Below are 72089 nucleotides of genomic sequence, written 5' to 3'. Positions count from 1 at the left end.
AAATTGATTCAAAACTTAAATTTCTTCAAAAGAACTCAAACTTCGTCAAAATAGTCCAAAACAAAATTTTGAGAGTATATTTGGAATAACCACCTCGCAAAAATCATTTAAGAAAATTACGATGCGCTTAAAAGGAAATCAGCCCATGGAAAAAAAGAATCTTTAAATCAAGGGAATTCGAACAAGAACTCACTAGGCATGGATTATCAAATGAGTTTTCAATTGGTCCAAAGGAAAACAAAACGCTTCAGGAAATACAACTTAATCAATAGAAAATTCTCAAGAAAGAATCTTTGACTAAAGAAAGACAAATAAAAGGACAAATGGTGCATTAGATGGAAATGAATTCAAGTTGACTCAAATGAGCATGAGATTCACAAGAAATGGAAAACTAAGACTAATGATGATGTTCAAAAAAAAAGTAAGAGAGTAATTAAAAACAGTATCAAATATGACATTCTCAGAAATGAAAAGCTTAAGAAAGAAATTGGTCTATTCACAAGAAGAAAGACATGAGTCCAACATTTTTTTCTAAAAGAACAACAATTGCATAAACAATGTAGTATGCTAAACCAAATTCAAATTAAAAATAAATTAGGTGAAATTTACCAAATAAGAACCAACTAGGAAGAGATAAAAACCTTTCTTTGAAAAATATCTAAATATATAATCAAATAAGGATATTCGTAAAAACTACAAAATTGTTAGAAAATCAAATTGTATTTAAAGTATATATATATATATATATATACATTTCCATAAATCAGTGAAGAAACAAGCGAGGTATTGAAAACAATTAATTTTAAACCTTATAAGAAACTTTCAACGTTTATATAAAGAAGTATATATCAAATTAAAAGCGGTTGTATATTTCAAATCAAAAGTGGTTTTGTTAAGATTTAAAGAATGGCTGTAATTATCGTCAAATAAGAGGAAAACTAAATTACAATTTGTTTACAAAGGACTCGAAATATGAACTTAAAAAGGTGTACTGCATCAAAACAGGTTCAAATGTATATCAAAGAGTATATGATTCAAGAGGAAGTGCCTAAATAAAGAAGGTAAATACACCAAGGGTTTTAAACAGGCATATGCAGTTAGGATTAAACAAGAGCGTACGTGAACAAGAGAGTAGGATTGAAAGATAATTTGATCACTTTCCAAGAAAAGTATCGCAGACAAGAACCTTAAAGCATACCAAGCAGGAATAAGATACGTGATATTCGCAGAGTTCAAGACACCTAACCGAGTAACCTCAAGAATTAACTCCTAATGTTCCCAAAACCCGCGATTTGCATTACCTATGACTCGCATATTATCTATGATAACCCATTGGTGCTTACATATACATAATTCACCAGTGCTAAGCCGGCCAAACTTAATGCCAGGAATTATGCAATGCAAGACTAATGGCATTAATCAATATATCGTCATGTGCATAAGCTCTAATTCTCGTTATTCAAACAAGACCTACTACATGACAGACTTTCAGAGTATGCAATTGAAGCATAATCAGTCCATTCCCAAGGCTCTACAGGAAAGACCGCTCTGATACCATAATGTAACACCCTCACTATCAAAAGTCACGCTTCCGGCTGCGCTACTCTGATAGCAAGAAGTATTACGACTACTTTACATACCAAATACTAAAATAGGAGCCTGTGACTCGACACTGTATCGCTGATTTCTTTGAAAATCGGAAATAAACACTTTATCTTAAGAAAAATACAAACATGCATAGATTCATATACAAGACTCCTTACATAATAACTCATAATATGATATACATATAAAACATACAATTCTTATCCCTCTTACAAACTTGTAATAACAAAGACGAGGGAAGAAAATAATCTAATTAATACAACAACTTATAAACCAAACATAGTATAATTCTTCTTAATGCTTCTTCATCCAGTTCCTGAAAAGGTAAGGCTGTAGGGGGTGAGAACCTAACCACACGGTCTCACCACGAAGTTTCAAAGTTGTCATAAGAAGATATTCAATAAGAAAACTGTTTACAATCTTAGTGATTATCATCGCCTTATAGATCTTTTAAAAACCAATAGGAAATCGTTCAAAACCTTTTCAAAGAAGCAATGTTTAATCTTTCGGAAATCTGAAACCTTTCCTTTCTTATAAGAAAATCTCAATCAGAAGTCAACCATGCAATCAAACAACACAATCTTTAATTCAGCATCAAAGTTTATTCCCAAATGTAGTACGCCAGGACAAACACAGACAAGACAGACAAGGAAAGCACAGGTTTAGGTAGCAGTTACAGCAAATAGTTCAAGTAGCAGTTAAGAACAGTTTAGCAATTAAGCAAACTAAAACAAGTTCAAACCCAAGCAAAGCATACAAATGCATATGATGCATGCCTGTCCTATGGATGATGAGGCTCATCTATTGGTTATCCAGCCAACCCGACAAGTCTAAATTGTCCTTAGACTGTCCCCCGACGTGCATCCCCAAGAGTCTATGCGTAGCTTTTTCTTAAATAATCAATATTGCTCAATGGGGATAACATTCCCAGGAATTTATATAGTGCCCGGTCACACTTACGTCGTACGGTCAACAGAGTATCGAGTTTTCAACCTGGTACACGTGGTGGCAAGCCATGGTACTTTATCCAGGGAACCTCGTATCTCAGATAATTCAAATTCATAAGCCATGTGAATAATTCAAAGTTCATATCTCAACATTCTCAACATCATAATCATTCATCAATCCAAATCTCATTTCCAAATTCATTCAAAAACCATATTTCAAAGAAATCCTCATCATCTTTCTTTCCATTCCGTTCACTAACAATTCTCAATCCAAAACATAACTTTTCCTTTGATAAATGAGGTAATCTTAAATCATATAATACTTAAAATTAAACCTTTTAAAATATTTACTTCAAATGAAACTTCTAATTTTATAAAATTTCGACAGCATCTCCTCTAAAACTCAGATTCTGCCACCCTTTTCGGGTCCCATCCAAACATTTCTCAAACATTTTTCTCAACCATTTCCAAATCTCATTCATTTTCCAAAATTCAACCAGTTCCAATATCAAATTGTTTTCAAAGCGAATCAGTGCCAATAATAAATCTCTTTTTAAAATCAAACCAGCTCAGATACTAAATCATTTATAAAGTCATTTATAAAGTCAGACTAACTCAAAATTAAACCGTTTCCAAAATTAATTCAGTTTCATATTCCAAATCATTTCCAAAGCCGATTCGTTTACATTATCAAAAATAGCTTCAAAACCAAGAAGGCCATTTTTCATAATAATCAACTAAATAACCTTTCAAACTAATTTCTTTTTAGCAATCACAAACTACTCAAGCAATCAAGCAATCAGTCATTCAGTCCAGCAAACAACCACATTTATAAGACAATTATAATCACAGACATATGTTTCTCACATTAATATCTATTTATAACAACCCTGTAAGATAAAATGAATTCTAAGAAAACCCCTACCTCAAAGAATCAAACCCGCAGCGATTTTAACACAATAAACCCTCTTTAAACCTTATTCTGTAGCAGCTACATCATGATTTGTATTCCAAGCACCCTCTGCTAACGGAGAAGAACGGCAAGCAAAAGTAATAACCGCAAACACTGCAGCTCTAGGTAACAGACAGAATAAACACAATCAAGCAAGGCAAAGAGGAACATTACGTACTAATAAAACATAGTCGAAATGGAGTATTATGGCAAGATAAAGTACAACAGAATTTGTCTTACCAGAAAAGAAACAAGGGAATGGGGAACGGAGAAACTATAGCTTCGATAACATTTCTTTTCAACAATCAGAACAGCGAATAAGGGCACAGCCGAGCAGAAATGGCAAGCCAGTGACGGCAATAGCATTATTCTAAGTGATTAAGGCAGCAGAGACACCAACAATAATAAAAATAATGGAACATAATAGAAGTGGAATAGGGTTCAGGAAAACAAGAAATAGGGTAACCGGTGAAAATCGACTTAATAGACAAAGAAGCTGAAGCAAGGTTAGAGCTTACCAAGCAAACAGGCTTCAGAGACGGTTTTCGGCGGCGGAAGCGGTAGCGTGGAGCTCCGGCGGCGCAGAGGCGCGGTGGCGCAGCTGGTTCCCCCTCCTGCAGCGGGTGTAATGGAACCAGCTTCTTCTCCCCCTTCGAAGCCCCAACGGCGATGCAATGGATCTGACAGTGATGGGATTCTCGGCAGCGGCAAGAGCTTCTGATGGCGACGGCGTCGGTTCATGAACGGCAGCGACGACGGATCACGAACGACGACGGCGATGGCTTCTTCCTCGCGCTCGTGCTCCTCCTCTCCGCCTCGGACTTGATGATGGCGACGTGTGGAAGGCAGCTCCCTCTCTCGCACGGTTTGCTCAACGGCGTCCCCTTCTCTCCTCTTCGTCAGTGGAAGCGGCAGCGGCGGCTTCGCAGTCCACAGCAGCGTCAACAGTAGTGGCCAGACCCACGGCGCCGATACTGTCTTGCTCTGCTTCTCTCTTCTCCCACAGCTCTGATTCTCCCTTTCTTCCCTCAAGCCCTCACCATTTCTTTCTTTCCCTTTCTTTTTTGTTTCTTTCTTTCGTAGGTAAGTTAGGGAAAATAGAATAGATGGCAGCTAGGGTCAGTGGGGTTAGGGTTTAATTTAGTTAAATTTAGAGTTTGGATTTAATTTGGAAATTAGAGTTTAATTTGGGATAAAAATGAAATTAAGAATTTTAGGTAAATTGGAGTTTTTGGATTAATCCGAGAACTAATTAAATCTCTAAAATACTATTTATTATTTCAAAATATTAATTGATTTGAAATCAAATACTCTAATTGAAATTAAAAGATAATATAATTATTTTTTTATTTATAAAAATATTAGTATTAAATTTTAAAATCTCAATTATGTATAAAATTCTTATTATTTTACATTTGCTAAATTTTATAATTTAAATATAGAAAATAATTTGATAATTATAAATCAGATAAAATCTTAAATTACTTTAAACTCAATTAATCAAAATTTATTTTAATTATCTTTAATAAAATAATTTCAGGGATTAAAGTACTTAATGATAAATAAATCTAAATTAACTTTTAATAAGATCTTCTAAAATTTCTAGGTCTTACATCACACATGTCATAACATAAGTAAATGAGAAGCATCTAAAAGTCACACCACTTCGACTAACCAAGACTTTTGAGAATAATAATTGAACAACATTGCATCATCACTGTTTTTATTTTAAAATTCGGAGTGGTTGGGGATGGATACGATGACACCATATAGATAAGCTACTGAGAAACTTTTGTTTCTCACCCCTCTCTCCGTACCATCTTCAGGAACGATTCAGTACAAAATAATACACTGCTCAGTTGAGGTGAAAAGACAAGTGCACTAGTGGGAGCAAGCTATCGAGGACGTAGATACAAAACATTAAACGTTTACCTTAAGAAGGAAGAATATGCAATTATTTTAGCCATAGTTATACAAATTAAGAGAGTTAGGATTTTTTGAGTGTCTTATTTTATTTTATTGAGTGATTGCAAATTGTAACTGTGATGTTTCTTGTTATAATTATTTGGGATGAGTAAAACTTGTCATTATTATGCCTTCATAGTTTAGCATGCTCGTTTTTTATGTTAGTATTTTCAGATCCACTTATATTTTTCAACTAGTAATTATTCTAATAAAAATTAGTTATTCAATATTTGTATCTATAAATTATTTTATATAAATATTTCACATTTATTTTAAAAAAATTTCCAAAATTTTGAATATTAGCTACTAAGTATAACCCAAATAAAACTTAATACAGTTTAAAAGCATTAGGGTGTTACTTTTGATTTAAAAAAAAAAAAAAAAAAAAAAAAAAAACATATGCTGTTGCGCTGTTTGGCAATTACCAATTTACTTTCTTCTTTTCTCTACCATTAGTTTTCCTGTCCAATTGGAGTTTATTGTACATTTTAGGTCTGTTATATATGTGTTTATAGTTTTATTTAATTTTTAAACATTTTTATAATTTAAAATAAATTATTTGGGTTTATAGTTTTCTATACAAATTTATAAGTCACTCTTCAAAGTGTTTACCAGCTATTTCGAAAATAGTGAATATAGTCAAAATACTAATGAAACATGCTGTGATATTATCTTATAAGAGATAGACTTGTGTGAATTTTAAATAAAACTAACAAAAAATAGCTGTTTCCTTTCGTCTCAAATTAACTAACTCTTTTTAGTTGTGCATATTTATTAAAATGATGAGTTAATTTTATTAAAAATCTAAACAACCAAAATAAAAAGATAAAGATATTCTTAATATAATATTTTGTATTAATTTTCTATTCTTCTAACTTTTCTTTTATTTATAATAAAGGATATAGTAGATAAAATTAATTAATACATTTTTAAAACTAAAAAATAACACTTAATTTATAATAAAAATAAAAATAAAAAGAGAGTTAATTTAAGGAGGATAGAACAAAGGCATATATCAAAGAAGAAAGAAATAGAAAAAAGCAGCCAAATACGGTGGCTATTTACGTTATATGTCTCTATAATTTTACTAAATTTATCATTAAGATTCTATAATTTTTTTTTTTTCATTTGAATTTCAAAACTGCTTTTAATTTTGTAGTTAGATCATTGTCATGTTAAAAATATTAAAATTAATAAAATATTTTTCTCAAAAAGCATATAGTAAAAAATTTAATTAAATTCTTAAATATAGATATCTTCAATTTGCGGATAAATATTTAGTTAACTCTTAACATTTTTTACAATAAAAAAGAATTAATTACAAAATTAACAACAGTGTACGAACTCAATTGAAAGAAAAAAATATAAAAACCTAATTAGAAATTTGGTATACTATAACAACCAACAGAATTATTAAACTTATTTTTTATGGAAAAGTTTAGGAGATCAGCAACTTTGTTAAATTCTGACCAGCATGTAACCAGCAAAGAAAGGTGAGCCATTGGATGAAATCTCACACCAATCTCACACCATGAAAACCATCATTAATGGCTATTTGATGGTTACAAATCACAAAAGTTGCTGACCCCTAACATTCCTCATTTTTTATTACTCATGTTAACCAATATCCATTTACTTTTGATGTCTAGAAGTTTTCCTTTATTTTCCTCATTTTATCTAAAATAATTGTTTAGAATCAATCTCGAAGATAACCTAAAATGGATAGTATATAAGTATATTAGAACCAATGGTCAGACTTTCAGTTCCAGAAGGCACTCGTTTAGCAGCATTGGTAATATTAGACTTGTGCATGTTGTTACTTGGTCTCCACCAATTTTTCATGCTAGTATCTTAAAACAAGCTGGCCTACTACAATTCAATAAACTCCAACCAGGCTTTTCTTTCAGTAAGGAGGCTTTTACTTCAATAAAGAGTACAAAATTCTTTGAAACATAGTCACCGGTAGCTGAGGTGAAAGGGGACATATGCCTTAGAAAGCAACCAAAATGCATGACATGTATGTTAGTTATATTGATTGCAAAACCAGCAAATGAAACAAGCAATAGAATCTCAACCCAACGAGTAGAAATCACAAATCAAACAGAAAATACCAACATCCAGATTTTCTTTTAGATAGTTCATAGATAACTCAACCCAAATTTGAGGAGTAAGACACTACATCATTCAACTCCAGGGACATATAAGTATACTAACAACCCAAAATTTAATTATTCAATTTTCGCATTAATAGGGATTAAAATAGCGTGGACAAACTTTTACTTTAGAGGAGCAAAATCCTAGACTATACATTAGTTTGACCCTAATAGTTAACTGAGATCTCTTGCAACCATGCCCAAATCCTCTTCGAGTTCTCCTTCTCCTAAGCTATTCAAGCTAGCTATCTATTTAACACAGCAAGCTTGTGCAATGCAATATAGTGATATACAACATCTGTCATTGCGGCACAGATATGAATTTCAGTTTCTACAGACAGAAATAGAACAGATGTTGAGGCCTATAATTATTGTGTTCACAAATTTAATATTTGAGAAAGGAATGGGAAAGTTTTCCAAATTTACCTACAAACAGTAACAGATAACAGGATGCAAGAATATGGGGCCTCGAAGGTACTAAGTAGTGAGTACCAAATCTTCCTACAAGACACTGCTGCAAACCAGTGACATCATCCACTACATTCACAATTCATACATTTACCGGAAGAGCCTCGACATTGGTCTTTTAAATACTTTTCCTTCAAGCTTTAATCGTCTATATGCTTCTCTCAAGTGACATGGGCGAATTGGTCCAGATTCCTTCCTCTCTTGCATGACTATTCTAGCTGCCATAAAGTAGTAGTTTTTTATCAATGGGAACTTTTGGAATCAGAATATTGGCCTTCTTAGGACCAAGAACTGCGAGATTTTGACCTTAAAAACATTGTGTCTAGTTTAGAATTAACCATCTCATGCTTGTAAGCTATTAACGGAAACTTCCCATACCTGTTTCAACAACTTCACCAACAAACATTTTCGCAATCCCGGATACTACAATCGTCATCGGCACGGAAATTTTCTGTGTCCCAGTGATGCTTGCTAATAACTGTTTGAATATCATCAAGAGAAGAAAGAAGAGGCAACTTGTAAACAATCTCATCTTACTATAATATAAACTACAGTGCATATTACAATGCAAAAATAGCAATTTGCAAACTACTACACAAATGCATAAGCCCATAAGTATCAATAATGCAGAACCAAGGTGATATGTAACAAAAACCAATCTTGAAGATTAACCAAGGAGAAAATGCAAATAAGGTTTCAAGTGTATAAGTATTGGAAACAAAAATCCAACCAAACTAATACAACCAATTAGAACAATTTAAATTATTGGATAGCACAATAGTTTAAACATTATATTTTTAGCAAATCAATTTGGGAGATGGCACATAGTAGTTGAGGAACCATACTCTTTTCATGTTAGATTTCTGAAACCCAGCCCTGCGGAAAGACTCATATCTGCTCATCTGTTCCTCGGTGAATTGTGACAATATAGCCCTAAAAGCAAAAAAATAATTAACCCCAAAACAAATAGATGCAATGAAAATGGTAACGAACAGCAAGATCCACAAAAATAACCAATAACATACTGCATCTTGGCCATCTTATCAGGATCGCCACTCGAAGGGAACTTTCCGAGCTCAACATCCATGTTCTCCTCCTCCTCTTCCTCCTCCTCTTCTTTGCTCTTCATCCCAGTGCCAGAACCACCAGCTCCAGTGGTGGCGGTGAAGGGACCACTGGATCTAGCATTAGTACTGCCACTGCCACTGCCAATGAGAGGGGTGAATTGGGAAGCACCCTTTTTGGCATTGTCGTCATGAGGGATCTGGAGCTGGTCTTGAGGTTGGGATTGAGAATTATGAGCTGCAATTGAAGAATTAGGGTTTTGCTGTGCGTCCACAGTGGTGTCAGCTGGGGATTCAGGTGGAGAATCCTCTTGCTCCTCGAACGCTGCTTCAAACGGATCCTTTGATTGCTTCATTCTTTCTATATATCAATCAACACATAAATTTCTTCATCAGCCAACAATATTCCCAAATTCCAAGTTCATACAAATAATTATAACTGGTCAAAGAATACTGATTTTTCCTTTCATTTTGCAAACTAACTAAATTAACTGGGAAAAATACTTGTGTGCATAAGCATCACTCAGCAAGGTTTGGAAACCGGACCGGTCATCAAACCACTGATTCACTGGTCCCACCGCTTCAACCATAATTCAACTGAGAAAACCGTTTTATAATAAATAAATTATAAATAAACACCCTAAAACATAATTATAGTCTAATATAAACCTTAAAAGGCCATCTATATTAAAGATACTACATCAACAATAGTGTTATAATCTCATCCAATTAGAAATTCAAAAGTCAAATAACAAAAAAAAAATCCAACAGAAGATAATCATAGTAATAGTAAACATATTTATTGGATATGAATCAAGAATTCATTCCTGGACATCAATGAAGTGCATACCAGCAATCAAAATAAAAAATATGAAGCCTAAATAACCGGAAGAGAGTTTTGTTAAATTCTGAAACCACAAAGCACCACCCTGCACAATACATGACAAGCTTAAATTGTTTAGTAATAGAGTAACACTGTGTCTATGGTGCATGTATCCTCCAAACCCAAATATAAGATACATTTTATGATCAGTATAAATTTTTCAACTATAAACCCATAACTCAGATTATATTTTGCTGTTATCATTCAAACCTCGCTCATCATGTTAAATATATTTCATGATATTATTCAGTCATTCATGGGGCTAGAATCATTGGAAGATTAATGTTGCAAGGTATGAAGTTACATAAAGCAGAACTAAATAGCAAACACAACAAAATTAACAAATTTTCCATTCAACAAATTCAAAATTAGCAAACACACAAAATCAGCAGTAAGCAGCTTAACTAAATCAATAACTAGCAAGCCATTCAACAAATTCAAGTTTCCCATTCAACAAATTGACAAATTAACAAATTAGCAAGCCGAATAATCTCAAGAACAAGTTCAAAAACAGAAAATCACTGTAAAAAAAATTAAAGACAACCGACCAACAACAGCATAACAGAATCAAGAATATCATCAACAATCCTAAACCACAGTAATAACAACAATTGAATAAGAAAAATTAAAACAATAATTACAGTAAAAAAATACCTTCTCTTCTAGAACACAGAGGTGAGGGAGCACGACGGAAGGCTGGACGCGGCAGAACTAGAGAAGAGGTAGCCTGGACCGCCAGAGAACTGGAGCCCAGGAGGGTGGTGCGCGGCGGAACTGGAGCAGAGGAGCAGAGCCAGCGCAGCGGAACAGCAGCTGCGCGACGGAGGAACCACGCAAGACGAGATGCAGTAGGGACGGCGGCTTCGAGTAGTTGAGACGGCGGAGGTGATATGGCAGTGAGGCTAGAGCTGGGAGAACTGGTGAAGGGGCTCTAGGGTTTGGAGTTGGAGGAGAGGCTTCTGTGCTTCTCCTGACTGCGATGGACGGCGGCGGTGACTCACTCCTTGCGGCTTTCGGCGGTCGGCGGTCGGCGGTCGGCGGTGAGGCTAGGTTTCCGTTTTGGTTTGGGGAGAAAGAAGGAGATGGGAGAAGAACTGGAGAGTCGATGAGTGGAGAAAAGGGTTCAAGAACCCCGTTTGGCCTTTTTTTTTTAAGAGTGAAATCAAAGTATTCCCTAAATTTCTACTCGAATTTTAGAGTGATATATAAAATTACGGGCCTGCTACACATACTAGCAAAAAGGCCTTACAAGTTTTACAAGTTCTCAACCCACATTTCATTCACACGCGCACTCATCTCTCTTTGAATGGAACGTAAACTACACGCGCCCCACTCAACGGTTGCTCTTCGCAAAATAGCGCTCCTTAATGGCGCACTCTTCCACTTCTCCAAGCCCTTCGAAGAAAACACAAACCGTCCGTTTTCGAGCAACATTCCAAACTGCAGAGATAGGACTCGTCGCGAAGATTAGAACTCTCCATCAACACAACATAGAACTCTCGATCAACAATCTCTAGAAAAAATGAAGTTATAATACTCAAGGTACGTTATGTTACTATTTTACTCATATTGTATATTTTTCACATTTCGAAAATGAAGAACTAGGTTTTACTGTTCTTCTACGTTCTTCTAGGTCTTACTGTTCTTCTTGTTCTAGGTCTCATTTTACAGTTTTTAATGTTCTACTTGTTCTAGGTTTTACTGTTATTCTTGCTTCTAGGTTATTCTGTTCTTCTTAGTTGTTCTAGGTGTTACTGTTCTTGTTGTTCTAGTTCTTCTGGTAACTGATTTTTGGGAGTATATTGCGTGATTTGGTGGGTGTATATTGAGTATTTTGTTGGGTGTATATAGCATAATTTGTTGGGTGTATATTTCTGAACTGATATATTGTAATATAGTCAACAGTTGCAACTGTTCTAATATTTGCTTGTCTATGGGTGTATATTGATTGACCTTGTAATGTTGTTTGACCTTGTATATTAATGCATGTTTGAGTGATATCTGACTGATATCTATGGGTGTATCTGACTCATATCTATGGGTGTATCTTACTGATATCTATGGGTGTATTTTTCATTTCAGAAAAAATGGCAGGCAGAAACCAAGCTGAAAAAAATGTAAGAACAAATATATGTCTTAGATGAAATCAGTTTTATATAATAGAAATATATCTAACTATAATTTTGCTTTGTTTACAGCAAATCAAAGACCTTAAGTGTGCAACACATTTGTTAAGTGAGAAATTCATAAACATGAGCGAGGAGAAGAAAACAATTATTAGGGATTTGGGATTTGGTGGCCTGATGCACATCCCGCCGCTAAGGGTGCATCACCAAATTGTCAGATAGATTCTAAAGATATTGACACTGATTAATGTAAATGTTTATATAGTCCTGTAACAAATTGAACACATGCTGTAAAAATTTTCCAATTATAATCCAGTTTATTGTAAAATTTCTTTCAATAATTAAACTCTCTCTGCTGTATTCAAAATGTATGAATTACAGGTACTATAATATGAAGGAAAACATCAAACCAAATATACACCCATAACCTGCTATTTTTTACACCTAAAGAAAGTTGAATATACACCAAAAAATCTATCCCCCTGATGTTTTGAGCCTAAAACCCTGAACCCTAAACACTTAAAACCTAAACCTTAACCCCTAACCCGTAAACCCTAAAACCTAAACCGTAAACCCTAAAACCCTAAACCCTAATACCTAAAACCCTTAAACTGTTGTAAAAAAAAACAAACAGTATTTTATAACATAAAAACAAGATTCTGAAGTATATATATGTATATATATGTAAAATGTGAAATACAAGAAAATTCAGAAATACACCCAAAAGAACACTGCTTTTACACCCAAAAGAATGCATCCTCTCGCTCCTTTGTGTGCTTCTCATCCCTGCCCAGAAGTGGTGATCCAGATAGATTGGAATCCATATATGACGGTCTTCATAGAGATCTGCAGAATACACCCAAACACAGACTATAAATACACCCGAAAAAAATTAAATTTACACCTCTGCTGCAGATTTTAAACAAACATTACCTGAAAGCCACTTGTTGTCCACAAGACCAAAATTCAGCAGAAAATCATTCCAATTCCTATCAAATGAGTCTTTAAGCACACCCACGCTTCTCGCACTTCTCTCGTAATGTAATTCCTCACATTCTTTTCAATAAAATTTAACTCGCGATGACCCCCGGCAGCCGCAACAAATGATTGGTAAGTTTTGCTTGGTCTAATACCAGCCTCCTCGTTATTCTCTATTGTACGACGAATGAACATGCTTAGTTCCCTGTCCTGTTTGAGATATTTTAGATTTCCATTTTCCCTCTCTGCTACATGTAATCAATTGATTCTTAATCTCGTTTCCCTTCCTATTTGTGCTCCGAACTCTTGTAGAAAAACCTGCAGCCTTGGCGTAGTTCCTGTAAAATTTTTCAGCATCTTCAAGGGTGGTAAAGGTCATTCCAACCTTCGGAACAAACTGGTCATCAACAACAGAGAGAGGCTGCAGAATACACCATGTCAAAAACTAAAAATACACCCAATCATGTCTGATATAATACACCCGAACCGCAACAACTCAACTAAAATGACAATAAAAGCCATAAATTGTAAATACACAGGTTGCAGAATACACCATGTCAAAAACTAAAAACACACACAATCATGTCTGATATAATATACCCGAACAACAACAACTCAGTTAAAATAACAGAAAAAGCAGTAAACTGTAAATACACCCACACTTCCCGCAAAAATACACCCAAAAAACTTCTGATCTACACCTGATCATCTGCTCTAAATTCCAGATAATTAATCAAAACTAATACATTACATTCAATCCACAGATTTATCTTCATGCATTATTTTGACAGTCAATGTTCACGAATTATTCACCTACACAATGCTATACAAATTACTGCAACAAAATTCATAGTAATCCTATGTAAATCAAACCTCAGAAATTTCGTTAGATTCAAATTCATAATCCACTTCGCCTGGATTCAGCTGACAATCTGAGGTTGAATCATCCATTATCTTCAAAACGAGTTCAAACTTTGATTTCAGAAAACAAAAAATCAAATAGAAAACGAAGCTGGAGTTACAGAGAGAGGAACTAACGTAAATGACGAAGAAGAAACGAGTGAGAAAGGAGGGGAAAAGAACGAACGAAGAAACCAGGGGAAGCTTCGCGAGAAGAAGAACGAGCAAATCTGCAAATAACGAAAACGAAGAAGAAAACAAATCTTTTAAATTTGGTAGTTAGATATACGCGGGATCTCTATATAACGCGTGTATACAACGTAACCCTTGGAGCGCGTTTTAGAATTTTATTTGTTAATAAACTTGTAAACCATACAAGTCATTAGGGCTTGTATGCAGAGCTTTTCTGATAAAATTAATAGTTACTCAAATTTGTTTCTGAAATTGTCTTTCAAGACTCATATTAGTTCCTAAAATAATTTTTGTCTATCCTTACCATTAAAGAGGATTGAAACAACGTAGTTTTATATTTAAGAAAACCCTTTTGAGTCTCCTTCTCCAACCACGCACTATTCTTCTTCAGTCGAGGCTCTAACACCCAACCCAACTCCAACAACTACTCTTATACACGCCACTATTAAGCTACTATAACCGACTCCCTTCTCTCTCATTCTCTCTTCTCCACCGTCCACCATCTCCTCCACCGCTCCAACAACCTCTCTGATTCCTTCATTTGCAAATTCATCATTGCTTTCGGCAATCGTGACGATATCAGGAGCGCTATTCACTGGTTCCGCAAAGCCAAGAGCTTTTCACATGGCCGATGTTTGTTATCCTATAATGCTGTCTTGGATGTTCTTGTAAGAGCCAATTCGATCAATTTGTTAAAGTCTATCTTTGACCAGGTTGTGGAAGAGGGTGTGTTTGAGCTCGACGTGTTCACTTATACCACCATGATTAGGGACTTCTGCAAAATAGATATGGTCCACAGTGCAGACAAGATGTTCGATGAAATACGCTGTGCGTCCAATTCGATTACTTACAACACTTTGATTCACGGATTTCTTAAGAATGGTGATATCATGCAGGAAATGAATTTTTGCATTGTGGGGAAGTCTAAAGAAGCTACCATGCATCTGAAGGAAATGGACGTTGTTTCAGTCCTCTCTAATGGTAAAGATGGAGGAAAATTATTTTATGGACAACTATGAGACCCGGATGACAATCTTCGGGACGAATTTGAGTAATTATTGACTTTAGGGATTATTTTGAGACTCGAGTGCAAGTTCAGAGACCACTTTGATATTTAACTCTTTTTTCTATATACAAATCTCAAAATTGTGTCGTTTCAAGAAAACCGGCTAATTTTCGGTTCAACCCGACTAGCCAGTTCGAAAGTTCTGAAATATTTTTGAAAGGGAAAGTATGAGGAGACAATAGCCTTATTGTACAATACATACAATGGGGTTTAATTGAAATTAAAATTAAATTATGGGTTATTAATTAATTTTAAATTTTTTTAATTTAAAATTTGAAACAAATTAAGGTTTTCATATTGGTGAATTGAGGCTCGGTAACTAGCATCTCATCTTATCTTTCTCTCGCTGGACCCTCTCACCTGCTGGACGCCAGCCATGGCTGTGCATCCACAGCCGACGCCGCCCCCCTCTACGGCAATCTTCGAGCACCCGCCGTCTGATAAACCACTATTTTATGGTTTATCTTGTGCTCAATTGAGTGGTTTTTCTCAAATCTTTGCACACTTATTCATACTAATTGCATGGTTTTACATTTTCCTTCCTAATCTTGTGCTATGATTGAAAATATATTTTCTGGGCCTTTAAATTGCTAATTTTAATCCTCTCTTATTACTATTCAATGCCTTGATATATGTGTTAAGTGATTTCAAGGTTTATAGGGCAAGAATGGCTTAGAGGATGGAAAGGAAGCATGCAAAAGTGGAAGGAATACAAGAAACTGAAGGAACTGCTAAAGCTGTCCAACCTGACCTCTTCGTACTAAATCGACCATAACTTGAGCTACAGAAATTCAAATGAGACGGTTTCAATTGCGTTGAAAAGCTAACATCCGGGGCTTCGCAATGATATATAATTTGCCATAGCTGCCCCAAAGATAGGTGATGCGAACGCGTGGATCACGTGCACGCGTGACCTGGAGAAAATTCAATCCACGCGTACGCATGGACGACGCGTAAGCGTGACTTTGCCGCGTGCTGGACATATCGGGCATTTTCTGGGCTGTTTCTGACCCAATTTTTGGCCCAGAAAATACAGATTAGAGGCTATAAAGTGGTAGAATCAATCCATTCATACACACAACCTCTGATAATTCACAATTTTAGGTTTTAGATGTAGTTTCTAGAGAGAGAGACTCTCTCTTCTCTCTTAGGTTTTAGGATTTAGGATTTCTCTTAGTTTTAGGTTTGTTTCTTCCCAATTCCAGGTTCAATGTTCCTTTAATTTATTTTTCTTCTACTTTTTATTTATTCCATTACTTTAGTTTATCTATTCCTCTTGTGGATTCTCTTATTCATTTTAGCCATGAAATCTCCATGTTATATTTGATTTTCTATTGAATACACTTTGAGGTATTTCAGATTTATGATTGTTTCTTCTATTTATGTTATTGATGCTTTCAATTTAAGCTAGATTTTTTCCCTCTTGCCTTTGGTTGAGTAATTGGTGACACTTGAGTTATCAAACTCCTTTGTTGATTGATAATTGGAATTTGCTGGTTGATTTGGATCCCTCTAAAGCTAGTCTTTCCTTAGGAGTTGACTAGGACTTGAGGAATCCCATTGATTGGTCCACTTGACTTTCCTTTATTTAGTAAGGGTTAACTAAGTGGGAGTAATGAACAATTCTCATCACAATTGATAAGGATAACTGGGATGTGATTTCCAGTTCTCATACCTTGCAAGGGTTTTCATGATAATTAATTTACTTTCTTGCCAATTTATTTCCTTGTATCCTATTTCAAAAACCCAAAAAGATACTTTTTCATAACCAATAATAAATCATACTTCCCTGCAATTCCTTGAGAGATGACCCGAGATTTAAATACTTCGGTTATCAATTTTATTAGGGGTTTGTTACTTATGACAACCAAATTTTTGTATGAAATGATTCTTTGTTAGTTTAGAAACTATACTTACAATGGGATATTATTTGTGAATTTCTTTACCAGCATAAAAGCCGTTCATCAAAATGGCGCCGTTGCCGGGAAATTACAAACGTGTGCCTTATTATTGGTTATTGTAAATATTTGCTTTTTCGTTTCTTTGTTAGTATTTCTAGTTTTAGGAGTTTATTTTCATTAATTTCTATTAGTTTTTATTTATTTTGCTACTATGAATTCTCACCCCCTGGCTTTAAGTTTGGTTTTAATGTTGTTGTAAGGAATGGAAGCTATAATGAGAACAGGCATCAAGGTTGGAAGAATCAAAGACGGGAGGAGCCACAAGGAGTTGATCAACCCTCTTGGCAACAACCACCTCTAATGTGCTATAACCAACAACCATTCTGTGATGCATACCAAGACAATAGTTATGGTGGACTCTTTCGTGGCAAACCACCTCCACCAAATTACTATGGTCAAGAGCCAGTCTAGGGAGCATACAAGGATGATGAATATGGTGGACCCCCTTGTAGTTACCAACAAGCCCCACCATATTCTTATGAACCCTCTCTTCAACATAACTCTGAACCACCATACTCACAAGCCCCTTTCCACTATTCACCTCCATATGACCCTAATCCTTATCCACCACACTAACCACCATATGAACCACACCCAGAACCACCACCTCAATATTCACCATCTCCATATCCTTATCAAGAAGAACCACCTCCGTATTATGAGCCCTTTCTCCCAATAAATGAACCCTCCTATCCACCCCAACCTCCATTGGATAACAACACACTCATTTCTAATATCATTGGTCTCACCTCTACACTCCAAAATCTTATATCCCGTATGAACCAACTCTCTACCTCCAATATTCAACCTTCAAGCTTTAGCACACCACCACCCTCCGTACAAGAATGCCCATATCCATCAATCCAAGAGCAAGATGATCCCAGTTATGCTATTGACATGGAACAAAAGAGAAGTAATCATCTTCGTGAATCCATACTTTATAAGAAGCTAGAGGAGGCCCTAAAGGTGGCGGTAGGAGAGACCCTTGAAGGAAGTTGTCAAGAGGTGGAAGTCAACAAGGAGGAGCTGGATTGTGTATTAGAGCAAGTGGAGAAAGCCGAAATTATCACAGAAGAAGACGTGGTTGAAGAGATAGAGATTAAAGAAGAAGAAGCACAACCTCCCCTACCATTGGTAAGTAATGAAGAAGAGATTGAATTGGAAGAAAGCTACCAAGAGGAAGAGGTTGAAATTGAAGAAGCTTGTAAAGAGGTGGAAGTTGTCAAGGAAGAGCTCAAGAGAATGGAGCTGGAAATCACCATGCCAAAGTTGTTGGAGACCTCTCCCCCAAAGCCATCAACATCCATTCCTTCATTCAAGTGGGTAAATCTTTCATCTCTAAGCTTAATTAGCCCACTTGAATATACTTTGCTTGAGAAGGATGGGCAACTTAGAGCTCTTTGTGGCTATAAGAGCAAGCGGGAGATGGTTGGTGGTAGGAGTTGTCATGCAAGGTTCAATACGGTTGCATACTCAAAGTTGAAGTGCAAGGATTGGTGTAGAGCTTGATTGAATGAGTCTAGGAGGCTGTTTGGATGTCTCAGTGAGAATTTCAATTGCTCACCACCCAAGTGGAAAAATGATGATCAACTTGAAGACGGGTGTAGAATCAAGATTTGGGATCCAAGAATATATGAGGATCAATTTTGGGAGCTCAAAGCTTGTGAAAAACTCCATCAAAGCTTGAAAAATTTACTTGGTAGAGCTTATTGGAAGCCCAAGCATTGGTGGAAGTTTCAAGACGAATTCAAGCACAAGCCTCCATGACAAGGAGCTCACCAAATGTCCAACTTAAGGACTTTAACTAAAAGTGCTAGGTGGGAGACAACCCACCATGGTATGATCGTCTCTTTTTATTCTTAGTTTTATTTTATTTTAATTTTATCAGTGTTAATTCGTAAATTCTGCATCATCATCTGCATTCTGCATTCTGCATATATATAAAAAAGAAGAAGAAAGAAAAGCGTATCCCACGCGTCCGCGTGAACCACGCGCACGCGTCACATGCGACGCTAAACCTTACAGAAAGTTACGCGGGAGCTATGTAGGAGGGGTGCCTTGCACACGAGCCAACCCACGCGTACGCATGGGTGACGCGTGTGCGTCACCCGTATTTTAGTCACCCCACGTGTAAGCGTCAGCAACGCGTACGCGTGGATCGCCAGATCGGCGTCAATGGGTGATTTGGCTGAGAGTTGTGCTGCCTTGGTGCTGGTATTGTGCGTTTAGCACAACCAGTGGTCATGCGTACGTGTGACCGATGCTTACGCGTCACTAGGATTCTTGCTCACCCATGCGTAAGTGTGGACGACGCTTACGCGTCACCTCTTCTTTTGCACACCCACGCGTACGCGTGGGCGACGCTTACGCATCGCTTCGCAGATTCCATTCTTCTCCTTTTCTCTCTCCTTTCTCATTCTTTCCTCCTCCTTTCCTACTTTCATCTCCTCCCTCTTCCTTCTCATTTTTTCCCTCATTACATTTACATTCTTTCATTCATTGTATTTTAACTATATGCATATTTTTATTTTCTTTTCTATGTTTATTATTTTTCTATTGGTGTTAAATGTCTTTATTCCACTGTTGCATTTCTCTTGCTTTCTTTTGGTGCTTCGTGACTTGTTTTCATTGTTGGGTAATATTATTTATAGGTCAATGCTAATTTTTTATGATACTTGTATTCCATTTGTATTGACATGCACCTATATTGTCCTTCATTACCCACACTCTCTCCCCTATTATTGCACTTTTTGCACTATTGATATGCCATTTGCTTCTATTGCTTTCTCACTTGCATGTTGTAGCTACCATGTAATTGAGACCCTCATTATTCGGCATAAATCCACCCATATTTTGTTTGTTTTCTATCTTTGCTCCTGGGTTACTTTTCCTTCTGTTCCTCTTCTTTCAGGGTGGCCACCGAGAAGGGAAAGGAGAAGTTTCTAAATAGGGCAAACAACAAGTCCATCTGCATAATCCACTAAAGAAAGAGCATCAGTTAGAGCAACCCGCCCACTTGCGCATCTTAGCATGCACCGAGGACGGTGCGATCTTTAAGTGTGGGGAGGTCAATACCGATCTCTGTGGGTTAGTACCTTCCTGTCTCAACACCAATGTTTAAATTTTTTTTGTAGTTAGTTGTTGCATTTGCATGTTTGATTGCATGTTTGTTACATTTTGTGCATATTTTACCAGCTACTTGGTTGAAGTAATATTTACTTTTTCAAGAAACTTTTTTAGAGTATTTCACTAATTTGAATAAAATTTTTTGTTAAACTTGTTTGAAGAAATTTATTTGGAACATAGTTTAGAGCTCGAACACACAAAACCAGTGAGATTTTGAGCCTATTTGATTGGTTGCATTTTATCAACCAAAATTTTATTTTGGTGTGTGTTGTTCTCTCTAAAATTGTGATCTTTGTCTTGCTTAATTCTATATTTCTATTATTTGATGTATGCATACACTTACATGATTGAGGCCGTATTTCACTAAGCTTACATACCCATATGGCCCTACCTTTCATTATCCATTGCAAACCAATTTTGAGCCTATTTTACCCCTTTTGTTCTTTACTTTATCACATCATTAACTCTAAGCGGAAAATAATAATGTCCTTAGTTTGAATCCTTGGTTAGCTTAGACTAGTGACAGTACTCACGAATTAAGTGTGGAAAAATTGGGTTTGCCAATATTTGGTTTGAGAATTGGGTGTTGTGTATGCCTGAGAAAATATGAACAAGAATGTTAAAGAACATGTTTATGCATTCAATACCTTAATCATATGCATTGAAAAAGAAAAAAAAATTATTAAGAAAAGAAAAATAGAAAAAGAAAAAAAAAGAGAGAAAAAGAAAAGAAAAAGAGTAAACAATAAAAGGGGACAAAATGCCCCAAAGTAAATGGTGAAAGCAATGCATATGAGTTGTACTCGAATTCGGATGCATGAATATGTGGAAAACATAATTAATGGGTAGTTAGGCTTTATATTATGATTACATGGATTGTCCTAAGTTAGGTGAGAAGTTTAGGTTAATTAAGGATTCAGATTTTAGTCCACTTAACCAAATACAATCTTACCTTGACCCTAACCCCATTACAACCCTTAAAAGACCTCTTGATTTGTGTATTTGTGCATTAAACTTTTGTTGATTGGTAGAATAAGAGCAAGCCTTAGAAAGCAAGATTAGTAGAGAATTGAGAGAATCAAACCTCAAACACCTGAGCGATTAGAGTGTATACACTTCCAGTGAGGGTTCGATGCTCGATTCCTTATTCCCGGCTTTCATGAGCTATCTTCTTCTTGCAAGTCTATTTGTACTTCATTTTTATGATTTGAATTAGTGAAATCCAGTTCATATTTGTTCTTGAAAGATTTATTTACTTTTCACCAAGTAGGTAGAAACATCTTAGCATGTAGTTGCATTCATATAGATAGGTTGCATTTCATACATTCTACCATTCCTCTTCACTCCTTTATAGCTTCTCTTGAACTTAGCATGAGGACATGCTAATATTTAAGTGTGGGGAGATTGATAAATCACTATTTTATGGTTTATCTTGTGCTCAATTGAGTGGTTTTTATCAAGTCTTTGTACACTTATTCATACTAATTGCATGGTTTTACATTTTCCTTCCTAATCTTGTGCTATGATTGAAAACATGTTTCCTGGGCCTTTAAATTGCTAATTTTAATCCTCTCTTATTACCATTCGATGCCTTGATATGTGTGTTAAGTGATTTTAAGGTTTATAGGGTAGGAATGGCTTAGAGGATGGAAAGGAAGAATGAAAAAGTGGAAGGAATACAAGAAACTGAAGGAACTGCTAAAGCTGTCCAACCTGACCTCTTCGTACTAAATTGACCATAACTTGAGATACAAAGGTCCAAATGAGGCGGTTTTAGTTGCGTTGGAAAGCTAACATCTGGGGCTTCGCAACGATATATAATTTTCTATAGCTGCCCCGAAGATAGGTGATGCGCACGCGTGACCTGGAGAAAATTCAATCCATGTGTACGCGTGGACGACGCGTACGCGTGACTTTGCCGCATGCTAGACGTATCAGAAATCGCTGGGAGTAATTTCTGGGCTATTTTTGACCTAGTTTTCAGCCCAGAAAACATAGATTAGAGGCTATAAAGTGGGGGAATCGATCCATTCATACACACAACCTCTCATAATTCACAATTTTAGGTTTTGGATGTAGTTTCTAAAGAGAGAGGCTCTCTCCTCTCTCTTAGGCTTTAGGATTTAGGATTTCTCTTAGTTTTAGGTTTGTTTCTTCCCAATTCCAGGTTCAATGTTCCTTTAATTTATTTTTCTTCTACTTTTTATTTATTCCATTACTTTAGTTTATCTATTCCTTTTGTGGATTCTCTTCTTATTCATTTTGGCTATGAATTCTCGATGTTATATTTGATTTTCTATTTAATACACTTTGATGTATTTCAGATTTATGATTGTTTCTTCTATTTATGTTATTGATGCTTTCAATTTAAGCTAGATTTTTTCCCTCTTGCCTTTGGTTGAGTAATTGGTGACACTTGAGTTATCAAACTCCTTTGTTGATTGATAATTGGAATTTGTTGGTTGATTTGGATCCTTCTAAAGCTAGTCTTTCCTTAGGAGTTGACTAGGACTTGAGGAATCCCATTGATTGGTCCACTTAACTTTCCTTTATTTAGTAAGGGTTAACTAAGTGGGAGTAATGAACAATTCTCATCACAATTGATAAGGATAACTGGGATGGGATTTCTAGTTCTCATACCTTGCAAGGGTTTTCATGATAATTAATTTACTTTCTTGCCAATTTATTTCCTTGTTTCCTATTTCAAAAACCAAAAAAGATACTTTTTCATAACCAATAATAAATCATACTTCCCTGCAATTCCTTGAGAGACGACCCGGGGTTTAAATACTTTGGTTATCAATTTTATTAGGGGTTTGTTATTTGTGACAACCAAATTTTTGTACGAAAGGATTCTTTGTTAGTTTAGAAACTATACTTACAACGTGATATTATTTTCTCTATAAAAAAATCAAAATAAAAAATATTCAATAAATAAGTAATTAAATAAGGGGACAAAATTACCCCAATGCTAAGTTAAGTTAATGAAAAGATCAATGCATATGTGATACAAATTAAAAGAAGAGTTGATGCATGAGTATGCAATACAAAAGTAGGAATTTTTGGGTAGATAGGCATGAATTTAGAAGTTAAGTGAAGAACAAGGTTTAGAAAGCATGATTAGAGAAGAGTAGAGTGATTACCCTATACACTTGAGTGATTAGAGTGCATACACACCATCAGTGAGGGTTCAATGCTTGATTCTATGTTTTCTGCTTTTATGAGCGGTCTTCTTACAAGTTTACTTGTCTTTTATTGTATAATTTGAATTAGTGGAATTTGATTTATGTTTGTCTTGAATAACCTATTTATTTTTAACCAAGTAGACAAAATCATCTTAGCATGTAGTTGCATTCAAACATAGGTTGCATTGCATTGCATGAGTCTTACTTTTTCCTACTCATTTATTTTATCTCCTTGAGCTAAGCATGAGGACATGCTAATGTTTAAGTGTGGGAAGGTTGATAAACCATTATTTTATGATTTATCTTGTGCTCATTTGAGTGGTTTTTATCAAGTCCTTACCCACTTATTCATATGATTTGCATGATTTTACAATTCCTTCCTAGTGTTATTCTATGGTTGAAAACTTGCTTCCTAGAATCTTTAATTTGTGTATTTTAATTCTCCTTTATACCATTCGATGCCGTGATCCGTGTGTTAAGTGTTTCAGGCTTTATAGGGCAGGAATGGCTTAGAGAATGGAGAGGAAGCTTGCAAAAATGGAAGGAACACAAGAAACTAAAGAGATAACCAGCGAGCATTGACGCGCACGCATGGCTCACGCGAGCGCGCGATATGGAGAAATTTGTAGCGACGCGTGCGCGTGCCTGATGCGTACGCGTGGATTGGAGTTTGCACAAAGACGCGTGCGCGTGACTGACGCGTACGCGTGACACGCCAAAACGACCAGCGACGCGCACGCATGACTGACGCGTACACGTGACATGCGCGATCTGCAGAAATGACAGAAAATGCTGGGAGTGATTTCGGGCCGAGTTTTGACCTAGTTTTCGGCCCAGAAACACAGACTAGAGCCAGAGAACATGCAGAGACTCAATACACATTCTCATTAGCATAGTTTCATAGTGTATTGCTTTCGCTTTAGATATTGAAGAGTCATCACCTCCGTTGAAGATACTATTCTAGTTTGTTTTCTTACTCTTTTATTATTCCATATTCTTAATTCTTGTTTAGAGTTACAATTGGATTATTTTTAGAATTTATTAATGCAAATGATTACTTTTACTTTTAATTGAATCGTAGTTATTGTCTATCATGTCTTCCTTTTATTCCTTATTTAATTCTATGCAAGTAATTCTCATGTCAATGGAGTAGATTCCTAACTTGACATGGGGGTTGATTAAAAGGAGACACTTGAGTTAGAATGCTCAAGTGGTTAGTTAAATTAGAAGTTGTTGGCTAATTTTGTATTTACTAACACTAGACCTTCCCAAGGGAGAGCACTAGGATTTGCGAATAAGAGTTAGCTCAATCACTTGACTTTCCTTTATTTAGTAAGGGTTAACTAAGTGAAAATAACAACCTCTTTATACTACACTTGAGAGAATTCCAACAAGGATGGAACTTCCAATTAATCATTCCCCAGTCAAGGCCTTTTATTAGAATATTATAAATCTCTTTTAATTTTCATTGCTTTAATTTACAATTATTTATTTGCCCATTGCCCAAACTCAAAATTACCCAGAAAACTCCTGATTAATAAGATAACACCCTTTTGTCAACTCGTTGGGAGATGGTACGCAAATTGTTTGTTCCCCGCAACGTTGCCAAAAACTTGGTGCGCGTGACGTGGTCTCAACACTTCTTCACAACTCCGCGTAACTAACCAGCAAGTGCACTGGGTCATCCAAGTAATAAACCTTACGTGAGTAAGGGTCGATCCCACGGAGATTGTTGGCTTGAAGCAAGCTATGGTCATCCTTGTAAATCTCAGTCAGGCAGATTCAATTGGTTATGAGGTTTTAATAATTAAAATATAAATAAAACATAAAATAAGATAAAGTTACTTATGTAATTCACTGGTGGGGATTTCAGATAAGCGTATGGAGATGCTTTGTTGCTTCTGAACTTCTGCTTTCCTACTGCCTTCTTCCAACCATGCGTTACCTCCTTCCATGGCAAGCTGTATGATCCTCTCGGATGAAAACAAATCCATATGCGCTGTCACTGCACGGCTAATCATCTGTCGGTTTTCGCTAGCGTCGGAATAGGACCATTGTCCTTTTGCACACTATCACTGCGCCCAACATTCACAAGTTTGAAGCTCGTCACAGTCATCCCTTTCCAGATCCTACTCGGAATACCGCAGACAAGGTTTAGACTTTCCGGATCTCAGGAATGCTGCCAATGGTTCTAGCTTATACTACGAAGGTTCTAATCTCAGATTCAGATGCTCTATTGTCAGGAGAGACAATGTGGATCGTTGATTGTGAATCCAAGAGAATATACTCCAGTTGTCATCCAATGACTATGTTGAACATCATGTAGACCGCTTTGTGGTTGTCAGGCACGCGATCTTGGCTAAGCGAGTAACGAAGATTGGGTGATTGTCACGGGTCACCCCTTCATTCTGACTTAACTGAATTAAGTACAAAAGTATATCTTAGAGAAGAAGTAGGCATGAATTGAAAGGAAAATAGTAGTAATTGCATTAATTCATGAAGAATACCAGAGCTCCACACCTTAATCTATGGGGTGTAGAAACTCCACCGTAGAAAATACATAAGTGAAAAAGGTCTAGGCATGGCCGTGAGGCCAGCCTCCAAACGTGAACATACAAGTTCCAAAGATGATCAAAAGATCGAAAATAATCCAAAGATGATCCAAAATAAATCACTAAAAGTAGTTTTTATACTAAACTAGTAACTAGGGTTTACAGAAAATGAATAACTAAGTGCGGATAGTGCAGAAATCCACTTCCGGAGCCCACTTGGTGTGTGCTTAGGCTGAGCATTGAAGCTTTTTCGTGCTTAGGCTGTTCCTGGAGTTAAACGCCAGCTTTGGTGCCAATTTGGGCATTTAACTCCAATTCTGGTGCCAGTTTGGGCATTTTACGCCAAGATATTTTAGGCTGACTTTGAATGCCAGTTTGGGCCATCAAATCTCAAGCAAAGTATGGACTATTAATATTGCTAGAAAGCCCAGGATGTCTACTTTCCAACGCAATTGAGAGCGCGCCAATTGGGCTTCTGTAGCTCCAAAAAATCCACTTCGAGTGCAAGGAGGTCAGAATCCAACAACATCTGCAGTCCTTTTTTTAGCCGCTGAATCAGATTTTTGCTCAGGTCCCTCAATTTCAGCCAGAAAATACCTGAAATCACAAAAAAAAATACAAAAACTCATAGTAAAGTCTAGAAATGTGATTTTTGAATAAAAACTAATAAAAATATAATAAAAAGTAATTAAAACATACTAAAAACTATGTAAAAAAATGCCAAAAAGGGTATAAATTATCCGCTCATCACAACACCAAACTTAAATTGTTGCTTGTCCCCAAGCAACTAAAAACAAAATAGGATAAAAAGAAGAGAATATACAATGAATTCCAAACTTATCAATGAAGATTAGCTTCAATTAGATGAGCAGGACTTGTAGCATTTTTGCTTCTGAACAGTTTTGGCATCTCACTTTATCCTTTGAAGTTCAGAATCATTGGCATCTATAGGAACTCAGAATTCAGATAGTGTTATTGATTCCCTTAGTTCAGTATGTTGATTCTTGAACACAGCTACTTTATGAGTCTTGGCCGTGACCCTAAGCATTTTGTTTTCCAGTATTACCATCGGATATATAAATGCCACAGACACATAACTGGGTGAACCTTTTCAGATGGTGACTCAGCTTTGCTAGAGTCCCCAGTTAGAGGTATCCAGAGCTCTTAAGCACACTCTTTTTTCTTTGGACCACGACTTTAACCGCTCAGTCTTAAGCTTTTCACTTGACACCTTCACGCCACAAGCACATGGTTAGGGACAGCTTGGTTTAGCCGCTTAGGCCAGGATTTTATTCCTGTGGGCCATCCTATCCATTAATGCTCAAAGTTTTGGATCCTCTTTACCCTTGCCTTTTGATTTAAAGGATTATTGGCTTTTTCTACTTGCTTTTTCTTTTTCTCTCTTTTTTTTCTTTATATTTTTTTTCGTTATTTTTTTCTTTTTTTTTTCACAAGATTTGTATTCTGCTTTTTCTTGCTTCAAGAATCAATTTTATGATTTTTCATATTATCAATAACATTTCTCCTTTTTCATTATTCTTTCAAGAGCCAACAATTTTAACATTCATAAACAACAAATTCAAAAAATATGCACTGTTCAAGCATTCATCCAGAAAACAAAAGGTATTGCCACCACATCAAAATAATTAAACTAATTTCAAGATAGAATTTGAAATCATGTACTTCTTATTCTTTTGCAATTAAAAACATTTTTCATTTAAGAAAGGTGATGGATTCATAGGACATTCATAGCTTTAAGACATAGACACTAGACACTAATGATCATGTAATAAAGACACAAACATAGACAAAACATTAAGCATAATTTTCGAAAAACAGAAAAAATAAGAACAAGGAAATTAAAGAACAGGTCCACCTTAGTAATGGCGGCTAGTTCTTCCTCTTGAAGATCTTATAGAGTGCTTGAGCTCCTCTATGTCTCTTCCTTGCCTTTGTTGCTCCTCCTTCATGGCTCTTTGGTCTTCTCTAATTTCATGGAGGAAGAGGGAATTCTCTTGGTGCTCCATCCTTAGTTGTCCCATGTTGGAACTCAATTCTCCTAAGGAGGTGTTGATTTGCTCCCAATAGTTTTGTGGAGGAAAGTGCATCCCTTGAGGCATCTCAGGAATTTCATGATGAGAAATTTCCTCATGCTCTTATTGAGGTCCATGAGTGGGCTCTCTTGTTTGCTCCATCCTTTTCTTAGTGATGGGCTTGTCCTCTTCAATGAGGATGTCTTCCTCTATGACAATTCCAGCTGAATTGCACAGGCGACAAATGAGATGAGGGAAGGCTAACCTTGCCAAAGTGGAAGACTTGTCTGCCACCTTGTAGAGTTCTAAGGATAAGATCTCATGAACTTCTACTTCCTCTCCATTCATGATACTATGGATCATGATAGCCCGGTCTACAGTAACTTCAGACCGGTTGCTAGTAGGAATGATAGAGCGTTGGATGAACTCCAACCATCCCCTAGCCACAGGTTTGAGGTCAAGCCTTCTTAGTTGAACCGACCTGCCTCTTGAATCTCTCTTCCATTGAGCGTCTTCCACACAAATGTCCCTAAGGACTTGGTCCAACCTTTGATCAAAGTTGACCCTTCTAGTGAAAGGGTGAGGATCTCCTTGCATCATTGGCAAGTTGAATGCTAACCTCACATTTTCCGGACTAAAATCCAAGTATTTCCTCCGAACCATTGTGAGCCAATTCTTTGGGTTCGGGTTTACACTTTGGTCATGGTTCTTAGTGATCCATGCATTGGCATTGAACTCTTGAACCATTAAGATCCTGACTTGTTGAATGGGGTTGGTGAGGATTTCCCAACCTCTTCTTCTAACTTCATGTCAGATCTCCAAATATTCACTCTTTTTGAGCTTGAAGGGGACCTCGGGGATCACCTTTTTCTTGGCCACAACTTCATAGAAGTGGTCTTGATGGACCTTTGAGATGAATCTCTCCATCTCCCATGACTCGGAGGTGGAAGCAATTGTCTTCCCTTTCCTCGTTCTAGAGGTTTCTCCGGCCTTAGGTGCCATTAATGGTTATGGAAAAACAAAAAGTTTTAGCTTTTCCCACACCAAACTTAGAATGGTTACTCGTCCTCGAGCAAAAAAGAAGAAAGAAAGGAGTAGAAGAAGAAGAAATGGAGGAGATGGAGGGGGGTGTGAATTCAGCCAAGGGGGTAGTAGTGTGTATCTTGTGTAAAGATGAAGGTGGTAACGAGAGGTATTTATAGGGTAAGGTAGAGAGTGTAGCCGTGTATGAGGGGTTGGGTTTGGGAGGAAAATGGTTTGAATTTGAATGGTGAGGTAGGTGGGGTTTAAGGATGGATGGATGTGAGTGGTAAAGAGGTTGTGGGGAAGAGGGTAGGATTTGATAGGTGAAGGGTGTTTAGGGAAGAGTGTTATGGAAAGGTGTGAAGAGGAGAGAAGAAGAAGTGGGGTAGTGGTGCACGAATTGTAAATCACACTTTTTATAACTCGTACCACTAACCAGCAAGTGCACTGGGTCGTCTAAGTAATACCTTACGTGAGTAAAGGTCGAATCCTACGGAGATTGTTGGCTTGAAGCAATCTATTGTTATCTTGTAATTCTTAGTCAGGATATCGATTATAATTATCAGTTTGGATTGCGAAAAATAAAAGAGCATGAATTAAATACTTGTTATGCAGTAATGGAGAATATGTTGGGGTTTTGGAGATGCTTTGTCTTCTGAATCTCTGCTTTCCCCCTGTCTTCTTCTTCACGCATACAAGGCTCCTCCTATGGCAAGCTGTGTGTTGGTGGATCACCGTTGTCAATGGCTACCATCCGTCCTCTCAGTGAAAATGGTCTAAGTGCGCTGTCACCGCACGACTAATCATCTGTCGATTCTCACTCATGCCGGAATAGGATCCATTGATCCTTTTGCGTCTGTCACTACGCCCAACCCTTGTGAGTTTGAAGCTCATCACAGTCATTCAATCCCTGAATCCTACTCGGAATACCACAGACAAGGTTTAGACTTTCCAGATTCTCAAGAATGCTGCCAATGGATTCTAGCTTATACCACGAAGATTCTGATTAAGGAATCCAAGAGATACTCATTCAATCGAAGGTAGAACGGAGGTGGTTGTCAGGCACGCGTTCATAGGTTGAGAATGGTGATGAGTGTCACAGATCATCACATCCATCATATTGAAGTGCGAATGAACATCTTAGATAGAAACAAGCGTGTTTGAATAGAAAACAGAAATAATTGCATTAATTCATCGAGACACAGCAGAGCTCCTCACCCCCAACAATGGAGTTTAGAGACTCATGCCGTCAAAGAGTACAAAGTTTAGATCTAAAAATGTCATGAGGTACAAAATAAATCTCTAAAAGTTGTTTAAATACTAAACTAGTAACCTAGGTTTACAGAAAATGAGTAAACTAAGATAGATAGTGCAGAAATCCACTTCTGGGGCCCACTTGGTGTGTGCTGGGACTGAGACTTGAGCTTTACACGTGCTTAGGCTGTTTCCAGAGTTAAACGCCAGGTTGTAACCTGTTTCTGGCGTTTAACTCCAACTTGTAACCTGTTTCTGGCGTTTAACGCGAGAATGCAACATGGAACTGGCATTGAATGCCAGTTTACGTCATTTATCCTTGAGAAAAGTATGGACTATTATATATTGCTGGAAAGCCCTGGATGTCTAATTTCCAACGCAATTGAGAGCGTGCCATTTGGGCTTCTATAGCTTTAGAAAATCTATTTCGAGTGCAGGAAGGTCAGAATCCAACAACATCTGCAGTCCTTTTTCTGCCTGAATCAGATTTTTGCTCAGCTCCCTCAATTTCAGCCAAAAAATACCTGAAATCACAGAAAAGCACACAAACTCATAGTAAAGTCCAGAAATATGAATTTTGCCTAGAAACTAATAAAAATATACTAAAAACTAACTAAAACATGCTAAAAACTACATGAAATTACCCCCCAAAAAGCGTATAAAATATCCGCTCATCACAACACCAAACTTAAACTGTTGCTTGTCCCCAAGCAACTAGACAAATAAAATAGGATAAAAATAAATCGAGAAGCAATAATATCTCAGAGTTTTAAGTGAAGCTCATATTCTAATTAGATGAGCGGGACTAGTAGCTTTTTGCTTCTGAACAGTTTTTGCATCTCACTTTATCCTTTGAAATTCAGAATGATTGGCGTCCATAGGAACTCAAAATTCAGATAGTATTATCGATTCTCCTAGTTTAGTATGTTGATTCTTGAACACAGCTACTTTATGAGTCTTGGCCGTGGCCCTAAGCACTTTGTTTTCCAGTATTACCACCGGATACATAAATGCCACAGATACACAACTGGGTGAACCTTTTCAGATTGTGACTAAGCTTTGCTAAAGTCCCCAATTAGAGGTGTCCAGGGTTCTTAAGCACACTCTTTTTTTGCTTTGGACCTCGACTTTAACCACTCAGTCTCAAGTTTTCACTTGACACCTTCATGCCACAAGCACATGGTTAGGGACAGCTTAGTTTAGCCGCTTAGGCCAGGATTTTATTCCTTTTAGACCCTCCAATCCATTAATGCTCAAAGCCTTGGATCCTTTTTACCCTTGCCTTTTGGTTTTAAGGGCTACTGGCTTTTTCTACTGCTCCTTCTTCTTCTTCTTCTTTTTTTTGCTGCTTTTTCTTGCTTCAAGAATCAATTTCATGATTTTTCAGATCATCATTAACATTTCTCTTGTTCATCATTCTTTCAGGAACCAATAATTTTAACATTCATAAAATTCAATATAAAAAACATGCACTATTCAGGCATTCATTCAGAAGACAAAACGCATTGCCACCACATATAGATAATTAGAATTTTCCTTATTAAGAACTCAAAAAAATATTGCCTCCTTATTCTAAAAATCTGTTATTTTATTCATGTTTGATGATAATGAGAAAAATAAATTATAGCTTAGTTGGAGATAAAATCAAAATAGAGATACTAATTACTACTACTCATATATAACTTCTAAGGTAAATTTCTAATAAGAACAATTATCACGGAGTTAAGGCTAAGATTAGAACTCAACAACCTTGAATTTGGGAGGTGGATGCCTCTTTAGTCTGTGGAGTGCTTGGTCCTTCAAGAGATAGATTCTGGCGCTTCAGTTCCTTCAGTTCACGCCCTTGCTCTTCTTGTTCTCTAAGCAGTTTGCAGAGCATGCTGTTTTGATTTTGCTGTTCTTCCTTCAGTTGATCCACAGCTTCTTCCAACTTGGTGACAGATGCTTCTAGGCGCTCCCAGTATTCAATTTGAGGGATTTCCGGGAGGAACTCCTGTGCTCTCCTCTTGATGGGTTCATCCTGCACTTGTTGTCCTTCCATAGACTTTTTGGTGATTGGTAGCTCAACTGGGATGTACTCATCTACTCCCATTTTTATCCCAGCATCTTTACATAACAGAAAGACCAAGCATGGATAAGCCAATTTGGCATCTTTGGAGTTCTTATTTGCAATCTTGTAAAGCTCACAAGCAATCAGCTGATGAACTTCCACTTCTTTTTCCAGCATAATGCAATGAATCATCACGGCTCTTCTGATGGTGACCTCAGAGCGGTTGCTAGTGGGCAATATAGAGCGCCCAATGAAGTCTAGCCAGCCTCTGGCGACTAGTTTGAGATCTCCTCTTTTGAGTTTGTTCGGGGGACCCTTTGTGTTGGTTGTCCATTTAGCTCCAGGGAGACATATGTCCTCTAGGATCTTGTCCAAGTTCAGGTTTGATCTCATCATTCTCCTATTAAAGGAGTCTGGGTCATCTTGCAGTTGAGGCAGCTTGAAGATCTCCCTTATTTTGTTAGGGTGGGTGTGAACAATCTTCCCTCTGACCAGAGTTCTATAGTCATAGAATGCGGTTCCCGCTATTCTCTGCCTGTCCGTCTGCCACAGATTTGCGTAGAATTCCTGAACCATGTTTCTTCCCACCTTTGTTTCAGGATTATCTAGGACTTTCCAGCTCCTGTTTCGAATTTGTTCTTAGATCTCCGGATATTCGTCTTCTTTCAGATTGAATTTAACTTCTGGGATCACTGACCTTAGACCCATTATTTTGTAGTAATGGTCTAAATGTTCTTTGGTTAAGAACTTCCCTTGATTCCAAAGTGGTTTTGGAATATTCTCTTTCTTGCCTCTTGAGTTGGTTTGTTTTCCCTTAGGAGCCATGATCTTAGTGGGTATTGGCTTAGTGATCATGGATAAACACACCAAACTTAGAGGTTTGCTTGTCCTCAAGCAAAAGAAAAGAAAGGAGAGGGATATGAGGAGAGCCAAGTCCGAATTGTGGAGGTGAGGGGGTGGCCAAACTAGGATTTAAAGGGAAGGGGGTGGGTTTTCGAAAATTTTGAAGAAGATATGATAAAAGATGTGATTTGTAAAAGATAAGTATGATAGGAAAATGATGCACTTTAAAATTTAAAAGATATGAATAATATGGAAGATATTTGAAAAAGATAACTTTGTTTTGAAAAATATGTTGTGAAGATTTGAAAAAGATATTGATGAGTTGAAAAGATTGTAGAAGGAAAAGAGATAGATTTGTTTTGAAAAGGATTTGAAAATAATTTGAAGAGGATAATAATAAAAAGGGTTTATGAATTAAGATACATTTGATATCTTTTGAAAAAGGATTTGAAAAATTAGGATTTGTAACATGTTTGTGCAAGAAATCATGAATTGAAACATAAAAAATGGAAAAAATTTGAATTGAAAACGAATATTGCCTACTCCCCACAATCCTGGCGTTAAACGCCCAACTGCTGCATGTTTTAGGCGTTTAACGCCCAATTGGTGCTTGGTCTGGGCGTTTAACGCCCAGCTGTTGCTTCTAGCTGGCGTTAAATGCCAGAAACTCCTTTGTCACTGGGCATTTTTCTGAACGCCCAGGATGCTGTAAATCTGGCGTTAAACACCCAGAAGCTGCTTCTTTCTGGCGTTTAACGCCCAGATGGCTATCTCTATTGGCGTTAAACGCCCAGTAGATGCTCCTTTTGGGCATTTAACGCCCAATTGTGCCTCTTACTGGCGTTTTCTTGCCAGTGAGCTCCTTTTTCCTGTTTTGTGCTCTGAATCCTTTTGCAGCCCTGTGAACTTATGAAATTGATTCTTTACCTTGTTAATATTGAACTTATATGCTTTAAAAATAAAAAAATAAAATAACAGAAAGAGTTTTGCTAATGGCTGGGTTGCCTCCCAGCAAGTTCTTCTTTATTGTCTTTAGCTGGACCTAGCTGAGCTTTTTAATCTAGCCTCAACCTTGAGCATTCTTGCTCAACATTGCCTTCAAGATAATGTTTGATTCTCTGTCCATTAACAATGAACTTCTTATTAGAATCAATGTCTTAAAGCTCCACATAGCCATATGGTGACACACTTGTAATCACATATGGTGCCCTCCACCGTAATTTCAGTTTTCCGGGGAATAACCTGAGCCTAGAGTTAAACAGCAGAACCTTCTGTTCTGGTTCAAAGACTCTAGATGACAGCTTTCTGTCATGCCACCTTTTTGCTTTCTTTTTGTAAAGCTTGGCATTTTTGAAAGCAGTGAGTCTAAATTCCTCTAGCTCATTCAGCTGGAGCAATCTTTTTTCTCCAGCTAATTTGGCATCAAAGTTTAGGAATCTGGTTGTCCAGTAGGCTTTGTATTCCAGTTCCACAGGCAGATGACAGGCCTTGCCATACACAAGCTGGTATGGAGAGGTCCCTATAGGAGTCTTGAATGCTGTTCTGTAAGCCCACAGAGCATCATCCAAGCTTCTTGCCCAATCCTTTCTACGGGTACTTACAGTCCGTTCCAGGATTCTTTTTAGTTCTCTGTTAGAGACTTCAGCTTGCCTATTTGTCTGTGGATGATATGGAGTTGTCACTTTGTGGCTAATTCCATATCGGACCATGGCAGAGTAAAGCTGTTTGTTGCAGAAGTGAGTGCCCCCATCACTGATTAGTACTCTAGGGACCCCAAACCTGCTGAAGATATGTTTCTGGAGGAACTTCAGCACTGTCTTAGTATCATTAGTGGGTGTGGCAATGGCCTCTACCCATTTAGATACATAATCGACTGCAACCAGAATATAAGTGTTTGAGTATGATGGTGGGAAAGGCCCCATGAAGTCAATACCCCATACATCAAACAACTCTATCTCCAAGATTCTTTGTTGAGGCATGGCATAACCATGAGGCAGATTACCAGCTCTCTGGCAACTATCACAGTTACGTACAAACTCTCGGGAATCTCTATAGAGGGTAGGCCAGTAGAAGCCACATTGGAGGACCTTGGTGGCTGTTCGCTCACCTCCAAAATGTCCTCCATATTGTGACCCATGGCAATGCCATAAGATCTTTTGTGCTTCTTCCGTCTGCACACCTCTTAAAGAGATAGGGTTCATCCCACAAGTAATACTTTGCATCAGTAATTAATTTTTTCTTTTGTTGTCTGCTGTACTCCTTGGGTATGAACCTTGCAGCTTTATAGTTTGCAATGTCTGCAAACCATGGTGTTTCCTGAATGGCAAACAAATGCTCATCCGGAAAGGTTTCAGAGATTTCAATAGAGGGAAAGGACGCCCCTTCTATTGGCTCTATCCGGGACAGATGATCAGCCACTTGGTTTTCTGTCCCTTTTCTGTCTCTTATTTCTATATCAAACTCTTGCAGAAGCAACACCCATCTTATGAGCCTGGGTTTTGAATCCTGCTTTGCAAGTAGATATTTAAGAGCAGCATGGTTAGTGTATACAATCACTTTTGATCCTACTAAGTATGATCTAAACTTGTCAATGGCATAAACCACTGCAAGCAATTCCTTTTCTGTGGTTGTGAAATTTTTCTGGGCATTATTTAAAACACGGCTAGCATAATAAATGACATGCAGGAGCTTGTCGTGCCTCTGCCCCAATACTGCACCAATGGCTTGGTCACTGGCATCACACATTAATTTGAATGGTAATGTCCAGTCTGGTGCGGAAATAAGTGGTGCTGTGACCAGCTTAGCTTTCAGGGTTTCAAATACCTGCAGACACTCTGTGTCAAACACAAATGGCGTGTCAGCAGCTAGCAGATTGCTCAGAGGTTTTGCGATTTTTGAAAAATTATTTATAAACCTCCTATAGAATCCTGCATGCCCCAGAAAGCTTCTGATTGCCTTAAAATTGGCAGGTGGTGGTAATTTTTCAATTATTTCCACTTTAGCTTGATCCACCTCTATTCCCTTGTTTGAAATTTTATGTCCAAGGACAATCCCTTCAGTCACCATAAAGTGACATTTTTCCCAGTTCAAAACCAGGTTAGTCTCTTGGCATCTTTTCAGAACTAGTGTCAGGTGATCAAGACAGGAGTTGAATGAGTCTCCATATACTGAGAAGTCATCCATGAAGACTTCCAAAAGTTTTTCCACCATATCAGAGAAAATAGAGAGCATGCATCTTTGAAAGGTTGCAGGTGCATTACACAGCCCAAATGGCATCCTTCTGTAGGCAAATACTCCAGATGGACATGTAAATGCAGTTTTCTCTTGATCCTGGGGATCTACTGCAATTTGGTTGTAACCTGAATAGCCATCCAAAAGCAGTAAAAATCATGACCTGCTAGTCTCTCTAGCATCTGGTCTATGAATGGTAAAGGAAAATGATCCTTTCTGGTGGCTGTATTGAGCCTTCTGTAGTCAATACACATGCGCCACCCTGTAACTGTTCTTGTAGGAACCAGTTCATTTTTTTCATTATGAACCACGGTCATGCCTCCCTTTTTGGGGACAACTTGAACAGGGCTCACCCAGGGGCTATCAGAAATAGGATAAATAATTCCAGCCTCCAGTAACTTGGTGACCTCTTTCTGCACTACTTCCTTCATGGCTGGATTTAACCGCCTCTGTGGTTGAACCACTGGCTTAGCATCATCCTCCAATAGGATCTTGTGCATGCATCTAGATGGGCTTATGCCCTTAAGGTCACTTATGGACCACCCAAGAGCTGTCTTGTGTGTCCTTAGCACTTGAAGTAGTGCTTCCTCTTCCTGTGAATTCAAAGCAGAGCTTATGATCAATGGAAAAGTGTCACCTTCTCCCAGAAATACATATTTCAGGGATGGTGGTAATGGTTTGAGCTCTGGTTTAGGAGGTTTTTCCTCTTCCTGAGGGATTTCCAGAGGCTCTTTCAATTCCTCTGAATCCTCCAGATCAGGCTGAACATCTTTAAAGATGTCTTCCAGCTCTGATTCGAGACTCGCAGTCATGTTGATCTCCTCTACTAAAGAGTCAATAAGATCAACTTTCATGCAGTCTTTTGGTGTGTCTGGATGCTGCATGGCTTTGACAGCATTCAACTTAAACTCATCCTCATTGACTCTCAGGGTTACTTCCCCCTTTTGGACATCAATGAGAGTTCGTCCAGTTGCTAGGAAAGGTCTTCCTAGAATGAGAGTAGCACTCTTGTGCTCCTCCATTTCTAGCACTACAAAGTCAGTGGGGAAGGCGAATGGCCCAACCCTGACAATCATGTCTTCAATCACGCCTGATGGGTATTTAATGGAGCCATCAGCAAGTTGGAGACATATCCAAGTTGGTTTGACTTCTTCAGTTAAACCAAGCTTTCTAATAGTGGATGCAGGTATTAGATTGATACTTGCCCCAAGATCACATAAAGCTGTCTTGGTGCAATTTGTAACGACCCAACTCCCAGTATGCCATGGTCATACAAGAAGCTAAGTGTTACTAACTTATCCTTCCTAATTATTATTTATTATTTAATATATGAGCCTGTTCCTTGTTAGAGCGATGCCAATTTTACGAGTAACTTTTTTTTTGTTTGCGGATGTTCAGGTAAAACAAACAAGCATACACTGAGAGTAATAGAAAAGCGGCATAAAGAAACATAGAAATACAGCTGATAATATACATCATGTACACTATAACAAAACATGTAGCGTTTACACAAGATCAAGTCAGTTTACATCCTCGTCATCCTACGTAGCTAATATTTACACGACACTCCCAGGGCCTGGCCCATACAAAAAGCCACTAAGCTGGCGCCCAAGCTAGCCTAACCACTATATAGCTCCTAGCTCTCGGGTGTACTAACACAAGTGAGAGACTAACTATCAGATAATGTCAGACTAGAGTGTCATCAAAAGAATGCTCCTTCTGCAGTCAAACTATATCTACACGTGGCCATTCAGAGAATCGCCGTGAGGCTCGTCCATCTCCTCATCCTGCTCTATCTCTATCTCAGGATCCTCCTCCTCCTCGTTTGCAGCTACAGCTATACCCTCAGATCCACCAAAAACACTACTGTCACTATGTACAAAACCATTCGCGAGCACAGGTCCGTTCGCATTTATAGGAGCCACTCCACCGTCCGGTAGTGCCGGCTCATCAGGCTGTGGCAAGTCGGGGATCGGCTCAGGGGGAAAATCCCACTCTGGTGGTATCACAGGTACGTAGTCACCAGCTAACTCAGGCTCATTAGGAATGATAGGCTCAGGTACCACCTCATTCAAAGGTTGAGCTGGTATAGGGTGCTCAGGATCATCAGGAAAAGGATGTCTAGGTGCGTCAGGATGTAACCAGGATAAGGGAAAGTCGTAAGGAGCATCAGGGTCAAAATGTGGGCTAGATAGAGGATGTTGAAAAGCTCGATTAGGTAACGCATATCATCTAATACGAGGCTCCAATCCCATGATGAAGTAACTGTGATGTACCGGATCCTCGTAGACGTAAGGGTCCTCGAACTCATAGAAGATCACGCCCGTCTCCATCTGAGGGGGAGGAAGGGAGAGAAGGGGTAAGAACTGGGGAGTTCTTAGTAGGGTCGGGGTTGTTAGTTACGTTCATTTATTCGTTTCGATTAGCAGATGGATAATAGAATACAGTAATGTAGTAAACAGAGGTTAAAAAAAATAGATAGAAAAACAAAGAACAGAACACAAGTAGAAGAATACAAGAAGATAAAGCACAGACATAGCACTCGAACAAACAAACATAAAGAAATAGATCACACACAAAAATAATGCAACAGAGAATGATGCGCAGACAAGAATGATGCATGTCTAGCCCTAGTACAGGCCATGAGCTCATGTGTCGGTTGGCTGCCCGCAATCCCGACATTTATCCGGTCACGAGTAATCCCAATTTTTCGAATACGATTTTCCGTTCCTAAATAAATGCGCATATAATAATAGCCGCTCATTTGAGACAGCCTCTACTTACTGCAGGAAAATATATATATACTCTGCTCTGCTCTGGGGAAGCGAAAAATAGCTGTAGGTGACTTAGTTTCCCTACAGAAGCTCTGGGTTGCATTAAGCAACTAATATATATTAAATATAACTCTGGGTTGCATCAAGCAACTAATATATATATATATATAGCTCTGGGTTGCATCAAGCAACTAATATATATAAATATCTCTTTATTATATTACTCTTCTCTTTATATCTCTTTACTCTGTTCTGGTTTCTCTTTTCTCTGTATCTCTTTACTCTGTTTTAATTACTCTGTTCTGTGTATCTCTTTTCTCTTTTCTGATTATTCTTTTCATCTGTATCTATATTACTCTTTTTCTCTTTATCTCTTTACTTTACTCTGGTTACTCTGTTTTCTGTGTTTCTATATTCTGCTCTGATTTCTCTGTTTAACGTATGTATTTAAAGCTTATGTAAATTTCGGTATGAACAGTTAGCCTATCCCAAGTATAGGTTCATTAAGTCTATACTGAAACAGTTTAACTTTTCATATAATACCTAACCCTATTCGCAATTCCAGGACTAACTATGTTGCCCTAATTCGTTCACTAGTCTCTGTCTGTTTTTCTGTCATTAAAACTTTACAGACTTTTTCTTCGATTTTTATCTTTTCTTCAACTTTTTATCTTTTATTTATCTTTGCCTCACTAATATGTTTTTACCACTCCCTAAGTGTTTTATGGAGGTAATTATGAGATTCTGCGCTTGAAGTTGTCTTTCTAAAGCTTTACAGAAAACTGCCTTTTCCGCATTATTTTATTATTTTTATTAAAATATTATTTTTAATTAAATATTATTATTTAATATTTTATTATTTTTTTATTATTTTATCATTAAATTTTCGAAATTAACTTACTTTTACTTTTAACCTTTAAAATTCACTTTTTACCACCCGTAACTTTTAATATTTCTACTTTTACCACCCTAACTTTCAGAAATTACCAAACAACCCCTTAAACACCAAAAATTTTACTTCCTTGCCTTTTTTAAGATCTAAGGCCTGTTCTTCATTGTTCTTCATCACACTCAAAGTGTTCTTCATCTTCTTCATAAATTCTTCAGATTCTTTCTCTGTTTTTACCCGTTTTTCAGTCTTTTCGGCAACCGATTTTTACTATAATTCATAATAAATTAGAAGCCACTAAAACCCCATCTTTTCTACATGATTTTAACACAAATTGAACCTCAATTTAAGCTTAGGGTTTTGTTTTTCCAGCTGCCCAAGAACATGAACTTTAAAGCTTGAATTTCATCAAATTTCATCAAAATTTCACCAAATTTTCACCAAGAATCAATCATATATGCAACCAATTTTTAGCACAGCCAATTTATACAACATTCACACAACTCAAACACAAATAATCAAGATTAATTTCATGATACCCTACCTGTTTTTGCTGCTCCTAATTCAATCAAACTTTTAGGTGGTCCTTAAGCACTTTTTCCTCCTAAATCACATCAAGAAAACACATATTTAAGCATGTTTCCTTGAAACCGAATCAAAAGAGAGATGGTGCAGCCAACTCACCTTGATCCCAGCCTTGATAAGTCATATGATCATGTACAGAAAGAAGAGAGGATCATTTTGGTCGGATTGGAATTTTGATTTGAGTTTTAGTTCAGTAGAAATCAAGCTTTGAAGGTTTGGAACTAAGAACTTTTCTCTCTTTTTCTCTCTACCTATTTTCGGCCACAAAGTGAAAATGAGCCAGCCTTGGGGGTTTTGGGGGTGTAGGGTGAGTTGTGATTGGTTGGCTTGGAGGTGGATTAAAATAATATTAAAATATCTCAGGTGTATAACTACTAAAACTAGATGTATCGGAACACTTGCAAAAACATCTCTAAAAATTATTTTCTGAGCTATAGCATAAATGACACTAGTAACATATTTATTATGAGAATAAAACATGAGAGAAGCTGGTGCTAAGCTGCACCAGTAAATTGTGAACTCGGTTAAACCGGTTTTTTGTTTTTAACTAAAACTGATCAGGTAACCTTATAATATCATTCAAGAAGCTTCTAATACTAATATAATGATAATATCATCCTATTATCTCTCTTCTCTCATAAAGCGGGTCCGGTTTGTCAAACTAAGACTATTTACGAAAAACTGAATTAAAACTCCTAACTGATACGGTTCAAAAACTAGGTTCTTCGCGACCGCATTATCGAGCTTGTCTCGGAAAAGGTTCTAACTTAAAGATGACATAATGACAATGAGGATTGAGATACTCGATGATATATCAAAGGTTTTCCCCTTACTGATCTTCCGGAGAAATTCGTACTTTCAGAAAAGATCTCGCGTACTCGAAAATCGGGGTTGTTACATTCTACCCTCCTAACAGAAAATTTTGCCCTCAAAATTTCAGTTACTTGAGAATAGATGCGGGTAATCAGCTTTCATCTTATCTTCCAGTTCCCAAGTGTGCTCTTCTTCTCCTCTTTGTCCCCAAACTACTTTGACTAAGCGAACAGTCTTGCCTCTCAGCTGCTTATCACTTCTTTCTACGATCTGAACTGGTGATGCTTGATATGTCAAATCATTTCATAACTGTACTGTCTTTGGTTGTAAAATGTGACTCTCGTCGGGAATATATTTCTTAAGTTGCGAGACATGAAAAACATCATGAAGGTTTGACAAATATGGAGGAAGGGCTACTTGATAAGCTACTAGACCGACTCTTTTAAGTATTTGGAAAGGTCCTATGTATCGAGGGTTAAGTTTTTTAGTCTTAAGGGATCTACCTATTCCAGTAGTCGGGGTTACTTTAAGAAAAATATGGTCTCCCTCACTAAACTCTAAGGGTTTACGTCTATTATCGGCATAGCTCTTTTGACGGCTCTGTGCTGTCTGGATCTTCTGGCGGATCCCCTTTATCTTCTCAATAGTTTCTTGCACTAAGTCTGGACCTAAGACACTAGCTTCTCCGTCATCATTCCAACACAATGGTGTCTGACATCTCCTTCCGTAGAGAGCTTCATATGGTGCCATCTCGATACTTTGTTGGTAACTATTGTTGTAGACGAACTCGACCAATGGCAAATACCTATCCCAACTGCCTTGGTTATCCATCACACAAGATCTTAGCATGTCTTCCAATGTCTGGATTGTCCGCTCTGATTGTCCATCTGTCTGAGGATGGTATGCTGTACTCATATGCAATTCTGTTCCCAATGCTTTCTGGAAAGCTCTCCAGAATCTGGAAGTAAACCTCGGATCTTGATCTGAAACAATTGACGAAGGTATTCCGTGCAATTGTACGATTTCTTGAATATATATCCGTGCCAGCCTTTTTAATGTATAGTCAACTCGAATCGGAAGGAAGTGCGCTGATTTTGTCAACCTGTTCACAATTACCCAAATGGCATCGTGTCCTGTTGAGGTCCTTGGCAATCCCGTGACAAAATTCATAGTGATCCGCTCCCATTTCCATTGTGGTATTTCTAAGGGTTGTAGGGTTCCTGACGGTTTCTGGTGTTCCACCTTAACCTTCTGGCAGGTTAAACATTTTGAGACATAATCAACTACCTCTTTCTTCAAGCCCGGCCACCAGAACATTTGTTTCAAATTCTGATACATCTTTGTTACTCCAGGATGCATAGAAAATCTACTTTGATGAGCTTCTGCAAGAATCCTTTGCCACAAATCTCCAAAGCTAGGCACACAAATTCTGTTCTTGTATCTCCAGAGGCTGCTACGATCTAGTCTTACAGCTTCTGGTTCCTCTACTTTCATCTGTCTCAGCATCGTCATCATTTCTGAATCCTGTGCTTGTGCTTGCTGAATCCTAATCTTAAAATCTGGTGTTATATGCAATTGGGACAAATGGACTCCACTTGACGTCTCAGTCATAGCCAACTTAAGGTCCTTAAATTCTGCGAGTAACTTTTCTTCCTTTATCATCATCCATGAGATATTCAAATTCTTCCTGCTCAAAGCGTCTGCCACCACGTTTGCTTTTCCTGGGTGATAACTTAACTTAAAATCATAGTCCTTCAAGAACTCCATCCACCTTCGCTGTCGCATATTAAGATCCTTCTGGTCAAAGATATACTTTAAACTTTTGTGGTCAGAGAAAACTTCTAGTTGAGCGCCATACAAATAGTGTCTCCAAATCTTCAGAGCAAACACTACTGCAGCCAACTCCAAGTCATGCGTCGGATAATTTCGTTCATGAGGTCTCAGCTGCCGGGAAGCATAAGCCACCACATTTTTGTCTTGCATCAGCACACATCCAAGTCCTTTAAGAGAAGTGTCACAGTATACTTCAAAAGGTTTCTGCGGGTCGGGTAGTACTAATACAGGTGCAATTGTTAACTTCTCCTTAAGCATCTTGAAACTTCTATCACACTCAGCCGTCCAAACGAACGGAACTTCCTTTCGTGTAAGGTAAGTCAAAGGTAAAGCTATCTGTGAAAATCCTTTGATGAACCTCCGGTAATATCCAGCAAGTCCGAGAAAACTCCGAACTTCTATAACGGTCGTAGGTGGTTCCCATTGCACTACTGCTTCAATTTTTGAAGGATCCACTGCAATTCCTCCCTATGATATAACATGTCCCAAAAATGCCACCTTCTCTGTCCAGAACTCGCACTTTGATAGTTTAGCATATAACTTCCGAGTCCTTAGTATCTGCAATACAGTCCTTAGATGCTCTTCATGCTCTCTTTTTGTCTTCGAATAGATGAGAATATCATCTATGAAAACTACTACGAACTGATCAAGGTACGGACGGAAAATACGATTCATGTAATCCATGAAAATCGCAGGAGCATTAGTTAGTCCAAACGACATAACCGTATACTCATAGTGACCATATCGAGTTCTAAATGCAGTCTTCGGTATATCCGACTCTTTCACTCGAATCTAGTGATAGCCCGATCGCAAATCAATCTTCGAAAACACAGTTGCACCTTTTAACTGATCCATTAAATCATCTATTCGTGGAAGTGGGTACTTGTTCTTGATAGTGACTTTATTTAACTATCGGTAATCTACACAAAGTCACATTTCACCATCCTTCTTCTTTACTAACAACACCGGAGCTCCCCAAGGTGATGCGCTGGGACGAATAAATTTTTTTTCAAGTAGCTCATCCAATTGTTTCTTCAACTCTGCAAGTTCCAGTGGTGACATCCGGTACGGTGCTATGAAAATCGGTCCGGTTCCAGGTACAAGTTCAATGCTAAATTCTATCTCTCGCTGAGGAGGAAACTTAGGTATGTCGTCCGGGAAAACATCAGGAAATTCCTTCACCACTCGGATTCGTTCTAAGCTTAGTTCACTATCACTCGAGCTAGCCGCTAACAGAACGTAACCCTCACAATCACTCCCGTCTAATGCAACTCTTACAGAATTCAGATATAAAGTATGAGACAGAAATGGTTTAATATCTAAACTATCAGACGGAATAACAACAGTTCTTTCATAGCAATCAAGGAAAACATGATACTTAGATAACCAATCTAACCCTAGAATAACTTCTAAACCACATAGAGGCAAACAGATTAGATCATGTATAAAAGTTCTATTCCTAATAGTGAATGGTACTCGCAGGCACACTAAACTAGTCAAAGCATTTTGGGATGCAGGTGTATGGACAATCAGATCAAAGTTCAACTTAGAGAAATCTAGTCCCAACTCATGAGCAACAGTTAAAGAAACAAAGGAATGCGATGCACCTGAGTCATACAGTACAGTTAGAAATCGATCTTTGACAATACACTGACCTTGGATCAGGGCGTCTGATTGCATAGCATCATCAACAGTCATGGCAAACACTCGACCTTGTTGCTGGGTTCGTACTGGATTCCGAGCAAATATCTTTGGGAATTCCTTAGCAATATGTCCAGTTCCACCACATCTATAACAATTGAATGTTCCAAACAAACACGTCTTAATACCATGATCCTTCCCACATCGCTTGCATGTAGTGTTCACCTGCGCCTGTTGAGGTCGTTTACCATTATCCTGCCTTGGTCTACCTCCGTTTCCACCCATAAGGCGAGCAGGGATGTTACCAGCCTGTGGGTTTCTTCGCTGTGGCACACCAAGTGTCTTGAAGTTTGTCCTTCGTGGTTGCCAATTATAATTATTGTAGTTCCTTGGTGGAAATCCTTGACGACTTGCTTTAGAGGCACTTACCTTCTTAGCACATTCTTCCACTAACTTACACTTATTAACCAGCTCAGCAAAATTTCGTATCTCTAATGGAACTACTGAACTCATCAGATCCACACAAAGGCCCCCTTCGAACTTCAAACACTTCCATTCTTCAAAGTCAGCAGGATTCCCTTGGCAGATCTTGGAGAAATGGCACAAGTCATCAAACTTACGGGCATATTCTGCAACAGTTGTGTTACCCTGTTTCAGCTGCATAAGTTCCATCTGCTTAGCGTCACGAGCTGCCCTCGGAAAATACTTCTTATAAAATTCATCCTCAAAAGTATTCCAAGGAATATCGCCTTCATCTTGTTGCAACAGTCGCTGTATCCCCTGCCACCAATGCTCAGCTTCTCCTTCCAGCATATAAGTAACGAACTCCACGTGTTGGCCTTCCGGAACATGCTGCGCTCACAGTGATCGTTCAATAGCTCAAAACCAGTTGTCAGCATCAGTCGCAACGAGTGTACCTTTAAACTTAGGCGGTTTAACCTTCAGAAAAGTCGCAAGGGTCATAGGTCTTTCGAGATGCCCCAAGTTATTCTCATCATTTCCACTATCTTCCCCATGCTCGTTCTCATTCCCGTTTCTCACTCCAAGACGATCAACAGCCCTAGCCGCTGCTACTGCAGCCTCACGCACTGCCTCAGCCACAGCGTTCATGGTAGTCATAAACGTCTGATGTTCCCTCTCGTAGTTAACATTAGGAATTCCTTCACGTACGCCTCGTCTCCGTGAACCCATCGTGGTCCTGTTCACACCAAACAATCATTATTAACGTGATCAGTCTTAACACTTCAAGTCAAGTGTGAACACTCCCATAATGAAAACACAGAGACAATCATGCAACACATATCACATAGATATCCTATAAGCATGAGACACACAACAGAGTATGCAATGAAGCATAGTCAGTCCACTCCCTAGGCTCTATTGGGAACGAACTGCTCTGATACCAACTTGTAACGACCCAACTCCCAGTATGCCATGGTCATACAAGAAGCTAAGTGTTACTAACTTATCCTTCCTAATTATTATTTATTATTTAATATATGAGCCTGTTCCTTGTTAGAGCGATGCCAATTTTACGAGTAACTTTTTTTTTTGTTTGCAGATATTCAGGTAAAACAAACAAGCATACACTGAGAGTAATAGAAAAGCAGCATAAAGAAACATAGAAATACAGCTGATAATATACATCATGTACGCTATAACAAAACATGTAGCGTTTACACAAGATCAAGTCAGTTTACATCCTCGTCATCCTACGTAGCTAATATTTACACGACACTCCCAGGGCCTGGCCCATACAAAAAGCCACTAAGCTGGCGCCCAGGCTAGCCTAACCACTATATAGCTCCTAGCTCTCGGGTGTACTAACACAAGTGAGAGACTAACTATCAGATAATGTCAGACTAGAGTGTCATCAAAAGAATGCTCCTTCCGCAGTCAAACTATATCTACACGTGGCCGTGCAGAGAATCGCCGTGAGGCTCGTCCATCTCCTCATCCTGCTCTATCTCTATCTCAGGATCCTCCTCCTTCTCGTCCGCAGCTACAGCTATAACCTCAGATCCACCAGAAACACTGCTGTCACTATGTACAAAACCATTCGCGAGCACAGGTCCGTTCGCGTTTATAGGAGCCACTCCACCGTCCGGTAGTGCCGGCTCATCAGGCTGTGGCAAGTCGGGGATCGGCTCAGGGGAAAAATCCCACTCTGGTGGTATCACAGGTACGTAGTCACCAGCTAACTCAGGCTCATCAGGAATGATAGGCTCAGGTACCGCCTCATTCAAAGGTTGAGCTGGTATAGGGTGCTCAGGATCATCAGGAAAAGGATGTCCAGGTGTGTCAGGATGTAACCAGGATAAGGGAAAGTCGTAAGGAGCATCAGGGTCAAAATGCGGGCTAGATAGAGGATGTTGAAAAGCTCGATTAGGTAACGCATATCGTCTAATACGAGGCTTCAATCCCATGATGAAGTAACTGTGATGTACCGGATCCTCGTAGACGTAAGGGTCCTCGAACTCATAGAAGATCACGCCCGTCTCCATCTGAGGGGGGAGGAAGGGAGAGAAGGGGTAAGAACTGGGGAGTTCTTAGTAGGGTCAGGGTTGTTAGTTACGTTCATTTATTCGTTTCGATTAGCAGATGGATAATAGAATACAGTAATGTAGTAAACAGAGGTTAAAAAAAATAGATAGAAAAACAAAGAACAGAACACAAGCAGAAGAATACAAGAAGATAAAGCACAGACATAGCACTCGAACAAACAAACATAAAGAAATAGATCACACACAAAAAGAATGCAACAGAGAATGATGCGTAGACAAGAATGATGCATGTCTAGCCCTAGTACAGGCCATGAGCTCATGTGTCGGTTGGCTGCCCGCAATCCTAACATTTATCCGGCCACGAGTAATCCCGATTTCCCGAATACAATTTTCCGTTCCTAAATAAATGCGCATATAATAATAGCCGCTCATTTGAGACAGCCTCTGCTTACTGCAGAAAAATATATATATACTCTGCTCTGCTCTGGGGAAGGGGAAAATATCTGTAGGTGACTTAGTTTCCCTACAGAAGCTCTGGGTTGCATTAAGCAACTAATATATATTAAATATAACTCTGGGTTGCATCAAGCAACTAATATATATGAATATCTCTTTATTATATTACTCTTCTCTTTATATCTCTTTACTCTGTTCTGGTTTCTCTTTTCTCTGTATCTCTTTACTCTGTTTTAATTACTCTGTTCTCTGTATCTCTTTTCTCTTCTCTGATTATTCTTTTCATCTGTATCTATATTACTTTTTTTCTCTTTATCTCTTTACTTTACTCTGGTTACTCTGTTTTCTGTGTTTCTCTACTCTGCTCTGATTTCTCTGTTTAACGTATGTATTTAAAGCTTATGTAAATTTTGGTATGAACAGTTAGCCTATCCCAAGTATAGGTTCATTAAGTCTATACTGAAACAGTTTTACTTTTCATATAATACCTAACCCTATTCGCAATTCCAGGACTAACTATGTTGCCCTAATTCGTTCACTAGTCTCTGTTTGTTTTTCTATCATTAAAACTTTACAGACTTTTTCTTCGATTTTTATCTTTTCTTCAACTTTTTATCTTTTATTTAGCTTTGCCTCACTAATATGTTTTTACCACTCCCTAAGTGTTTTATGAAGGTAATTATGAGATTCTGCGCTTAAAGTTGTCTTTCTAAAGCTTTTACAGAAAACTGCCTTTTTCGCATTATTTTATTAATTTTATTAAAATATTATTTTTAATTAAATATTAATATTTAATATTTTATTATTTTTTTATTATTTTATCATTAAATTTTCGAAAATTAACTTACTTTTACTTTTAACCTTTAAAATTCATTTTTTACCACCCGTAACTTTTAATATTTCTACTTTTACCACCCTAACTTTCAGAAATTACCAAACAACCCCTTAAACACCAAAAATTTTACTTCCTTGCCCTTTTTAAGATCTAAGGCCTGTTCTTCATTATTCTTCATCATACTCAAAGTGTTCTTCATGTTCTTCATAAATTTTTCAGATTCTTTCTCTGTTTTTACCCGTTTTTCACTCTTTTTGGCAACTGATTTTTACTATAATTCATAATAAATTAGCAACCACTAAAACCCCATCTTCTCTGCATGATTTTAACACAAATTGAACCTCAATTTAAGCTTAGGGTTTCGTTTTTCCAGCTGCCCAAGAACATGAACTTTAAAGCTTGAATTTCATCAAATTTCATCAAAATTTCACCAAATTTTCACCAAGAATCAATCATATATGCAACCAATTTTTAGCACAGCCAATTTATACAACATTCACACAACTCAAACACAAATAATCAAGATTAATTTCATGATACCCTACCTGTTTTTGCTGCTCCTAATTCAATCAAACTTTTAGGTGGTCCTTAAGCACTTTTTCCTCCTAAATCACATCAAGAAAACACATATTTAAGCATGTTTCCTTGAAACCGAATCAAAAGAGAGATGGTGCAGCCAACTCACCTTGATCCCAGCCTTGATAAGTCATATGATCATGTACAGAAAGAAGAGAGGATCATTTTGGTCGGATTGGAATTTTGATTTGAGTTTTAGTTCAGTAGAAATCAAGCTTTGAAGGTTTGGAACTAAGAACTTTTCTCTCTTTTTCTCTCTACCTATTTTCGGCCACAAAGTGAAAATGAGCCAGCCTTGGGGGTTTTGGGGGTGTAGGGTGAGTTGTGATTGGTTGGCTTGGAGGTGGATTAAAATAATATTAAAATATCTCAGGTGTATAACTACTAAAACTAGATGTATCGGAACACTTGCAAAAACATCTCTAAAAATTATTTTCTGAGCTACTAGTATAAATGACACTAGTAACATATTTTTTATGAGAATAAAACATGAATAATGAGGCCTTAGCATTGCTAAAGTCATCAGAGAGTGCTGGTGCTAAGCTGCACCAGTAAATTGTGAACCCAGTTAAACCGATTTTCTGTTTTTAACTAAAACTGATCAGGTAACCTTATAATATCATTCAAGAAGCTTCTAATACTAATATAATGATAATATCATCCTATTATCTCTCTTCTCTCATAAAGCGGGTCCGGTTTGTCAAACTAAGATTATTTACGAAAAACCGAATCAAAACTCCTAACCGATACGGTTCAAAAACTAGGTTCTTCGCAACCGCATTATTGAGCTTGTCTCGGAAAAGGTTCTAACTTAAAGATGACATAATGACAATGAGGATTGAGATACTCGATGATATATCAAAGGTTTTCCCCTTACTGATCTTCCGGAGAAATTCGTACTTTCAGAAAAGATCTCACGTACTCGAAAATCGGGGTTGTTACACAATTACCCTCTAATGTGCATGGTATCATGAAGCTCCTGGGATCTTTAAGCTTTTCTGGGAAGTTTTTCAGAATGACTGCACTGAATTCTTCAGTGAGGAGAACTCTTTCAGTTTCTCTCCAATCCTTCTTATGACTCAAGATCTATTTCATGAACTTGGCATAAGAAGGTATTTGCTCAAGTGCCTCTGCAAACGGAATCTTTATTTCAAGAGTCCTGAGATAGTCTGCAAAGCGAGCAAATTGCCTGTCCTGCTCCTCTTGGTGGATTTTTTGAGGATAAGGCATTTTGGCTTTGTATTCTTCAACCTTGGTTGCTGTAGGTCTATTTCCTACAGAGGTGGTTGGAGAAGCCTTTTTAGAGGGGTTGTTATCAGCACTTGTGTGTGTCTGATCCCTCACTGGCGTTTGAATGCCAGGGGTGGAAGCTGGATTGGCGTTGGACGCCAACTCCTTACCTGTTCCTAGCGTTTGAACACCATAACTGAGCTTCCTTTGGGCGTTTAACGCCAACTCCTTGCTTGTTTGTGGCGTTTGAACGCCAGAACTGAGCGTGGGTTGGGTGTTTAACACCAGCTCTCCATCCTTTTCTGGCGTTTGAGCGCCAGAATCATTTTTCTCTGGGATCTTACTGTCCTCGGAGGGATTTTGGATGATATTTTTCTCATCCTCTGTCAGTTGTTCTTTCCTTGGCTTTCTGCTGCTCTGAAGTGAGGTATTTAATGTTTTTCCACTTCTTAATTGAACTGCCTGGCACTCTTCTGTTATCTGCTTTGATAACTGCTGTTTTGTCTGATTCAATTGTGCCTCCATATTTTTATTAGCATTTTTAGTGTCTTGTAGCATCTCCTTGAATTCTGCTAGCTGTTTTGTTAGAAAGCACAATTGTTGATTGAGTTCAGCAACTTGTTCTAGAGGACCAAGTTTAGTAGATATTGCTTTGGCTTCTTCTTTTATGGAGGACCCATTACTTATGTACAGATGCTGGTTTTTGACAACTATATCATTAAGCTCTTGAGCCTCTTCAATAGTTTTTCTCATGTGTATAGATCCACCAGCTGAGTGGTCTAGGGACATATGAGCTCCTTCTGTAAGCCCATAGTAGAAGATGTCTAACTGCACCCACTCTGAAAATATTTCAGAGGGGCATTTCCTTAGCATCCCTCTGTACCTTTCCCAGGCATTAAAAAGGGATTCATCATCCTCTTGTTTAAAGCCTTGGATATCCAGCCTTAGCTGTGTCATCCTTTTTGGAGGGAAATATTGATTCAGAAATTTGTCTGATAACTGTTTCCATGTCCTTATGCTTGCTGTGGGTTGGTTATTTAACCACCTTTTAGCTTGATCTTTTACAGCAAACAGAAACAGTAACAGTCTGTATACATCCTGATCTACCTCCTTGTCACGTACTGTGTCAGCAATTTGCAAGAATTGTGCCAAAAACTCAGTAGGTTCTTCCTGTGAAAGACCGAAATACTGGTAGTTTTGCTGCACCATGACAATGAGCTGAGGATTTAGCTCAAAACTACCTGCTTTGATGGAGGGTATACAGATACTACTCCCATATGCAGCAGTAGTGGGGTTAGCATATGACCCCAGAGTCCTTCTGGACTGTTCATTTCTACTTAGATCCATGACAGAGAAAGGGAGATGATGTGAATTGCAAGTAAAATATATTTTTATTTTTATTTTTTTATTTTTTTATTTTTTTTGTTTTATTTAATTAAAAATAACCGAAAAAAATGAAATAAAATAAAGTAAAATAATTAGAAAATAAAATATAGATTTCGAAAATTAAAAGAAAAAGAAAATAAAAAGAAATTTGAATGTTGAATTGACTAATTAATTGAAAAAATTTAAAATTTTTTTGAATATGATTTTTGAATAAGATTTTGAATTTTGAAAAGATTTGATTTTTAAAATAAAAATTTAAATTTTTAAAGGTAATTTTCAAAAAATCAGTTAAAATAAAGGGAAAAGATATTTTTGAATTCAATGAGGAAAGAGAAAAACAATAAAAAGACACAAAACTTAAAATTTTTAGATCCAATGCTCCTTATTTTCGAAAATTTTGGAAGGAAAACACCAAGGAACACCAAACTTAAAAATTTTAAGATTAAAATACAAAGAAGACTCAAGAACACCTTGAAGACTCACAAGAACAACAAGAACAAGATTCAAAGATTCAAGAACATAAAAGGGAACACCAAACTTAAAACTTTTAGAAAATTGAGAATAACTTTTCGAAAATTAAAGAAAAATAACAAGAGAACACCAAACTTAAAATATGAAACTAAACTCAAACAGGAAAACTCAATTATTAGTTTGTAAAAAATTTTCGAAAAACTTAAAAAGAGAAAATAAGAATTAAAAAAAATTCAACCAAAAGCAATGATAGAATACTCTAAACCAAAAAAAGAAAAAATTTTCCTAATCTAAGCAACAAAATAAACCGTCAGTTGTCCAAACTCAAACAATCCCCGGCAACGGCGCCAAAAACTTGGTGCACGAATTGTAAATCACACTTTTCACAACTCGTACCACTAACCAGCAAGTGCACTGGGTCGTCCAAGTAATACCTTATGTGAGTAAGGGTCGAATCCCACGGAGATTGTTGGCTTGAAGCAATCTATTGTTATCTTGTAATTCTTAGTCAGGATATCGATTATAATTATTAGTTTGGATTGCGAAAAATAAAAGAGCATGAATTAAATACTTGTTATGCAGTAATGGAGAATATGTTGGAGTTTTAGAGATGCTTTGTCTTCTGAATCTTTACTTTCCCCCTGTCTTCTTCTTCACGCACGCAAGGCTCCTCCTATGGCAAGCTGTGTGTTGGTGGATCACCGTTGTCAATGGCTACCATCCGTCCTCTCAGTGAAAATGGTCTAGGTGCGCTGTCACCGCACAGCTAATCATCTGTCGGTTCTCACTCATGCCGGAATAGGATCCATTGATCCTTTTGCGTCTGTCACTACGCCCAACCCTTGTGAGTTTGAAGCTCGTCATAGTCATTCAATCCCTAAATCCTACTCAGAATACCACAGACAAGGTTTAGACTTTCCGGATTCTCAAGAATGCTGCCAATGGATTCTAGCTTATACCACGAAGATTCTGATTAAGGAATCCAAGAGATACCCATTCAATCGAAGGTAGAACGGAGGTGGTTGTCAGGCACGCGTTCATAGGTTGAGAATGGTGATGAGTGTCACGGATCATCACATCCATCATATTGAAGTGCGAATGAACATCTTAGATAGAAACAAGCGTGTTTGAATAGAAAACAGAAATAATTGCATTAATTCATCGAGACACAGCAGAGCTCCTCACCCCCAACAATGGAGTTTAGAGACTCATGCCGTCAAAGAGTACAAAGTTCAGATCTAAAAATGTCATGAGGTACAAAATAAATCTCTAAAAGTTGTTTAAATACTAAACTAGTAACCTAGGTTTACAGAAAATGAGTAAACTAAGATAGATAGTGCAGAAATCCACTTCTGGGGCCCACTTGGTGTGTGCTGGGGCTGATACTTGAGCTTTACACGTGCTTAGGCTGTTTCCAGAGTTAAACGCCAGGTTGTAACCTGTTTCTGGCGTTTAACTCCAACTTGTAACCTGTTTCTGGCGTTTAACGCCAGAATGCAACATGGAACTGGCGTTGAACGCCAGTTTACATCGTTTATCCTTGAGCAAAGTATGAACTATTATATATTGATGGAAAGCCCTGGATGTCTACTTTCCAACGCAATTTAGAGCGCACCATTTGGACTATTGTAGCTCCAGAAAATCCATTTCGAGTGCAGGGAGGTCAGAATCCAACAGCATCTGCATTCCTTTTTCAGCCTGAATCAGATTTTTGCTCAGCTCCCTCAATTTCAGCCAGAAAATATCTGAAATCACAGAAAAGCACACAAACTCATAGTAAAGTCCACAAATATGAATTTTTCCTAGAAACTAATAAAAATATACTAAAAACTAACTAAAACATGCTAAAAACTACATGAAATTACCCCCAAAGAGCGTATAAAATATCTGCTCATTAGGTAGGTGTGGATCTTGCGGGGTCCACAGATCCTGAGGTTTCAAGAAATTTTAGTCCCTGCACCAATCTAGCATTCAAATTCCCATTCTGTGCCAATCCTGGCGTTTAACACCAACTCTGCTACCTTTTATGGCGTTAAACGCCAGCCTGCTGCCCATTTCTGGCGTTTAACGCCAGCCAGATGCCAGATAGCCCTTTCTGGCATTAAACGCATAGAGTGCTGCCCATTCTAGCGTTTAACACCCAGAATGCTACCAGGCTGGGTGTTAAACACCCATTCTGCTATCCTTACTGGCATTTAAACGCCAGTAAGCCTATCCTCCAGGGTGTGCTATTTTTCATGCTGTTTTTCATTTTGTTTTTGATTTTTCAGTTGTTTTTGTGACTTCACATGATCATTAACCTAAAGAAAACATAAAATAACAATAGAAAATAAATAAATATAATTAAATAACATTGGGTTACCTCCCAACAAGCGTTTCTTTAATGTCAATAGCTTGACAGTGAAGCTCTTAGAGAGCTTCACAGAGACTCAGAGCTTTAATGGTGGCCTCCTAACACCAAACTTAGAAGTTGAATGTGGGGGCTCTGTTTGACTCTGTATTGAGAGAAGCTTTTCATGCTTCCTCTCCATGGTTACAGAAGAAGACCCTTGAGCCCTAAACACAAGGTAGTCCTCATTCAGTTGCAGGACTAACTCTCCTGTGTCCACATCAATCACAGCTTTTGCTGTAGCCAAGAAGGGTCTTCCAAGGATGATAGATTCATCTTCATCCTTCCCAGTGTCTAGGATTATGAAGTCAGTAGGGATGTAAAAGCCTTCAACCTTCACTAAGACATCCTCTACAAGTCCATAAGCCTGTTTCCTTAAATTGTCTTCCATCTCTAGTGAGATTCTTGCAGCTTGCACCTCAAAGATCCCTAGTTTCTCCATTACAGAGAGGGGCATGAGGTTTATCCCTGACCCCAGGTCACACAGAGCCTTCTTAAAGGTCATGGTGCCTATGGTACAAGGTATTAAGAACTTTCCAGGATCCTGTTTCTTCTGAGGTAATTTCAGTTGAACCAGATCATTTAGTTCATTGATGAGCAGTGGGGTTCATCCTCCCAAGTCTCATTACCAAATAACTTGGCATTCAACTTCATGATTGCTCCTAAATACTGAGCAACTTACTCTTCAATAATATCTTCATCCTCTTCTGAGGAAGAATACTCATCAGAGCTCATGAATGGCAACAGTAAGTTCAGTGGAATCTCTATGGCCTCTATATGAGCCTCAGATTCCTTTGGTTCCTGATTAGGGAATTCCTTAGTGGCTAGTGAACGTCCCTTGAGGTCTTCCTAACTGGAAATCACTGCCTCTCCCCCCTCTATGCATTCGGCCATATTGGGTATATTGATGGCCTTGCACTCTCTCTTTGGATTCTCTTCTATATTGCTTGGGAGAGTACTGGGAGGGAGTTCAGTAATTTTTTTACTTAGCTGACCCACTTGTGCCTCCAAATTTCTAATGGAGGACCTTATTTTAGTCATGAAACTGAGAGTGGTCTTAGATAGATCAGAGACTATGGTTGCTAAGTCAGAGTGGCTCTGCTTAGAATTCTCTGTCTATTGCTGAGAAGATGATTAAAAAGGTTTTCTATTGCCAAACCTATTTCTTCCACCATTATTATTATTGAAGCCTTGATTAGGCTTCTATTGACCCTTCCATGAGAGATTAGGATGATTCCTCCATGAAAGATTATAGGTGTTTCCATAGGATTCTCCCATGTAATTCACCTCTTCCATTCCAGGATTCTCAGGATCATAAGCTTCTCCTTCAGGAAAGGCTTCTTTAGTACTGCCTGATGCAGCTTGTATTTTAGTCATACTCTGAGAAATCATATTGACTTGCTGAGTCAATATTTTGTTCTGAGCCAATATGGCATTCAGAGTATCAATCTCAAGAACTCCTTTCTTCTGAGTTGTCCCATTACTCACAAGATTCCTTTCAGAAGTGTACATGAACTGGTTATTTGTAACCATTTTAATGAGTTCCTAGGCTTCTGCAGACGTCTTCTTCAGATGAAGAGATCCTCCAGCAGAGTGGTCCAATGACATCTTGGACAATTCAGACAGACCATCATAGACTATACATATGATGCTCCATTCTGAAAACATGTCAGAAGGACACCTTCTGATCAATTGCTTGTATCTTTCCCAAGCTTCATAGAGGGATTCACCTTCCTTCTGTCTGAAGGTTTGGACTTCCATTCTAAGCTTGCTCAACTTTTGAGGTGGAAAGAATTTGGCCAAGAAAGCATTGACCAACTTTTCCCAAGAGTTCAGACTATCTTTAGGTTGTGAGTCCAACCATGTCCTAGCTCTGTCTCTTACAGCAAAGGGGAAAAGCATAAGTCTGTAGACCTCAGGATTAACCCCATTGGTCTTAATAGTATCACAGATTTGTAAGAATTCAGCTAAGAACTGATGAGGATCTTCCAATGAAAGTCCATGAAACTTACAATTTTGCTGCATTAGAGAAACTAATTGAGGCTTAAGCTCAAAGTAGTTGCTCGAATTGCAGGAATTGAGATGCTCCTTCCACAGAAGTCAGAAGAGGGTGCAATAAAGTCACAAAGTATCTTCCTTGCATCTCCACCATTGTTATTGGGTTCGGCCATCTCTTCTTCTTTTTCAAAAAATTCTGTCAGGTCCTCTCCAGAGTGTTGTGCCTTAGCTTCTCTTAGCTTCCTCTTTAGAGTCCTTTCAGGTTCTGGATCAGCTTCAACAAGAATGTTCTTATTATTGCTCCTGCTCATATAAAAAAAAAAGAACAGAAAAGAATAGGAATCCTCTATGTCATAGTATAGAGATTCCTTTATGTGAGTAGAAGAATAGAAGAGTAGAATGAAGAAGAGAGAAGATGAAGAATTCGAACATAGAGAGGGAGAAAGGGTTCGAATTATAAGAAGAAGAGAAGTATTAGTAAATAAATAAATAAATAGAAAGAGATGAGAGAGAGGAATGATTCGAATTTTAATTTAAAACAAAAAAATATTTTTGTTTTTATTTTAATTATTGGTTAGTATTCAAAAATTAAGAGAAGAATAAAATTAAATTAAAATTTAAAATAATTAGTTAATTAAAAAGAATTTTGAAAAAGTGGTGAGGAGTTTTCGAAAATTAGAGAGAGAAAAGTAGTTAGGTGGTTTTGAAAAAGATAAGAAATAGTAAACCTTTAAAATCAAACAAAAAGTCAAGTAGTTAATTGAAAAAGATTTGAAAATCAATTTTGAAAAGATAAGAAGTTAGAAAAGATTTTGAAATTGATTTTGAAAAAGATATGATTGAAATTTATTTTGAAAAAGATTTGAAAAGGAAATTAAAAAGATTTGATTTTTGAAATTAAAGTTGATTACTTGACTAATAAGAAGCTAAGAGAGATGATTTTATTTAAAGATTGATCCTTTCTTAATAGGCAAGTAACAACTTAAAAATTTTTGAATCTAAACATTAAATGTTAGCATTAATTTCGAAAATATGAAATAAAAGTAAGAGAAAGATTTTGGAAAAAAAAACTTTCAAAAATATTGAAAAAAAAATGAAAAAGATTTGATTTTTAAAAAAGATTTGAAAAAGATAGAAATTTTAAATTGAAATTTTGACTTGACTAACAAGAAACAACTAAATTTTAAATCTTTTTGACTAATCAATCTAAAATTTCAAAAATTATAAGCAAAATAAGGGAAAGATATATTTTTTTTTAATTTTAAATTTTTAATGAGGAGAAAGAAAAACATAAAAATGACACAAAACATAAAAATTTAAGATCAAAACAAAAATGCATGCAAGAACACTTTGAATGTCAAGATGAACACCAAGAACACTTTGAATGTCAAGATGAACATCAAGAACATGTTTTTGAAAATTTTTAAGAAAAGAAAAACATGCAAGACACCAAACTTAAAAATTTTTAAACTATAGACACTAATAATTCAAGAACGCATATAAAAAACAAGAAAAGAAACAAAACAAGATGTAAAAATCAAACAAAGAAAATCATCAAGAACAACTTGAAGATCAATGAAGAAACTCAATGCATGAATTTTCGAAAATTTTAGGAAAATTAAAAAGATGCAATTGACACCAAACTTAAAACTTGACACAAGACTCAAACAAGAAACACAAAATCTTTTGGTTTTTATGATTTTATTAATTTTTTTGGATTTTTTGAAAATTATTTGGAAAAGGAGAAAATAAATAAATTCAAAATTTTTAATAGGAATTCCAGGAATCATGCAATGTTAGTCTAAAGCTTCGGTCCAAAAATTTAGACATGGCTAAATAGCCAGCCAAGCTTTATATGAAAGCTTCGGTCCAAAAGATTAGACATGGCCAAATGGCCAGCCAAGCTTCAGCAGAGCATTACATACAACAACCAAATTGATGGGAATCAAAAACTCCTGCAATGATAAGTGAAAGCCTCAGTCCAAAAAATTTAGACATGGCTTAGCAGCCAGCCAGGCTTCACATATCATCTAAAACTCTAGAATTCGTTCTTAAAAATTCTGAAGAACAAATATATTTTTATTTATTTTTTTTTGAAATTAAAAGAAGAAAAATAAAAAGCTTAAACATAAAATAAAATTACCTAATCTGAGCAACAAGATGAACCGTCAGTTGTCCAAACTCGAACAATCCCGGGCAGCGGTGCCAAAAACTTGGTACGCGAATTGTTTGTTCCCCGCAACGGCGCCAAAAACTTGGTGCGCGTGACGTGGTCTCAACACTTCTTCACAACTCTGCGTAACTAACCAGCAAGTAATAAACCTTACGTGAGTAAGGGTCGATCCCATGGAGATTGTCGGCTTGAAGCAAGCTATAGTCATCCTTGTAAATCTCAGTCAGGCGGATTCAATTGGTTATGAGGTTTTGATAAATAAAATATAAAATAAGATAAAGTTACTTATGTAATTCAATGGTGGGAATTTTAGATAAGCGTATGGAAATGCTTTGTTGCTTCTGAACTTCTACTTTCCTACTGCCTTCTTCCAACCATGCGTTACCTCCTTCCATGGCAAGCTGTATGATCCTCTCGGATGAAAACAAATCCATATGCGTTGTCACCACACGGCTAATCATCTGTCGGTTCCCGCTAGCGTCGGAATAGGACCATTGTCCTTTTGCACACCGTCACTGTGCCCAACATTTGCAAGTTTGAAGCTTGTCACAGTCATCCCTTCCCAGATCCTACTCGGAATACCACAGACAAGGTTTAGACTTTTCGGATCTCAGGAATGCTGCCAATGGTTCTAGCCTATACCATGAAGGTTCTAATCTCAGATTCAGATGCTCTGTTGTCAGGAGAGACAATGTGGATCATTGATTGTGAACCCAAGAGAATATACTCCGGCTGTCGTCCAATAACTACGTTGAACATCATGTAGACCGCTTTGTGGTTGTCAGGCACGCGATCTTGGCTAAGAGAGTAACGAAGATTGGGTGATTGTCACCGGTCACCCCTTCATTCTGACTTAACTGAATTAAGTACGAGAGTATATCTTGGAGAAGAAGTAGGCGTGAATTGAAAGGAAAACAGTAGTAATTGCATTAATTCATGAAGAACACCAGAGCTCCACACCTTAATCTATGGGGTGTAGAAACTCCACCGTAGAAAATACATAAGTGAAAAAGGTCTAGGCATGGCTGTGAGGCCAGCCTCCAAACGTGAACATACAAGTTCTAAAGATGATCAAAAGATCGAAAATGATCCAAAGATGTTCCAAAAGATCCAAAATGAATCACTAAAAGTAGTTTTTATACTAAACTAGTAACTAAGGTTTACAGAAAATGAATAACTAAGTGCGGATAGTGCAGAAATCCACTTCCGGGGCCCACTTGGTGTGTGCTTGGACTGAGCATTGAAGCTTTTTGGTGCTTAGGCTGTTCCTGGAGTTAAACGCCATCTTTGGTGCCAGTTTGGGCGTTTAACTCCAATTCTGGTGCCAGTTTGGGCGTTTTACGCCAAGATGTTTTAGGCTGACTTTGAACGCCAGTTTGGGCCATTAAATCTCACGAAAAGTATGAACTATTAATATTGATGGAATGCCTAGGATGTCTATTTTCCAACTCAATTGAGAGCGTGACAATTGGATTTCTGTAGCTCCAAAAAATCGACTTCAAGTGCAGGGAGGTCAGAATCCAACAGCATCTGCAGTCCTTTTTCAGCCTCTGAATCAGATTTTTGCTCAGGTCCCTCAATTTTAGCCAGAAAATACCTGAAATCACAGAAAAACACACAAACTCATAGTAAAGTCTAGAAATGTTATTTTTGAATAAAAACTAATAAAAAGGAACTAAAACATACTAAAAACTATGTAAAAACAATGCCAAAAAGGGTATAAATTATCCGCTCATCAGGAGACGACCTGGGACTCATATTCCCAGTATTTTTATTCTAAAATTTTGTGACAACCTTTCTAAATTGATGAGGCAGATTTTTCCTGGTTAAGAGCTATACTCGTAACGTATTTCCTATATTGATTTCTTAATTTGTCAAATTTCCGCCCCCACCAATTTTTGGCGCCGTTACCGAGGAGTTGCAATTGTGTGCTAAATTATTAATTAGTGTACATATTTTTAATTTTCGCATATTTTATTTTATTTTATTACCATGAGCTGTCTATTTCTTTCATTGAATGACGTGTTCACTACCTGATTCGAGCTTAGCTGCATTTGATCCTGAAATTGAAAGAACTCGTTCACGTATTAGGCGAGCTCGGTGCAGGTTAGCCTCTGAGGGTGGTGAAGTGATTATTATCAATTCACCAGTCTCTTCTGAGGGCGAATCTGAAGCGCTATCTGAGGAAGAAACAAGCTCCATCTCTACTCATCCGGCTGATTTAGGCACAGGTAACATGGTGGCACCCAAGAGGATCATTCTCCAGGAGGCAGGAGCCCTAGACTTTACTCTGCAACCATATAAAGTGCGTCATCCAAATCTGGCTACAGATTTTGAACTGAAGACTGCACTAATCAACTTGATGCCCAAGTTTCATGGCTTACCTGCTCAGGAGCCTATCAAGCACCTAAGGGATCAGACAGCCTGTTCTACTGTTAGGCATCATGGTGCAGATGAAACTTCTATTCTGCTGACCGCCTTCCCGTTTTCTCTTGAGGGAAAGGCGAGGGAGTGGTACTACACTCAACCTAAGGCAACTGTTACCAACTGGGATACACTCAGGAGAGAATTCTTAGAAAAATACTTTCCAGCTGAAGTTACAGATAGATTGAGGAAAGAGATTCCTGCATTGTTCAGGGTGAATCAGAGACTCTTTATGAGTACTGGGAGCGCTTCAAGAAAATTCTGGACACATGTCCCCATCATATGATTGACAAGTTAGTGTTGATCAGCTACTTCACTCAAGGCATGAAGCCTCGAGATAAAACTACATTGGATGGTGCTAGTAATGGTTCTCTAAAAAAGTACAAGACTGCAGATGAAGTATGGCAACTGATCAGCGACTTAGCTGAGTCCACTCGGAATCACAGGCACAGGAATAGCCACTCAAAGGCTGTTGCAGAGGTTTCTTCTAGCAGTGAGACTACTACCGTCACACAAGCTATATGTGAAATGACCAACCTACTGAAGCAGATGCACTTGAATCAACAACAAACTCAGCCTCCCCCACCACAACAAAGCCAACAGTTGGTCCCCCAAAGAGTATGCGGAATTTGTGCTGATTATAGTCATTACACTGATGAGTGCCCGCAGCTCCAACAAGAAGACAACACTATGGCAGCTACTCATAACTTCTATGAACGCCCGAATCAAGGATACAATCAACAAGGCGGCAACTACAACCAAGGTGGGAACTATAACCAAGGGTGGCAGGACAACTCCAACTAGGGTTGGAGAGATAATTCCAACCATGGCTGTAGGGACAACTGTAACAGAGGAGGCAGAGACAACAATAGAAATCAGAGGTGGAATAACAACAACAGACAGCAAAACCAGAACCAGCCATACAGAGCACCTCACTTAAGGCAGCCCCAAGGACCCCAGCACAACCAACAACAGGCCCCTTAGATCACTTATCCTCCTTCCTCATCAAATGACGAGATGCTTCGTTCTCTTGCACAAGGACAACAAGACATGTAGACTACACTGAACTCTACTCTAAATGGTCTGAATGCCACTTTACAAGCTCTCGTTTCTCGGATAGATTCATTACCTACTCCCACCAACCAGCCTTCAAGCTCCAGTAGAATTCCATCTCAACCCTTACCTAACCCCAAGGATGGCATCAATGCCATCACTTTGAGGTCTGGAACCACACTGCAAGAGAGGAACCAGGAGGAGCTAAACCCACAAGAACACGCCCTAGTTGAAGACTTAGTTGAAGTGGAAGATGCTGAAGAGGAAGAGGAAGTACAAGACATGGTTGAAGAAGAAGTAGTTCAGCCAAGGAATGGAGCACCAAAGGACACAGAAGCTGCAAGTGGCGCCATTCCTATCCCATTTCCACACCTTGCAAGGAAGTCCAGGAAGCAGATGGAACTTGATCCCAAAATGGTAGAAATTTTCAAAAAGGTTGAGGTAACTGTTCCCCTTTTTGATGTTATTCAACAAGTACCTAAATATGCAAAGTTTCTGAAAGATTTATGCATACACAAAGATAAAATTAATGAACTAGAAACTATTCCTTTAGGTAGTTCTATATCTGCTTTAATAGGGGGGGTATACCTGAAAAATGTAGTGACCCAGGTCCATGCATGGTTAACTGTACCATTGTAAGTGTAATATTTTTTGACTGCATGTGTGATTTAGGAGCGTGTGTTAGTATAATGCCATTGTCTATATATGATGCTTTGAGGCTCCCTCCCTTAAAAAGGTCAGCAGCTCGTTTTATGTTAGCAGATGAAAGCATTATTACAGTGGTTGGAATTGCTGAAGACGTGCTAGTGAGCATTAAGGGGCTCACATTTCCCATTGACTTCTATATCTTGGAAATGCCCCCTAATGACTCAGGGAGACCATCATCAATCCTGCTTGGAAGACCATTCTTAAAGACTTCAAAGTTCAAGCTGGATGCATTCTCAGGAACTTACTCCTTTGAGATAGATGACAAAGCTGTAAGTTTCAGTTTAAATGAAGCTATGAAGCACCCTCCGAAAGATCATTCTATCTTCCAGTGCGATATAATTGATGAAACTGTAGCTGAAGTTCACCAAGAAGAAGCAGAAGAGAGACACATGGGCAAGGTCCAAGTGTGGGGACACCCTCTGAACACAATGAGGACACTTTGCCATTATCACTAGCTCCAGATGATCCAGAGCCCAGCCATGAGCAGATAGTGGAATTAAAGCCCCTTCCACCCCACCTCAAGTATGCTTACCTTGAGGATAATCAGAAGCTCCTAGTTATCATTGCAAGGGAACTCACTCCCCAACAAGAGGAGCAGCTCCTCAGTGTGCTGAGAAAACATAAGAAAGTAATTGGGTGGAGCTTGGTGGATATAGTAGGCATTAGCCCTCGTGTTTGTGAGCATAGAATATTCTTAAAAGAGGGAGCAAAACTTGTCCGTCAACCCCAAAGAAGATTGAATCCCACCATCTTAGAAGTTGTCAAGAAAGAAGTGACCAGGCTACTTGAAGCAGATATCATCTATCCTATCTCAGATAATTAATGGGTCAGTCCAGTACAAGTGGTGCCCAAGAAGTCTGGAGTCACAATAGTAAAGAATGAGCATGGAGAGCTCCTGACAACTAGAGTGCAGAATTCATGGAGAGTTTGCATTGATTACAGGCGTCTCAACCAAGCTACTCGCAAAGATCATTACCCCTTGCCATTTATTGATCAGATGCTTGATCGCCTGTCAGGTAAATCCCATTACTGCTTTTTAGATGGTTATACAGGCTACTTTCAAATTTATATAGCTCCTGAGGATCAGGAAAAGACTACTTTTACATGTCCCTTTGGGACGTATGCATATAAAAGGATGCCTTTTGGCCTATGTAATGCACCGGCTACTTTCCAAAGATGCATGATGAGTATCTTTTCAGATCTTATTGAGAGTTGTATGGAAGTTTTTATGGATGATTTCAGCGTATATGGTGATTCGTTTAACCTTTGCTTGGATAGTTTAGCTAGAGTATTAGACATGTGTGTTAGTTCAAACCTTGTATTGAATTTTGAAAAATGTCATTTTATGGTAAAACAAGGAATTGTTCTAGGACATGTTGTCTCTAATACTGGTATTTCTGTAGATCCAGCAAAGGTAGATGTCATTTCTAGTTTACCTTACCCCTCCTCCGTGAGGGAAGTCCGTTCGTTCCTTGGCCATGCAGGTTTTTACAGAAGATTTATTAAGGACTTCAGTAAGGTAGCATTGCCTTTATCCAGACTACTGCAGAAAGATGTTGAGTTCGAGCTGAGTGAGGATTGCATGTAAGCATTTGATAAGCTGAAAATTGGCCTGACTCAAGCTCCAATTGTGAGAGGCCCAGACTGGAGCCAGCCTTTTGAGATTATGTGTGATGCCTCCAACCATGCAGTAGGAGCGGCACTGGCTCAGTGCGAAGGTAAGGATCCTTTCGTAATTGCTTATGCTTCTAAGACCTTAGACACTGCTCAGTCTAATTACACCACCACAGAAAAAGAGCTTCTGGCTATTTTTTTGCTTTGGATAAATTTCGAGCCTATTTACTTGGTACTAAGGTGGTAGTGTACTCAAACCATGTAGCTCTAAAATATTTATTAGCTAAAAAAGAGTCCAAACCAAAGTTGATACGTTGGATACTGTTGCTGCAAGAATTTGATTTAGAAATTAAGGATAGGAGTGATAACCAGAATTTATTGGCAGACCACTTGAGTCGCCTTGAGCACATTAAGGATGACTCCACTCCTATCAATGATATTTTTCCATTTCATAGCTTGCATGCAGTATCTGAAGTAGTTCATTGGTACGCACCTGTAGCTAATTATCTAGTTAGCCATACTTTTCCTCCTAATTTTACTAAGCATCAGAGAGACAAGCTGAAAAGCGAGTCCAAATATTATATATGGGATGACCCATATTTATAGAGGTGTGGTGCTAACCAGGTAATTAGAAGGTGTGTGCCTCAATTAGAATTTCAGTCCATTTTAGAGGCCTGCCACTCTTCTGAGAATGGAGAACATTTTGGCCCTCAAAGAACAGCTAGGAAAATTTTAGACTGTGAATTCTGGTGGCCTATTCTTTTTAAAGATGCTGCTACTTTTTGTAAATCTTATTCCCCATGCCAATGGTTTGATAATATATCCAAGAGGGATGAGATGCCTCAACAGATTATGCTTTTCTGTGAAATTTTTTATGTTTGGGGCATTGACTTCATGGGTCCATTTCCAAACTCTAGTGGTTACCTTTATATACTGTTAGCTGTAGATTATGTTTCTAAATGGGTAGAAGCGATTCTTAACCGTATTGATGATGCTAACACTGTTGTTTCCTTTGTTAGAAACCATATTATTTGTCACTTTGGATCACCACGAGCAATCGTGAGTGATCAAGGCACTCACTTTTGTAATAGGAGACTAGCAGGGCTACTGAAGAAACATGGGATAGTTCACAAGGTAGCAACAGCTTACCATCCCTAGACCAATGGACAAGCAGAGGTATCTAACAGAGAAATAAAGCGTATTCTAGAGAAGATAGTAAAGCCTCATAGGAAGGACTGGAGTGCCAGGCTACAAGATGCGCTTTGGGCATATCGGACAGCATACAAGACACCCATTGGGATGAGTCCCTTCCATTTAGTGTACGAAAAGGCTTGCCACCTTCTAGTGGAGGTGGAACACAAGGCTTTCTGGGCTATGAGGGAGTGCAACATGGGATTCAAACAAGCTAGTGCTGAAAGGAAGCTGCAACTGGCAGAACTGGAGACCCTTCGACTCGAAGCTTATGATAACTCCAGATTATACAAAGAGAAGATGAAGGTTGTGCATGACAAGCATATCAAGAGAAGAGAGTTCAGACCGAGAGATCTGGTTCTCCTTTACAACTCCAGGCTGAGACTCATGCTAGGCAAGCTTAGATCCAGATGGGAAGGTCCCTACAGAGTGGAGAAAGCTGAGCCATATGGCATCTTCCACCTGCGTCATCCTTTAAGTTCTAATTGCATCAAGGTCAATGGACATCGCTTAAAGCTTTATCATGGTGAAAGGATGAAGTAACACAAAGAGTTAGAGGTCTTACGTTTGGAAGACCCACCAACAGAAGCAGAATGAGCCTGAAGACCGTCCAACTTAAGGATGTAAAAGCAAAGTGCTAGGTGGGAGACAACCCACCATGGTATGATCGTTCCCTTTTAGTCTTAGTTTTATTTTATTTTATTCTATTTTTTGTTTATTAGTGTCATTCATAACATCCGTATCAGCATCTTCATTTTGCATTCTGCATAAAAAAAAGGGGGCACGCGATGGGCGAACGTCGCTGACGCGTACGCATCATACGTGCATTCGAAACAAAGAAGAAAAGAAACAGAGAGTTGCGCGGGAGCATGGCTGGAGGCGTGCCTTAGGCACAAACACGCCCACGCGAACGCGTCACTTGCAAAATCAGCCTTCCACGCGTGCGCGTCACCCACGCGTACGCGTGACCCTGAAAAATCGGCGTAAACAAGGTTTGGGCAGAGAGTTGTGATCCCTTGATGCTGGAATGGTGCTAGGAGCACGAGCAACATCACGCGTGTGCGTCCCTGACGCGAACGCGTCATTTTCCCCTCCAGGCCATCCACGCGTGCGCGTCCCTCATGCGCACGCGTCGGTTGAAATTTTGGCAATGTGCGTAGTAAAACAGAGAGTTGTGCGTGCGTGAGGCTGCTCTCGCGCCAATCGCACAACCCAATTCACGCGTACGCGTTCGCGTCACTCGAAAATTGTGCAACCCACGCGAACACACCACATGTGACGCACAGTTTCACTAGATCTGTGCCAAAATTCTTATCTTTTCTCCCCCAATCCTAATTCTTTCTTCTCCCTTCTTATTTCTTTATTCTCTCTTACTTCTTACTTTCTTCTTTCCTTCTTCATCTTCTTCATCAAGGTTCTTTTCTTCTTTCCCTTTTTACTTTTTCATTATTATTTTTATTTATGTTTTCTTCTTCTTTTTCTTTTTAATTTCATTATCTATGTTTTTTTGTCTTTCTTTTTCTTTTTACATTCTTTTGATTGGTGTTAAAGATTTAATTGGGTGATTATTTTATTCTATAATTGCTTGTGGATTATTAAGGAGTTGTTTGACAATTATCAATAATTATTTTTGGGTTGTTTGCATGTTCAAATCTAATACTTTCAATAATATATCTACCATGCATACTAAGTGTTTGTGAAAAAGTCCGTATGGCATTGTGCATTTTTAAATTATTCTATTCTTCTACTCCAATGCCTGTTTTTCACAAAACTCCTTTCAATATTTTATTGATTGAATATAATTGTCAATACAAACAGATTGTTAGTTTGAAACATTTGATAATCAAATTGCGCAATTATTGCTTGATCTATGCTACTCATGCCTTTGCCGGCATGCTAATAAACATCTTGCATTTTGCCAGAATATGCACTTGCTATATTTCCATTGATGAACTGATCACATGTAGTCGCGACCATGTGATAAAAGTCATCCTTCTTTACCTTGGCATTGATTATCACTTGTACTATGCTCTTCCTTGCTTTAACCCTTAGCTTTACATGTTACTTTCCTTTTCCCTTTTCAGGATGGCCACCAAGAAGGGTAAAGAGAAAGCTACTCCCAAACCACCGGCAAGGAAAGGAACAAAAAGAGCACTAGCTGCGGAACCATCTTCAACAGCAGTCAAGCCATCAACAAAGCGAGTCAAGAGGATCATCAAGGTCGATGAAAAAGAGAAAGCCTTTTCAGCAAAGGACACTGTGCAGTTCACTAACCGCTACTGTGAGCAGATGTTCCCCATCCTGGCTGAGAGGAACTATAACAATGAGCACCTACTCATCCTCCCGACCCACATTGTTGATTTGTTGAGCCCCGAATTGAACGCAGACAATGGGGATTCTTACGGAGACAGCCACGGCAGGTCAATCTTTCATGGGTAGTCGAATTCTACTCCAATTTTCACATGCCAACCCTACAGTCTGTCTATGTCCGTCAGAAGCAAGTCCCCATAACTGAAGAAGCCATTCAGCGAGCTTTAAATCTTCCCCCTGCTCCAGAAGGATTGGACGCATTCCAAGAAGCCTCTTTCAAGCGCCAGACATACCAATTTGACTGGGACGCTATTCTCAGAGTTATAGCACAACCTGGCAGCAGATGGATCTATGGATACCATCGATCCCGACCTAAGGGAATATTGGCTTCAGCACTCACCTTGGAGGCTCGAGTGTGGGCACAAATTATGTCCCATTACGTCTTTCCGAGCACTCACGAGTCCTCCTTCACTGCAGATATGGCTGTTCTTCTCTGGTGTGTCCTTACAGACCAGCCTCTCAACCTACCAAGACACCTCCAGGATACCATGGGACACGTACAGATTACGGGCAACCTATCCTTTCCCGCGTTGGTTTCAGATCTAGTCTCAGCAGCCAAAGTCTCCTACAGAGCTGGGGACACCAAGACCATACTTCTGCGGGATGATCAGATTGTCCCCAACGGGAAGTACATCAGACCTCCAGCAGCCACTATCAACCGGACCATAGAACCGGCGGAAGATATCCCTTCTCCTTCCACATCACAAGAACCTTCAACAAATCAGCTACTCCTACAGATAATTCAGAGGTTAGACCGACTAGACTGGCAGGCAAAGCGAATGGAGTGCCGTAACAAGCGTCGATTTACATACCTCAAGGAGTTGATTGTTGGCAACCACCCACCTGAAGAAGACCCAAACACTCCGGACTCCACTTCATCTACTAGCACAGGGAGCCATGACAATCCCAACTGTGGAGATGCTGCTACCAGCCCCCCTTTGTTCCTGACTGATGGCACTGAGGACGGTGCCAAGCTTTAAGTGTGGGGAGGTCGGTCAGTACCTGACTTCCGGAGGTAAATTCTCTTTCTTAACACCAATAAATTATTTATTTTTTTCTTTTGTATAGGATAGGATAGATCGCATAGTAATAGGTATTTGCATGCATGTTCTAATTGGTTGAAAAATAATAAGTTTCTTTTTAAGACCCTATTTTTGAAAATTTTTACTAATTTAAATCAAAACTTTTGTGTTAAAACTTGTTTGAAGATTGTAATTTGGAACATGGTTTAAAGCTAGAACACACAACCTGTGAGACTTGAGCTTAATTACATGGTTACATTATTTAACCATAATATTTTATTCTTGTGTATTTTTCTTCTCTATGATTGTAATCTATATTTTGTTCCAATCTATATGTCCAATGTTTAATATGTTATATGCATGCATATGATTGAGGCCATTATTTTATTAGCTCTCTTATCCCAAATAGCCTACCCTTTTATGTCACCTTTGTTAGCCACTTTGAGCCTTTTTATCCCCCTTGTTCTATATTTTACCACATCACTAGCCTTAAGCAGAAAAACAAATTAATCACCCCAAATTGAATCTTTGGTTAGCTTAAAATAGAGATTGTATATCAACTAAGTGTGGGAAAAACTGTGAGAACTTGGGTTAATAAAAGTGTACAGTGCTTAAATGATAAAATATTGAGAATTTGGGTACCTACTCATGTGAGACCAGAAAAAAATTAAAAATCCATGTGCATTGATAAATTATGTTTACATTTAAAAAAATAAAAAATATTCAATGAATAAGTAATTAAATAAGGGGACAAAATTACCCCAATGCTAAGTTAAGTTAATGAAAAGATCAATGCATATGTGATACAAATTAAAAGAAGAGTTGATGCATGAGTATGTAATGCAAAAGTGGGAATTTTTGGGTAGATATGCATGAATTTAGAAGTTATATAGAGTGTGTGTGTATAGGTGAGAGCTTAGGCTATTCAAAGATTCAATTTATAGCTCACTTAGCCATACATATATCCTCACCTTTGCCTTAGCCCCATTACAACCTTGAAAAGACCTCATGATGTTTGCATTGGTACATTAAATACTTGTTGATTGGTTAGGTGAAGAACAAGGTTTAGAAAGCATGATTAGAGAAGAGTAGAGTGATTACCCTATACACGTGAGTGACCAGAGTGCATATACACCATCAGTGAGGGTTCAATGCTTGATTCTATGTTTCCTGCTTTTATGAGTGGTCTTCTTACAAGTTTACTTGTCTTTTATTGTATAATTTGAATTAGTGGAATTTGATTTATGTTTGTCTTGAATAACCTATTTATTTTTAACCAAGTAGACAGAATCATCTTGGCATATAGTTGCATTCATACATAGGTTGCATTGCATTGCATGAGTCTTACTTTTTCCTACTCATTTATTTTATCTCCTTGAGCTAAGCATGAGGACATGCTAATGTTTAAGTGTGGGGAGGTTGATAAACCACTATTTTATGGTTTATCTTGTGCTCATTTGAGTGATTTTTATCAAGTCCTTACCCATTTATTCATATGATTTGCATGATTTTACAATTCCTTCCTAGTGTTATTGTATGGTTGAAAACTTGCTTCCTAGAATCTTTAATTTGTGTATTTTAATTCTTCTTTATACCATTCGATGCCGTGATCCGTGTGTTAAGTGTTTCAGGCTTTATAGGGCAGGAATGACTTAGAGAATGGAGAGGAAGCTTGAAAAAATGGAAGGAACACAAAAACTAAGGAGATAACCAGCGAGCATCGACGTGCACGCATGGCTCACGCGAGCGCGCGATATGGAGAAATTTGCAGCGACGCGTGCGCGTGCCTGATGCGTACACGTGGATTGAAGTTTGCACAAAGACGCGTGCGCGTGACTGACGTGTACACGTGACACGCCAAAACGACCAGCGACGCGCACGCGTGACTGACGCGTACGCGTGACATGCGCGATCTGCAGAAATAACAGAAAATGCTAGGGCAATTTTGGGCCGAGTTTTGACCCAGTTTCCGGCCCAGAAACACAGACTAGAGCCAAGGAACATGCAGAGACTCAACACACATTCTCATTAGCATACTTTTAGTTTTTAGATCTGAATCTAGGGAGAAAATTACTCTTCCTCTAGGTTTTCTTTTACATTCATAGTTTCATAGTTTATTGCTTTCGCTTTGGATATTGAAGAGTCATCACCTCCGTTGAAGATACTATTCTAGTTTGTTTTCTTACTCTTTTATTATTCCATATTCTTAATTCTTGTTTAGAGTTATAATTGGATTATTTTTAGAATTTATTAATGCAAAGGATTACTTTTACTTTTAATTGAATTGTAGTTATTGTCTATCATATCTTCCTTTTATTCCTTATTTAATTCTATGCAAGTAATTCTCATGTCAATGGAGTAGATTCCCAACTTTACATGGGGGTTGATTAAAAGGAGACACTTGAGTTGGAATGATCAAGTGGTTAGTTAAATTGGAAGTTATTGGCTAATTCTGTATTTACTAATGCTAGACCTTCCCAAGGGAGAGAACTAGGATTTGTGAATAAGAGTTAGCTCAATCACTTGACTTTCCTTTATTTAGTAAGGGTTAACTAAGTGAAAATAACAACCTCTTTATACTACACTTGAGAGAATTC

General features: G+C 38.1%; 2 protein-coding genes and 1 non-coding gene across 6 annotated transcripts; 1 reads left to right on the top strand and 2 right to left on the bottom strand.

The window, feature by feature from the left end:
• Window positions 1–7565: 7565 nt before the first annotated feature.
• LOC107609561 (transcription initiation factor TFIID subunit 11) lies at window positions 7566–11213 on the bottom strand. Of its 4 annotated transcripts, none has more exons than XR_001613178.3 (6): window positions 10692–11213; window positions 9116–9515; window positions 8936–9023; window positions 8469–8568; window positions 8049–8308; window positions 7566–7953 (listed from the first exon to the last, which is right to left on the bottom strand). XR_001613178.3 is itself a non-coding variant. In XM_088494057.1 (6 exons), exons 2-6 carry the CDS (start codon window positions 9742–9744, stop codon window positions 8181–8183), a joined length of 783 nt encoding a protein of 260 aa, XP_088350183.1. In that variant the 5' UTR covers window positions 9745–9751; window positions 10692–11169; the 3' UTR covers window positions 7566–8180. The 4 variants fall into 4 exon arrangements, 3 of the variants coding, with proteins under 3 accessions (XP_088350183.1, XP_020961520.1, XP_016167047.1); XM_088494057.1 differs by adding an exon at window positions 9678–9751 and having other exon boundaries at window positions 7566–8308; window positions 10692–11169; XM_021105861.2 differs by adding an exon at window positions 10005–10083 and having other exon boundaries at window positions 7566–8308; window positions 10692–10830.
• Window positions 11214–20141: 8928 nt separating this feature from the next.
• Window positions 20142–46211, bottom strand: LOC110265063 (uncharacterized). The gene is made up of 4 exons (XM_088494761.1): window positions 46134–46211; window positions 45183–45944; window positions 43680–43919; window positions 20142–20228 (listed from the first exon to the last, which is right to left on the bottom strand). Exons 1-4 carry the CDS (start codon window positions 46209–46211, stop codon window positions 20142–20144), a joined length of 1167 nt encoding a protein of 388 aa, XP_088350887.1.
• A 10394-nt stretch (window positions 46212–56605) lies between these two features.
• LOC148553060 (small nucleolar RNA R71) lies at window positions 56606–56709 on the top strand. The gene has a single exon (XR_015893384.1). It is a non-coding gene; the product is annotated as a small nucleolar RNA R71 (small nucleolar RNA).
• Window positions 56710–72089: the final 15380 nt, after the last annotated feature.

This window comes from Arachis ipaensis, chromosome B7 (genome assembly GCF_059453495.1).
Source record: "Arachis ipaensis isolate K30076 ecotype BB chromosome B7, ASM5945349v1, whole genome shotgun sequence".
Classification (NCBI taxonomy): Eukaryota; Viridiplantae; Streptophyta; class Magnoliopsida; order Fabales; family Fabaceae; genus Arachis; species Arachis ipaensis.
Note: the sequence above shows the minus strand (reverse complement) of the source record. Positions and strands in the feature narration are given on the sequence as shown.

Coding starts and splice junctions, on each gene's coding strand:
- LOC107609561 (XM_088494057.1), bottom strand. CDS start 9,744: ATGGTTGAAGCGGTGGGACCAGTGAATCAGTGGTTTGATGACCGGTCC. Junction 9,516..9,677: donor CGGTTTCCAAACCTTGCTGA/GTGATGCTTATG, acceptor ATTGATATATAG/AAAGAATGAAGCAATCAAAG. Junction 8,309..8,468: donor TGGTGAAGTTGTTGAAACAG/GTATGGGAAGTT, acceptor ACTTTATGGCAG/CTAGAATAGTCATGCAAGAG.
- LOC110265063 (XM_088494761.1), bottom strand. CDS start 46,211: ATGACTACCATGAACGCTGTGGCTGAGGCAGTGCGTGAGGCTGCAGTA. Junction 45,945..46,133: donor GGGCTGTTGATCGTCTTGGA/GTGAGAAACGGG, acceptor CTGTGAGCGCAG/CATGTTCCGGAAGGCCAACA. Junction 20,229..43,679: donor AGAAGTTAACAATTGCACCT/GTATTAGTACTA, acceptor TGGATTATGCAG/ATGGACTTGTTGTTTGCCCT.